Below are 60,948 nucleotides of genomic sequence, written 5' to 3' on the forward strand. Positions count from 1 at the left end.
GCAAAATGAGGGTCCGACCTCCAACCAGAAGCCAAGGACTCTTTCTCTCTCTATCTTTTCTGTCTCTATGCATATTTTCTAATTATGTTTCTTGACTCTTGGCTCAGATCTGGGAAGGATGCAGGGCTGATACTGCTGGCAAGATTTCTTTTGTTCAGTCTTGTTTGTGTGACTTTTCTTATCACGGTGATCTCATAATTTTGCACCTTGTGCCAAATTCATAACTCTAGTGGGATTAATTTGTCTCATGATCTAACAAGTATTAAAATAAAAACAAAGCTAAAGGAAGGGTGCAGTAGATTGCTTTGTTTTTAAGTTTCTGAACTTGGATACAAGAGGCGACCTGAGGACTAATTCCATACCAGGAGTGACTAATGCCCAGTTCTGGGGCTTGAACTCCACCCAATAAGCCAATTTTTCTGCCCACCATGACCCCACTACTTTTGGCAGCAATGGCGAAAATAAAATATGAATTAAAGTGGATAGAACCCTGAGGTGGGTGGAGTCCTGTGCTCTAATGCTGATGCAAATAGTCACTTCCCTGGTTATCAGATCTATCATTAGATGAGGAGGAAAAGTGTGATAGCAAGCAATCAGCTGAAAATGAGCTCTGGTATTCCAGGGACTGTTGTCACCACCAGATCCCCATCCCTACTGTGCTCTGCAGGATACCATATAAAGATATTATCTCATCAGGAATTCCTTTCTACACAGTCAGGCCTTTAGGGTGGTGGCATCTAACTTTGGGAACTCCCTCTCTTCATGTCAGTCTTCTCTACTGTCTTTTCAGCATCTGTCCAAGTTTTTCTTCTGTCAACAAGTGTACCTCAGTCAGTATCTGTTTTGAATTTTGAGTGTGTGTGTGTGTATATATATGTGTGTGTGTATTAGTTTTGCCTGTTTTTATATAAGAAATTGTTTTAACTATTTTAATGTGTGCAATGATTTTGTATATGGTTTTATTGTATGGTGAAATTGCTTCAAGATGCTTCATAGGAAGCATGAAGATCATCATCATCATCATCAGGTATTGTAATCATACTGTATGAAAAACTGTGGGGCTGTAATAAAGACTCAGGTGTTTTCTGGCTTCCACTAAGAATACAGCTTCTTAAATTAACTTACAGTACAGTCGTACCTTGGTTGTTGAATGCCCTGGTACTCGTATGTTTTGGCTCCCAAAATGATCGAAACCAGAAAGTGAGGTTCCGGTTTTCGAACTTTTTTGGGAAGCTGGACATCCAATGTGGCTTTTGCTATTGTTTCTGGCACGCCTGTGCAATCAGAAGCCATGCCTTGGTTTCTGTATGTTTTGGAAGTTGGACGGACTTCTGGAACGCATTCTGTTCGAAAATCAAGGTACAATTCCTATGGTAGAGTTGCCATATTTAAAAAAGTGAAAATCCGGACACAAAAGTTGTTGAGCCTTTTTTTGAAAAATCTAAAGAAAGAAAGAAAGAAAAAAGAGTTTTTGAGCTTTCTTTAAAAATAAAATTAAAAAATTGCCAGAATAAAACCTACACTTCTGACATGGGTTTTTCCTGGACATTTTAGTGATTTTTGCTCGGGCGCTGTTTACGAGAGCCGAATACCGGCTATGTCCAGGAAATTCTGGACATATGGTGGCCTTATAGAGAATAAAATTTGTATATGCAGCCTGACTCTCTACTCACTGCAATACTTTTTGCACGCATGTTGCTCTAAGAGGAAGCAGTGGTGGTGGAAGTGACTTTCCCCATTCATTTTCTCCACTACCGCTCAATATTGAATGACATAGTGTCAAAGAAATGTACCTCTTTTCATCTGACATCTTCTGGAAGATACGAAACTGTTGAAAGACCATGAACAAAGTGTCTCACTGAAGAATGAAAGCAAAAGAGGGGGAGAAAGAAGCTTGTCGGCTATTTCCTTTCAGGAGTGGGGATAAGGGATGTGGGCTGCTGTTGTTTTCAGTCCAGAGTGCCATCTATTAGATTTGTCACGCAGCCTCTTCATTTTCCATTTCCTATCAAGGAGGGAAATGGCCTGAATGGAGTCACCAGAAGAGAGAATTTAAGCAACATGTCAGGAAGCAGAGACTTTAAACCTGCACATTGCCTCAAGAAGAGGAGTGGGGCAAAGTGGGGAGGAAGCAGCAACATTCAGCAAAATGTCTGAAGGCGATAAGAAAGGTGACAACATCCTGAGGCATGGCAAGGGGACAGAGCGTAGAAAATCCCTGGGAGAGATACAGGTATTCATTTGTGTAGAAAAAAATAGATTGAACGCATATTAAGTTGGTCACACTTTAGACCCATTGTGATCAATAAGACTTACTTTTGTCATGACCAATTTATTCTATTGATCTGAATGAGACTAAAGCATAACTGTCTGTATTGTGGGAGGGATTCAAGCACATATATACAGTTTTAGGTTTGCACGGTTAAGGTGGATTAAAGTGCTCTCTTGCCCTAGCATGTAACAAATCCACCTTAAAAAATGGACTGTTTGCAGTTTGGAAAGTGATGGTGAAATTCATTCTTAGAGCCTACACACAACAGAACCTTGAATACTTGCTTAATTAAGAACATTTGTTTAATATGGGGTGATACGGAAGAAGGTTTTTGTACAGTAACACTGGTTATATAACTTAAACTTATTCTCATTTTATTTTTCATAGCCCGCAGAAATGGGCTGTTCATTGCTGGAACCACAGTAGACAGAAACTGAAATTGACTGGAAGGACTCTTGCTCCAGCTCCAAATAATATGGGGTTTTAATTTATCCCAAGAATGATCAGATTACTACGAAGTATTTAACAACACCCTCCTTAGCCATTTCTCCTCTCCAAATCACATTGTCACAAAATGGCTGTTCCTGGAATAAAAAGGCTGTTGCAGTTTGGATAGTGACCTTTGTGTATAATGAATAGTTATTAGATTCTCGCTTTCCCTGGTTCTCTTGCTATAGCTAATGAATACAGCACTACCAAACACTGTAGAAAGGCTGTAGAAAGTAAGACTTTCCCATTTTTGCTGACTTGAGCTTCGAGAGGCCTCCTGATGGATCTTCACTGAAAGAGTGTTTCACAGCTGTGTTGCCACCACTAAAAAGGCCTTGCCTTCAATGCTCAATAATGCTGAATGCCTTGTGATGGTATCCTTGGATAACATGCTTAGATGAGGAAAAGGAATGAAAGGAACCTCACAAATGTACAGATTGTATTAGCAAAAATATTGCAGCACACACACACACACACACACACACACACACACACACACACAAACACAGACACTGCCCTACTGGCTTATGGTTGTGTAAACACCATACATTTAAAGCACGTTTAAAGCACCCCCCTGCAAGAATGTAGGGAACTGTAGTCTGCACAGTGCTACAATTCCCAGCACCTTTAGCAAACTACAGTTCCCAGGATATGTGTGTGTGTGTGTGCGTGTGCGTGCACACACACACACACTTTAAATGTATGGTGTGTATGTAGAACCTGAAGTTGCTCACCCAAGCTATCAAAATTGCAATGACTGGGATATTTCAAGTAACACTCATCAGGCGCCATTCCTCCTTGCCCGCCCAAAGCTGAGTCTGGAAAGAGCTCACACCTCCCCTAGCAACCATTTATGCCTTGGCAAGTTGACTCCCATTTTCACACATATGCTGAAAGCTGGCGGAAACAAAGAATGTAGATGTACATGGTGATAATTAGCTCTTGACACAGACTTCAATACAGGAGGGCTAAGTAGCTTTTTAAAAGTGTTGCTGTGCTTGAGCATGACCCAAAAATAGGAGGAGGGAAGTGCTGCAGTTGCTCTGTATTAAACAAATGAACAACAGCAACAGCAAAATCCCCGTAAAAGGTTCATTGCAAGCAATGTTTCAAGCCTTCAAATGAAGCTTTCAAATGGAGAGCAGGTGCAGTGTAATAGTTAGAGGGTCAGACTAGGATACCAAGGTTCATATCTCCACTTGGCCATGAAACTCACTGGATGTGACCTGGGATTAAATGAGGAGGGGGAGAAGCATGTATGCTGGCTTGAGCTCCTTGGAGAAAAAGGTGGGGTAGAAGTTTGCTAGATGACTAGATGACCCTTGGGTTCTTTTCCAACTCTACAGTTCTGTGATTTTAAGCACAATAAATAAAAATAAAAATCATATGAGATTCCGTTAGAAGTATTCAAAATTGCATTAAGTAAAAAGGAACCAGTTCTTGCATGCTTAGATTGGTCACCTGTAGATGCTGGGCCTGAGAATTTCAAAAAGGCTGCCAGGGTAAAAACTGTGGGTGCTTCAGAGAAAGAGACTGAGGCTGAAATTTGTTCAGCATGAAAGCACAACAGGCAATCCAACCATAAGTGAATCATCCATTGGCACAGGGATAGAGAAACTGTGGTCCTGCAAGTGTCACTCCAGCTCCCATCAGCCTCACCCATCAATGCCAATGACCAGAATACAATGGGAAATGTGGCCCAGCAATATCTGGAGGGCCACAGTTCCCCCATCCCTGCTCTAAGGCTCTCTTTGGTTTGGCAAAAGCATGGCAAAACAGAGAGGCTGGGAGGCAAATTGTAGCCAGAGAGGAATTTTCAAAATTGGCTTGGCAGCAGGGTAGCAATAAGGAAATTTGCCCAAATCTACACTCAACATGGGTTGTCATACGTCCGGATTTTGCCGGACATTTAAGGAATGGCTAAGGGAGCTGGGCATGTTTAGCCTGAAGAAGAGGAGGTTAAGGGGTGATATGATAGCCATGTTCAAATATATAAAAGGATGTCACATAGAGGAGGGAGAAAGGTTGTTTTCTGCTGCTCCAGAGAAGCGGACACGGAGCAATGGATCCAAACTACAAGAAGATTCCATCTAAACATTGGGAAGAACTTCCTGACAGTAAGAGCTGTTCGACAGTGGAATTTGCTGCCAAGGAGTGTGGTGGAGTCTCCTTCTTTGGAGGTCTTTAAGCAGAGTCTTGACAACCATATGTCAGGAGTGCTCTGATGGTGTTTCCTGCTTGGCAGGGGGTTGGACTCGATGGCCCTTGTGGTCTTTTCCAACTCTATGATTCTATGATAAGCGATTCCCACTTGGACACTGTTTCTAGCAGCCAAATCCTGGAATTTCCAGGGGTATGGCATCCCTACTTGGCAGTCACTTTGGTCTCCATTTAGCCAATTATATGTGATAATATAGGAAAGTGTGTTACTAGATGAACTTTGCACTCTGCAGGCCTAGATGCTGGTTGCTAGCCACTAGCAAAGATCTTCTTTCCTCCCTCCTGATTCAAGCATGTGACTAAAGAGGCAATCCAGCTGTCACAACCCAATTCTGTGCTATGTTTGGATTGGGGAAGGCTAACCTCTATCTACCCCATATGGTCTCTCAGCTGTGTGGGGAAAAAAAGAATATCAGCAGGTGCAACTTGGCATCTTTAAGCCTGTGGAAGTAAAGTTCACAAGTAGGGTGTTATGCTCACAGCCACCCTCTGAAGTTTGCCTCTGGGTACCTGTCAATCTTTGATCACCTGCCTCTCCCTGCATAGGTTCCATTCTTCACAGATACAAGAAGTTGCATATAGAGTTATATATGCCACAAATTTGTCTAAAAATCCTTTTCCAACTAAAATGCCAAAGTAAGTCTCTTCTGAATGATGAGAACAGGGGGAGAAGAAAACGGAGATGGCATCATCATAGCACAAAGCTACTGCAGAATCAAGTATGAAGAACAAGGAAGGACAGACACATGCTAGACGGAGCAATCTATTGATTGAATTTAAAGCATTTCTAAATCACTTGATATTTAAGCATTTCCGAGTGGTATGCTAAAGTGCCACTTAAAAGCAGATGAAGCAGGCATTGAGTAACAACAGGGCTCAGGGAAAGGCTGGACAAGAAGATATGTGTTCACTTGAGACGTCTGATGGGTGATGTTTCATGTGTGGCAGAGGGAGGGGCGTTGTAAATCAATCAATCAATCAATCAATCAATCAATCATAGGGGCAATGGCAGAAGATGCTCATTTTTGGATCACAGCCATGTGATATTCTGTAAGGTGCAGTGCCATGAGTATAATTTCCCCCGATGATCCAAGTAATTTACAGGTCTGTACAGGGGCAGGTGGTCGTTCAGGTAACCTGGTCTTGAATTGTTTAGGAAACCTAACCAAAGGGTGTGTGACCAGGGATATATGAAGACAACACATTTTGATTTGGGGCTGTGGGTTTGGGGATTCTTCTCATGGACCCATGTGGCTTCCTTCGCTTTAAAAATGATGATTTAATAAGATACTCTGTGAAATTGCAATAACTGGTTGGTTGAGAGAGGTTGTGACATTTGGGGAGTAAGAAATGACCCTCAAAATAAGGGCCAGTTGGTAAGGCAACTCCGGGTTTGGTGACACCCTGAAACAACCACATCTGAATTTGACATAGACCTTTGGGTTGCCTCGCTAATCTTGCAAGCAAGGTGCCACTGAGATGAACTCAACATGTGTCCTGAGGACTTCTCTGCCAGCAAAGTGAAATCCAGCCTGTTTTGTTTTCCCTTCCTTCTGGGAGACAAGGTGAGGAATTTCAAACCCTCAGATCAAAGAGCTCCATGGTACCTTGTGTTTGGTAGATCTGGCCCCAGCTGTTAAGGATCAGGCTTCCCCTGTGGGAAACAAAAGGAGCAAACTGGAACCGTAAACCAGGAAAGAAGGCTCAAGAAAATTAGCTTCCAGGCCTCTTGCTTCCAGCAAACAGGAAAGATAAATACTGCTGGGCAGGACAAATAAAATGCAGATGGCAGTAAGAGTCATTCTAAGCTTTGCTACTCAATGAGGATGTTAACAATTGGGAGAGGGTGATAAATTCTGTTGCTCAGGATGACAATGTACAACTGAGGAGACAAAAGTAAGTGACAGGGTCTTCCATAAAGAAATGATATAACCTACTCTCATTTCTAGGAGAAATACCGGTAGGTTTGAGACTGGGACCTAGATGTTCTGCCACTGAGCTACCGTCTTTCCCTTTCTTTATCTCCCAAATTGCTGACGTGGCATCTGCCTGCAATGGCCTAGGAGACGATGCTGATTCCCCCTTAGGAACAAACAGGAGCGCTGTGGCTGATAACTCTTTGGCACTCTTGCAGCAGGAATTTTCTGCCATGTGTCTTCGGGTTGTTGATGGCTCCCTGGAGAGAAGACTCTTCTTTAGCATCTGTGAGCCAGGGCTACATGGCCTTGAGATAGCAGCATTAAATCAGTCACGAACCTGTGACATGGACAAACAGGAAGAATAAATATCTCTGGGGCTGTGAGCAGGATAAGGTGACAGTCAAAAGGATGCAAATGTTATTCTGAAGTTCCTCTTTGAGTTATTGAGGCACAGCCAAATGTCCTGTGTGTGAGATCCAAGTTGAAAATGGGAAGAACAAAAAGACCCCTGGGAAAAGGGCTTTGTGGGGGGGTGGAATGCAACCCCTCAAATGGGAGCCAGTGTGGTGTAGTGGTGAGGATGTGGGAGCCTGGGAGATCAGGGTTCAAATCCCCACGAACCTTACTGAAAATCCCCATGAACCTTATCTTGGGCCAGTCATTGCCTCTAAGCCCAACCTACCTCACAGGGTTGTTGTGAAGATAAAATATGGAGGAAGAGGACCATATTTTAGAGAGCCAGTGTGGTGTAGTGGTTAAGAGCGGTAGACTCGTAATCTGGGGAACCGGGTTCGCGTCTCCGCTCCTCCACATGCAGCTGCTGGGTGACCTTGGGCCAGTCACACTTCTTTGAAGTCTCTCAGCCTCACTCACCTCACAGAGTGTTTGTTGTGGGGGAGGAAGGGAAAGAAGAATGTTAGCCGCTTTGAGACGGGTAGTGATAAAGCGGGATATCAAATCCAACCTCCTCCTCCTCCTCCTCCTCCTCCTCCTCCTCCTCCTCCTCCTCTTCTTCTGCTTCATCATATACCTTGAGCTTCTTGGAAGAAAGGTGAGATATAAAAATAATAATAAATAAATACATCTCTACCAGTTCAGTGGGAGCACAATGTATTTCCTCACTACACATGTACCAGCAGCTGGGGTGTTAACTTGCTTCCAAACATAAAAGCTGGGAGGAATGATAGCACTGGCATCTTTATTGAGCTATCCACTATTACTCCAAAATCTTGTTCCTCGTCAGTCACTGGTTCAGGCCCCAAGAACAGCTTTTAAAGGCATTTTTGGGGCACAGTTTTCTGGGATATTTGCCCAGTTTCCCAAAAATAATCCAGGGCACCATTTTCGGAGGCAAATTCCAGGACATGTCCTGGAAAACCAGGACGCATGGCAGCCCTATCTTATTCCATGATTTTAAAGCTTAGGGCTCATCCACACTTACATCTGTGACATGATTTTTAGGTATAGGTCCAAGAGGCTTTTCATTTGCCCCGCCGTTTCCCTGCGCAACCCACTGTTTACTGCTGAATCAGAACAAACGTCAATAGGGTTTTCTGCAGATTGATGCTTGTTTCGATTCACCTGTAAACAACAGGTTTTCCTGGGGAAAGTGACAGAACAAAAGAAATGCCTTTTGGACCTGTGCTCAGAAATCATGGGACAAATGGAAGAAATCAAGGGATAAAGGGAAGTGTGGGTGACTGAGTCCTTACTCAGGAGTCTTTGGTGAGCTACCTTGTTGAAAGCTTTTCGAAAGTTCACTGTACCACCTCTTTCTATAGCCTTGCTGCCTGTCTCAAATAACTCTTAAAAAGTTAGTAACACTGGCAGAGGAAGAGGAGTGTGGGGGGAGCGCACTGCCCCTGGCACCCCGATCCCGCTGGGGTGCCATTGCAGCTGCTCCCCCGCCCATGCTGGGAGCCATGCCCCTGCAGGATGTGTGCAAGCCCCGCCCCCGCCTGCTTTTCGTCCCCTGGTGCTGGAGCATGAAGACAGGACTTAATTTTTTATTTAAATAATAGAAATTATTTCTAGATCTGTATGGATTAGCATATGCAATTAGGGAAATCGGCCACCTGTTTTGTCCTCTCCCCCCCCCCGCCAACATGTTACTGATCACCTGAGTTGGGGTGGTCTAGCAGCAACTGAAATGTGGATCTCCTTTCCTACCTCCCTTGAAGTGTGTGATGGTATTTCAGATTCAGAGCAGGCGCAAATGCTGAAAGTGTGGGTAGAGACAGGGGCATCCACTCCACTTCAGATGTCTTCAGGAGCAGTGCCCTCTTTGCCCCTGTGTTATGTGGGAGTTTCTACTAGGGTTTGATTAAATGTGAGGAGAAGAACCCTCTTTGTGATCTGATCACCTGACAAAGCAAGGTCCTTGGTTGTGCAAAGGAGGCTACTCCCATTCCAGCAAGCACAGGCAGAAACCTCTTCCAGATTTCCTTGGGCAATGTAAGGATGGTTGGGGACATGTGCAAAGACTTTGGGAGTGGGCTTGCAGGTGTGCCCTCCATTCCCATCCACACGAGCATGCAGTTGTTCAGGCCAATGGAAGCCATCTGCACATGCAACGGCCGTGTCATATTCACAACAACCCCATAAGGTAGGGCGGGCTGAGAGATGATCAGCACTCTGACCACTTTGCCACACTTCCTCTCAATGTACTTTACATACATTATTGCAATAATCTTGAAGCTCAACAACTTTGCCAAAAAACGTTCAACAACTTTTGTGTCCGGACTTTCACTTTTTGAGATATGGCAACCCTATCTTGGAGGTAAGTCAGCATGCCTACCCTTAATGCATATTGCTATGTACAAATAGTCTTGGAAAAAATTATATGCATTTGCCTTGTACGTGGGTCGTGCGAGCAAAGACAGGTATTCACAGCTAGACCAACCCTTTGGTTCTCAGCATTTTCTAGAAGACAATCAGGGTGGCATATACTAGTGCAGTTAGAAGTGTTGCAGGGTGGACAAATGTAGGCCTAATAGTAATTAACATTGACTAATTAATCCAGTGCAATATTTAAATGGAGATTCAGGACAACTAGCCTAGAATTGAAAAGACACTTGAGAATAGATGGCACAGTGACCTAAGCTCCCGCCCCCAGAAAGTTTTGTTCGCCTTCACTTCTGTTACTTCCTCAAGTTTTCCGGCCAAAATCCACCTTTAGCTTCACAATTAGAAAGGTCTGATGCAGATGAATGAGCAGAGGAGATGTGAATGGAATCTGTTGCCAGCACAATGCATCTGGGGATGATATAAGATATATTGTTGGTCCTTGGGGGAGAAAGCAGGGCAAGGCAAGCCTTCGTAAGGTAATCTCCGCCAGGACATGAGTGCCAGCTGCTGTTTGACCTCTGAGACTTGTGGCCTCCAAATACACAATGTTTGCAGTGACCTCTGACTCCTGCTAATGTTCAAATGCTGTTTTGAGTCCACAGTAGAAGGAAACTTTAAAATAGAAACCAGTCGCTCTCCACACTCCTGGCTCCTACCCTGCATTACCCAGCGTCTTTAATATGGAAAATCTTAGCCCGTGGATGCCCACAGGACTGACTAGGGAAAAGCGGAGCAGTCAGTGATGTGGGCACAGCAACAGAGGCAGTCTCCTGCCACTGTGTCCATGCTGTGTCCATGCTGTGTCCATGCTGTGCCCACACCATGCTGAGCTCCCACTGCCTTGCCCTTCTCTCTCAGCAGGAGTGCCAACTTGCCCCCACGACTGTGGGTACCCAGGACCATAGGTGCCATGCAATGTGCATGGCCCTGGCACCCAAATCTGTGAGTGCCCAGCACCTTCATGGGGAATTCTGAGGGTGCTCTGGCATCCAGGGCCCCAAGGAGTTGGCACCTATGCCTCTCAGCAAGTTCTGGGAAGGCAGGTCTGGGAAGGCAGGTCAGCAATACAGCCCCTCCAAGGCTCGCTCACTGGCGGCACACATGGTTCTTCCCCCACTTTTTATCCTCTCAACAACCCTGTGAGGTAGATTAGGTTGAGAGATGGGGAATGGCCTAAGGTGACTTTGGTGAACTTCATGGCTGAGTGGGGATGTGAACTTGGGTCTCTCTAGACCTAGTTCAAAGTATCCAGTCTGTTTTTACGCTTCAAAAGCCCACAACCCCTTGCCCAATTTCAGGCGATTCTTCCCTTCTGCCAGAAGCAGATACTCCATCCATAGCCTCCCCATGATACACAGGAAGAAGGAACAGACAGGAAACTTTCCCTTCATGAACTTCCTCAACTTCATCTTAGAACCCAGACTAATGTGGTTTGATAGCTTGAAACAAGGCCTCTCAATCGGTATGTTTCACTGATGAATGATTAATTGAAAATGTACTATTTTTGTTTTCAAGTGTATTTTGGGGCCATTTTCTGGGTTATGGCTATGATTTCACATTGTCCTGCACTCTACACTTTTCTGTGTTGAGTGTTTGTTCGCTGTGCTCTCCAAATAAAAGAGCCAGAGAAAAGGAGTACGTTTTCATTATTGATCTTTAAATTCATTGCAATTTAGGTGGCATTATTTGCTTGTTACTATTGTAGTTCCTGAAATGGTTCTTTTTGTTGCAGACATGATATTGGGAGAAATGGTTCTTTTCTTTCAGTAAAGCATAAGGGGACAAACCTTTGCCCGTGTTAAGCATATGTGCTCTCCAGTTGCAAAAAGAGCACCGGCAGTCCTTGTACCTCACATTGCATGGGAATTATACAAAACCCCCAAATCTGAGCAGTTTTGAAATCAGGAGTAAAACTCAGTGCAGTTTCGAAAAGTTCAGTCCACAACCTTGAATCAAAATGTTGTCCAGTTGTATCCAAACATCGATGAAGGCCTGCTCTTTAATCTCAGGAACCATCATGGAAAATTTGGCTACTAGCTCTTAAGAGGTGTGCAAGTGCATAACCAACAGACAAATAACTTTCCAAAATAGACAAAAATTCGTACAAAAGCCTTTTTGACAAGTAGAGTGGAGACTTTTCCTTCATTTCTGCTGTGGTCAGATTGTTGTCGTTGCACAAATATTCTAATGTGGTTAGGTTTGTATACTTCACATTTTTAGTTTTCCGAAAGACTTTTCAAAATGGGGTGGAATATAAACCTGTCTGCATGCGATGGGTACATTCATAAGAAAATATAACCATCAGAGAATAGTGGGAAATTAAAGACACTGGGTAGAGAGGTTATCGTGTGTGTCCCCCCCCCCCCAAGTTATGAGGAAAGCAAACTTTATACATCCCTTTCCTGTTTTATTTTCTATTGTGAAAGGGAATCTTCACAAGAACCCCCAAATTAACCCCTCAGTGAAAACTGATGAAAATTTCCAGACGAAACTTTAGGAATTTTGAGGCTGACTTTTTGCACCAATGGCAGCATCAACCATGCTAACCCATCTAGTTCCTTTTGAGGTGGGCTGGGATTCACAAGTGGAGAGGGTGCTGGTGTACTCAGGTCCTCCTTGCCAGCTTCCCATAGACATGCGGTTGGCCCCTGAGAGACCAGGATGCTTGGCTAGATGGGCCTTTGGCCTGATCTAGCGAGGCTCTTCTCAAAGCTGTGCTGAAGAATAACAGGAAGTGTGATCGGGAGAAAGAACCAGGGAAAACACTCCTAATGCACTCTCCAGACTGCATGTGGCTTTTTGTTTTTTCCCTTTATAGTTACAGAAGGACTTTTCTTTCCGTCTGGCCACCGGGACCCTGCGTGAGCAGGAAGGCACATGTACAGCAAGGAAAAACCTGCCACATCCCTGTAGGCATTCGCTTCTTTGAACATCCTCTTGCTCACAGAAGACCACAAGGCTGCGAGTTCGCAGGAACGGCTGCATGTGCATGATGCAGGCATTGTGCTCAAAGTTATGACCACCCAGGTTGAATGGACAGGCAGGCTGGCAGTCTCCAAAAACACTGTTGCACAGATATAAACAGAAAAGCAGACTTGACACAGACACCCTGCAACCCATGACACTGTCATTCAGGACTCCTCGTAAAGATGCCAAGCTCAGTGTACACTCACACATGAAGACACATTGCTTGACTCCTCGTCACTCGATGACTCAGAGATGAACATGAGAATGGACCCCACTGACAAGTGTCATTATTTGAGGTGACAGCTATCGGCGGTATTTGATCTTTGATGACCCACTCGCACATGAAAAGCACTCACTGGGTGTTCCAGTCAAGTAAGAGATAATGCTGTATTGTCATTGGTGGGGGGAAAAAGGCCTTGACAGGATACATAAAACAATGAATGACAAGGAGAACAGGGTCCCTGAAACATGTGGCTGGCTGTCCTTTCCTTTGATTTTGCCAGCATGGGATCCACATGGGGTTTGCCAGGCATGAACACACCACAATAGATGGGCTGAATTTGGCTTAGTTGGCTACAAGTTGTGCATTCATGAGTTTCAAAAGAGGTAAGGGAAATAATAATATGCAGCCACCAAATCTACATCTATATATTGAATCTACATAGATTTAAAAACTACATGAATCTCTAGGTCTATGGAGAAACAATTAAGAATGTTTCAATTTATTCTGGAAAACATGTTCATGTTTTAAGTCTCCTTACTTTGTGCAACCATCTCTCTCTCTCTCTCTGTGTGTGTGTGTGTGAGAGAGAGAGAGAGAGAGAGAGAGAGAGACAGAGAGAGAGAGAGAGACAGAGAGAGAGAGATGGAACAGAGCCACCAAAAGGGAAGGAGAATGAAAAGAGGAAGGAAAGCCTCATGAAGAGGAAGCAGAACATCATGAGAGATAGCTCAAGATACTCTTAAGAGGAAGTATCACAAAACACAAGATTTTTACAAGATTTAAAAAAAGAAAATACTGTCCCTTGTGAAAGTTTTAGTTCATGCTAAAATGTTATCTGCTTTTGGAATTACTTGTTGCCAAACAAAAGTGCCAGACTCTGAACTTTTGTGTTTTGAAGGCTCGTTGATTTTGCCCCAAAACAGTTGTGAATACCCGTGAAAATGTTATAGATGCACCCGTTTAACTGTTTAAAAACTGTAAAACAAAATGATACAAAAAAAAAGATTGAAGTGCAAGTTAATTCCTCACCTCCAGAGTTCCTTGTGTGCTATGATGTGCACATGAAGCCCCTTCAGGAACGGGTTCCTTTCTAAGGGCTTTTCTTAAGTTCTTATGAGGTCCCCATGCAATAGAGGGGCCAAACTTGGCTTGCAAAGTTGCATCTCCTTCTATTGAAATGCCCTGGATATCTCTTGTGAGCAGTGGAAATCCTGAGTCCCTTTGCATTTGCTGGATATGGAGCAATTATGTTGATCCCTCCCCTCAAAAACTTGAATGGTGGTTGGGGATCAGTCCATCCATTATTTTAATCAGGCTGCCTGACTTGAAAATGTTCCAGAAATCTGACTGGAATTTGTTTGCTGGTTGAAATGTGTAAGCGTTCACTCTATGGCATCTTCCTAGGGCTGCCATATGTCCAGATTTTCCCAGACATTACTGGGATTTCAAAGGCAGAATTGACGTCGTGTGTGTGTGTGGGGGGATTTCCGAAAGGAGGTGCTTTATCCTGGATCTTAGGCAACCCTACTCCTTCATTGATAACATGAGAAAACGTGTGTGTGTGTTTGTGTGTGTGCTTTAAATTGAATTTCCTCTTTTAATCCACCAGCTGAGGATCAAATCGGCTGCTAAGATTGCACAATCTTTGCGCTACACCAATATGAGCTGCAACGATTTTCTAGAATGTGGGGTGGGAGTATTCAAAGTGCAACACTGGCAGGTGGGAGGATGTTTGTGATGAACCTTTAGTTAGTCTGTAGCATACCCACCCCACCCAATTTCCCCCTAGCAGGTCCCCCCCAGTGGATCAGTGTTGCATTGGTTAAAGAGGAACAGTTTTTGAATAATGGGTGTGCATGTGTGCATGACAGAGAGGGAGGGAGGGAGGGGGAGAAAGAGGAAGGGGGGGGAAGAGATGGAGAGAACATATGAAAAGCCCTGCTGGATCACACTAAAGTCCTATCTTGTCCAGCATTCTCATAGTGACTAACCATACTTCTCATAGCGGCCAACCAAATGCCTCTCTGAAGCCCTCCAACAGGGGATGAGAGCCATAGCCTTCTCCTTCTCCAGATCTTCAGCAACTGGCATATTGCCTCTGACACTGGAGATAATCAGTGGCTTTCATGAGAGAGTACGGAATTAGTACTTCCTCCTACTTACCTATGGTTTGCTTTAAATGTCCCTGCATAGCTTGTAGGAAATTGGCTCAGCTCACACTGTAATTTTTAACATAGGGGTCTTACTACTTTGACACTTTGGCGTGCGCACGCACACAGACATTTCTATGACTTTTGCTTCCAAACTTTCCAAGTTCTCATGCATGGCTTCTGTTCCTTTTCCACTTTCAGATCTTGGTGATCTTGAACCTCTTCCTGCCACAGGTTGTGCCCGTGCCAGATGCTTTGAATGTAAAGGGATGTTTGATCCTATCTCTCAGTTAACAATGTTCTCTGAATCACCAACAAAAAGAGGCAATATCAGGTTCATAGAGTTTGACAGAGGGGAAAGAAGTGCCCAGACCAATTTTGTCCATACTTTCAGTTTCAAAACTATCCTACGAATGTAAATTTTTGGAATTGCACCAAATTCAAAATGTAATTGTGATAGTCAAAGATTTCCTTCAGCCGGAGATCATCAGAGCTCAGCTTTGGCACCTCTCAGGTGGGTGCCATTGCCGTTCTAGCAGAGCAAGGGAGACGTTAATGGTGAGCTCCAGCACCTCTTTTTCTAAAAGAAAAGAAAAGAAAAGAAAAGAAAAGAAAAGAAAAGAAAAGAAAAAAAAAAGCACTGGTGATAGTCAGATTCTGGGCTACGGAATCCTGGCTTGGCCATCATTCAAATAAGATTACAAATGACTGGACTATGCCCTCAGAGTTGCATAGCGATTTTTGAATATATATAATGATATGCAAATTAGATCTTAGTTTTAAATGTTCAGTGAAGCCCTGTAAGTTCTCCACATATCTTCGTTGAACAGACAGCTCAGTTCTGCTTATCTTTGGAAAGCTCCAACGACTTAGCTCTGAAATTCCTTAAAACATATTACAAAGTTACATAGAGCCTGACAGATCTAGCATCAGGGAGCACTATATTCATGGATGAGATGCTGCAATTCTGAAGTGGGCTGTTTTGCTTTTGGATATTTTTTTATTTGACAACTTTATGTCTCATGACATTCTCAAATCTTTCAAAAGCAAAAAGTGGAATATTTGGAGAAAAGAGAGAAGACAGCATGTGTTAGTAAGACACAGGGCTTGTCCACACTTCTGTTTGTTCTGGGCCTAGAAAGCACCCCAGAAAGCAGTTGTCCTGTGCTTTCGACGCTTGGAACCTTTCTAGGCAATTTTGCTTTTATCCTAATGGTTTTCCCTAGGAAAACCTGCTCTTTAGCACCAATTTGAGGGAAGCCAGCCTTAAGAGATGCACCAGCAAAATGTGCTCAGCTTACACGCAGAAGCATTTATGTCCCACTCAATTAGGATACATAAATGCTCAGTTGTTGCTTTTTGCTGGATATCTAAAAAACACAAAATCATCTTGCAATGATCCCTGTGTCTGAAGAAATATGCTGAATGCAAAGAGAGAAGGATAACACATGAAACTAGCTCAGAAGGCATGGCAAAGCTTATTCTCCTTGTATATTTCTGCACTAATTGATTCCACATCCTCTTTTCTCAGATCCAAACTTGACACAAAAGAGTACTCATATCTTTAATTTAGAAGCAGACCTGGGAAGTAGATTCCCAGCCTCTGGGATCAGGGTATCAAACTAGATTTCTTTCCAGAAAATATATTCTCACACAGCTATGCCTACACCAGCAAAAAGCTGCTGGTCAGCTCCACACTGATTACATAACTGCCCCGTGTGAGCTGAATTGCAAAAGGTTGTGAATTGATGTTGGTTCCTGCTCTATATCTGGGAAATTTGGCTTGATGCAGATGGACATGAGGATCTGTGCTGAGACCAACATTTATTGCTCTGCACCTGACCCACTTTTAGTGACTATGCAATGGGACAGTAAATGTGGGTGGAGGCGTGATGTGAGCGTGTCAATCATATCAGTGGCGTAGCATGGGTTGTCAGCACCCGGGGCAAGGCAAGTAATTTGCGCCCCCTAACCCTTGGATTTGCGCCCCCTAACCCGTGGATTTGCGCCCCCTAACCCTAACCCCCAGATGTTGCGCCTGGTGCGGCCGGCCCCCCCTGCACCCCCCACGCTACGCCACTGAATCCTATGACCTTCTTCTCACTAGCTGAACTGCTGCTGAACTTCTGCTCAGGTTATCAAAACGCCCTTTTGGTCATTGCCAGCCCCTGACTTCCCCCAAACAAGCGCTGGATTATGATCTCTCTCGATCTCTCTCTCTGGTAAACCACATCGATCCTCTTTAAACCGGAACCAACTATGTCAATGCAATAAAAAACCAAGACGCAGCCTGAAAGGCATCCTGATGTATAAATGATGCTTGTTATTTTAATGAGTTTTGGAAAGATTGGACAAAAATCAAGTCAGTCTTGCTGGGATGAATGAGATCTAATGTTTTGCATTGCTGTGCAAAACTACAAGAAAGAGAGGAACCTACTTATCACAGGCCAGCAGACATTATTCTCAATATACATAATAGAAAAAAGAAGTACCAGATGCCATTCTATGTAGTAGTAGTAGTAGTAGTGGTAGTAGTTGTTTTTAACTAGAGCAGACCTATGTTGCTTTTTTTCTGTTGGAAAGATCTCCAAATAATTTTTTCACTAGGGTGGCATGAACTTTCAGTATGAAACTGAGAGCTGCCCTTAGCCATGGCTGCCTGCGGATGTTGTTCTATTTTCTGCAACTCTGGAGTAAAAGCCCATTTTCTCAGTGTGGCCATCAGAGGGACAACCAAGCCAATACCAATAAAAAACTGCAGTGGGGCTGAGATCCTTAAGCGCACCTTGAAATACTCCTCTGCAGTTCATGACAGCTAAATACAGGCAATTCACTACAGGGTATGGAAACAATAATGCAATTCTAGCTCGCAAATGAAGGCCTATCAGAATTTAGCCCTGAATAAACCAGTTTCCAGATCCTGAAAATCACATAAAGGCAAACATTTAGGGTCATTTGATACCACCACCCCCGTCACAGTGCTCCCCATCACTTGGTAGTGAGATCAGTGTGAAAATGTGATTTTTGTGAAGGGCATGTGACGATTTCTTAGGTTTCCTGAATCTATAACAGTGTCAGATATAGTCCAACACGTTCTGATGTCTGAAGCTGAACACTGAAGTGCTTCCCTCATAGTCGAATTGATCATCACCATCCATATAAATGATTGACAACTTGCTGCCTGACATCCTCTGCCTGATGCAGGTTGCCTCACCCTAAAGAATGAAAAGGTCAGCTGCGGTTGGTGAAAACACTCAACTCCAAGCTGATCTCACCATGGAGTGTTTGAGGGGGAAAGATCCTAGCGTGGCACATGAAGAAATGATGGTTATGTGAGTGCACTCTGAAAAGATCCTGCCCTTTAAGGACAGTTTTACCTGCTGTCTTCCTGATTTGGGTGAGACTGGGTGAGAACAGTGGAAGTGCTCTGTCCTCCCACCCTCCTCTCTCCAATCCCCCCATCCCTGCAGCGTTCAGTATCTTGTTTGGTCCTATTTCTATGCAAAACCTAAAAAAAGTACAAGTTTCAAAATACGTTAGCTATGCTCAGCGCACACAGAAATCTCTAAGAGATAGTTATAGGCCTTATAAGGTGGTTCCCCAGCAGGGAACATTGGCTGTGGTCTTATAGTTTAACACGCCAGCTAGGCATCGGAATCCTCATGTCCGGCTTGTTGCTATCAGCCTTGGCACGGCGAGTCTGGATGGGAACAATGATGCGCAGTCACCGATGAAGGTCCTTGGCTGCATTCGTCTGGTCTTCAGACCAATTTATAGGAGGCGGATTTGCAGACTGAAGACTGTGTATGTAATGGTTGAAGTTGAGATGAATTCAATTTGAATCCCGCCCCTGACATAGGCTTCCTATGTGACCTGGCAAATGCATTGCCTCTTTTTATACTCTCATATGAATTTGCCCCTTTGCTCGCACCTTGGTGGCTTTGCAAGGATAACGGCAGATGAACATGTTCTGGGGGATGCTGAATGAATGGAGACAGCAAAGGGCCGTGAAAATCAGATGGCTTTGGCCAGAGTCACCTTCCCTTCCAATGCAAACTTTCTTCCCTCCAGAATAGTTGGTTGTGATCAATAGAAACAAGCAGTCTCCAGCAGAACTCAGCTTCACAAGTCCTTCCAAGCTCCCCCTCACTTGGACTGTGCCTCGCTGCTTTCAGCCCTGACTTGTAGCACCACCTGCTGCCCGAGCTTTGAGTGCAACAACAAAACAACAACTCTCAAACCAGGGACAAACAGGCTGCTATTTTAGGGTGGGATTCAATCACATACTGGCAAATTCAGGTTGCACAATTCTAGTCGACTGGATTCCCCCCCCCCCAATAAGTGACAGGAAAGTGCACTGGTGCATGTAACATTTGCTTTGTTACAACGTTGTCTAACCTCCCTGCGAACAAATCAGAATTAATAAATCGCCAGCGGCATCTAATCTCCCTGCAAACAAATTAGGAAGGACAAATGTTCAAGAAACAAGTTGGAAGCACCCTTAAAGTGCTTGAACACTCATTCCTTCTGGGGTAATAGGAATCTGCAACCAGGAATGTTTGGCACCCTCGTCAAATTAGTCTAAAACAGTTCTGCAGATACTAGGGAGGATTTGCAAACCATAATATATCATATCCCTACATGTTTCAAAAAACAAGGCAGCCCTTCACTCCTTGGGCAAGATCTTACCACGTTATCCCCATTAAAAACATCTTTCTCCAGAAAAGTTTTAGCATTGGCAGCTTTGGGTTTCCCCTTTGTAGCCTATATTTTTTCCATTCATGGTTAATTTCAAAGGGAGACTGCCAATATCATCGGCTCCGGTCTATAGCTTCGGTCTAACCTCAGCCATGTACACTTCAGACCAACTTGGCTAGACTGTGCACTGTCTCCTCCCCTTTGAGCTAAACACTACTGGCAAGGGAACTTGTTTTAAGGTTTTCCCTCCTTAGTGATTCTCTGTGGGCCACCTATAGAGGGAGATTCTTCTCAGGTGAAGGACTCCACGAAAGGCTACCTAAACCAAAAGCCATATACTGTACAGCTTTCAAGGAGCCAGTCACAAAAGGAGGAGACACTTGTATAAATCGTAGCACCATCTATGCTAAATGATTAGCAGTTGGACTGGAAAGTAGTTTTATCTGAGGTGGGTTCTCTGGCCCCCATATTCTGGGGGGTCTCCAAAATCTGCTTGGGGAGCTTGATGGCACTGCTCCAAATAAGAATAGATTGAGAGACTGGGCCACTGGGACTTGTTAAAAATGGTTTTAAAAACACAGTTCTTTCATGCTTGGGAAAGAATGTATGAAATGATGGGATGGGATAGTTCGAGAAACAGAGCGCTTCAGACCTCCAAAGAGGAAACCTTTGATTTTTCCAGGCCAGTCAGTGTGATGTGCGTGTGCAAAAGTGTGTTTATGCTACAGCCGTGCATTCAAGGCATTGACTGAGAAAGGTGCAACAAGGCATGAGAGATGAGGAAAGCAAAGGATGGCGAATGGTTTGAGTGTCTATCAATGTCTTTCGGTCGTTTTCCAGGACATGGCTTGCTGGCGGTTTCCAGTGCGAAGAGGATTGTACAAGGCACGCTTCAATCTCCCTACCCTGGCTGGCCCCATCCCCTGTACCTAGTAAGGGCTCAGTCCCACTTACCTTTCACCCTGTGCTTTCTAGACAGAGGTCTGCACCTTAGAGTGCTATGTCTAAGCACTCTCCCCCCCCTCTCTGAAAACCTGCTCTTCAAGCACAGGCTGGAGAACCCGGTTGGTTGGTTGCCTGAATTGGCAATACAGATTTTCCGCAGATTGCCATTTGCTCTGGTTCAGAGCGGGTTTTCAGTGGCGGGAGCACTTGGACACAGCTCTTTCAAGTGCGGATTGTGCCTAGAAGCACAGCATGAAAGGAAGTCTGAATGAGCCCTCAGAAAGATTGGTGAGCGGCAGTCTGCTGCTCTTGTACAGGGGTTGGTGGTTGGGGGGGTAGGCCCAAGGAAATGGCACACCAGGGAAAAGACAAGTCACTTCGCTTTCCCTGAACTTGATAGCCCTTGGCTCCCCCCTGGCAGTGGGTGGTGCAGGAGCAGCAGGAAGGAGCAGGCCGTGTGGCTACATCTCCTCATCCTCACTCGCCTTGCTCCAGCGGTGGCAGCAATTGGCAGTGATGCCCAGCAGGAAATTGGTGGCCACAGAAGCAATGGAGACGACAAAGCCCACAAAGGCAATGAAGAGATAGTCATCCAGTGTCAAGGTCAGGTGGCAGGCCTTGAAGCTCTCCTCCGTCAGTGAAAACAAAGGGGCTCCTTCCACTTCGGGTGGCTCCCGGCACTCCGCCAACTCAGTATCTGCAACAAGAACCAAGAAGGTCATGCCAGCACCCACAAACACAGAGCAACACCCAGAGAAGAGGGCCATTTCTCCTCCTTTCCCAACCCATGCCTCTCTGGTCTCATCAGAAATTATAGGAAGCTGCCTACAGGAAGATAGGAAATTAGATCTTTGTCCCATCTAGTTCCATGATGTCAAAACTGACAGGCAACAGCTCTCCAGGGTTTTGTGAGGCAGGGCACAATCATAGTCCTACGTGCAAAGAATGCAAAGCAGATGCTCTACCAATGGCTCTTAAGAACCAAGAGGCAGGTGGCAATAAATTCTCAAACGTTTTCATGACAAGGTATGTTCTATGAACACCCAGACTTCTAACTGTAATTAGGGATGCAGGATGAATTCAGTGTGGAATTCCTGAAACAATAGGTAAATCAAAACACAGCTATCCCCAAGGTCTGTTGGGAGATTATGCACAATGAGAGTAACAACAACAACAGCCAGAGATTGTGCAAAATTCAGTCAACACTCTCCAAGACCTGCAGGAGATTATGTACATTGACCAGGAAATGTGTACAACTATCCATTCATGGAGAGATGAAATGCACATTTTCCATGAGGTCTGGTAAATGTGCACAATGAGTGGTTGTTATGCACAGTAACCTCTCAATTCACATTACCCCCTGACATATACAAACAGCTACTTTAGTCTCTTTTTAATACCCCAGTTTCAGTGTTGTTTGCTATTCCACCCCATATGTGTGCAAGTGCCTCTTCCTCTCTACCCCTGAAGATACTCCCAGCCCCCCCTTATTATTGATGCTTATTATTATTATTATTATTAACTGGTATTCAGAAGCATCATTGCCCCTGACAGGGGAAGTAGAACATAACTATTAGGGATTGTATCACACACCAGATTAAATTAGGTAGATGCTTTCAAGAAATAACAACTGGGCTCACCTTAACCATTCTTCAATTTGCTTTCTTCTACCCCATCACCAGTCTATGATCTCTACCCACATCTCATTCTAATTTGTAACACAGACTATAAGACAGCCTTCTGCATCTTAGTGACCTCTGTTCTGGTTGAGGATGCTAGGAAACCATAATCCAAAACTTTCAGAGAGCACCAGGTTGGAGAAAGCTGCTGCAAGAAAACCAATTTACACCTGCAGTAGAATCACGCCGTGAAGTTTTTTCCCCATGGCTTATAACATGCCAGACGGGAGAGGTGTGTGTGTCTCATTTCTGAATGCCCCCCCCCCATCAAGAAAAAGCAAAACCAAACCAAAATCCTCCTTGCTCATAGACAACTAGAATGCTAGGGAGAAGGACTGCACACTGATATTCTCTCTGATATACAATGTTTCTTTGTTCAGGGAGACTACGACTGGATCTACACTGATCTAAAAAAACACTAGGAAAAAACGTTATATAGCTCTCAATGCAATTTTCCATTGACTGTTGTACCGCGCCGCCTGGTGTCACATTTTATAACACATTTATAACATTATAACTCATCAGCGTAGATTAGTCCTACATGTGTATATCTGGTGGGGAGTAGGGCTGGGCGATATCAGGTTTTCAGCATTTAAATACAGCCATTCCTTGAAAGTCAAACAGAATCTGTTCCGGAAGTCCATTTGACTTCCAAAATGTTTGGAAACCAAAGCATGGCTTCTGATTGGCTGCAGGAAGCTCCTGCAGCCAATCAGAAGCCATGGAAGCCCTGTCGGACATTTGGCTTCCTAAAGAACATTCAAAAACTGGAACACTCACTTCTGAGTTTCCATCGTCCGGGGCCCGATTTGTTAGGGAGCCAAGGCGTTTGAGATCCAAGGTATGACTGTACTGAAATATAATGATATATCACAATGTCTGGAATGTTTCCCAGCTGCTTCTTCCTCCCCACCTTAGGGAAACCGAGATATATTGCCCAGCTCTACTGAGCAAGCCTCCATACCACTCTGCTCAGGAGAGTCAGAGGGGCAGAGAGGCTTCACTGAACTGCTCAGCTGGGGGACAGGAAGTCTACCACCCCCCAATACCACTCCAGCTCACACTAGCTGAAGTGGTGTGGGGCTTCCTCAAAGGTGCAGATAGGTGCGGCCCAAGAAGGTACTTTGTCAGAACTTTCTCAGGCTCCATCTGTCTGCCTGCGCCTTTGCTGTCTGCAGGCAATTTGTCAATCCTTGAAAAAGCCAACTGACGTTTGCTCTGATTCAGCAGTAAAGAGTCAGTTTGGACTAGTGGAACCGAGCTTTGCAGAGGGTAACCACTACCTGAATGTTAAGCACTAGTGAAAACTCACTGGGAAGTTTAGACTTGCCATCTTAAGAAACTATAAGAAGGTGCACGAGACAGATAATCTTCCTCCTTGCTTGTGTTTGCTAAGAAGACATCACTGCACATAAATTGGATGAGGGCACCAAATCAGAAAACCAACAGCCACCCCGTGCATCACTGCCAAAGCTGGAGATGGATGGCATCCTTCTCTGTCATTGTCTGCTATGCATCAATCACAGAGATGGCTGGGAAATGTAAATAGAATTGATGCTCCAAGGAGACGAAAATGATTGCTAAAGCAGGACTGCCTTCTTCTGGCTCCACAAGGGCAGGATTTCCTGTCTCCAGGTCCCCTCGCTTGCAGCTCGTGAGATAAGCAAGAAGGTCAGGAAAGGACTAATGTCAGGGAGGGGAGAAAAAAAATCAATAGAGGATGCTGATTTATGATTCCCAATGCGAGCTGGGGATCTGTCACAACAAGGACACAGGGAGAGCAGAGCAGCGTGATGACACGTCACAAGGGCAGCTTGTACAGCACATCTCATTCCCATCTAGCTCTGACAAAATCTCGGCTTTAATGAGCAGAAAGCCTCGGTGTGCTTCTGAAAGGCCATTTGCAGCATGGTGGCGGTCACTAGGCAGCTCCACACATGGTGGCATCATTGTGTGGAAATCTGGTTGTCAGTGGCCTCCAATTATATGGTGAAGTGAGCATTGCCACTGCCAACCTCCAGGTACCAAAGGGCTCATTCATCTGTCTCCTTGCTCCTTAAAAACTCTCTGTGCAATGGATCTAACCAGGGTGGATTTGATTTAAATCAAATCAATTTAAATCACGATTTAAATCACGAGTCAGTAAGACTTGATTTAAATCATTTTTTTTTTTTACAGAAAGACTCATTCTTGCTGGTATAATCTTAATATTTACAACCAGATGAAGGTTTCATTTTTGGAATAATAATTTTTCAGAGTAGTTTTTACAGTTATATCAAAAATTCCTGATTTGGTTATACTCTTAGAAATACACAGACTGATAATTATGAAATTATTGTGAGGTTTAATATGTTAACTGTTTATATTTGGACAACTTTTCTGCTGTACTTTATCAGAAGGAGAAAAATAATCATTTCTTTAATACCAACTTAAACAATTTATTTAGCTAAAACAATAACATTATAGCATATGCATCCATGTTTGTTAACTGATGTGATTAAGCTTTTTTTTAAAAAAGGCTTAGACTGAGTAGAAACCTATCTTCAGAAAGATTTTTCCTCCAAAAAACATTTTATTTTAAAAATCAAATTTAAAAAAGAAATAAATGTGATTTAAAATTTTTTAAAAATCCGATTTAAATTTAAAAAACCTGATTTTTTTAAAAAAAATATTGATTTTTATCCACCCTGTATCTAACCTCACAGAGGGCCAGTTGGCTGTTGCCTCTAGCCACATGGGGAGGTGATCCTCACTGTGCTCTTGGAAACCAGTGGATATGAAGAGTCGGGTTGTGTGTGATGAGGTTCAGGCCTTTTTGTGTGTGCAGTTAGAGCTGCCACAGGACTTTTTAGCAGCCACCATGCTGCACTTGCTTCTTTGCCCCACCTTTGTCCCATAAATAATAAAAAAGTGAGGCAGATGTGTGTGGATAAACTAGGCCCCAAACTATTAACATTAACAGAAGGAGACGGCAATGGGAACTGGCTGAGGCAGAGCTTCCCAGCATTTTCTGCCTGCCTCTACTCCATCTGGCGATGCCATTAGGTGTTGTGGGAGACTCCCCTGAGTAACTACCCCAAACCCCAGGACTCTGCATGTATGCAAGGTCCAGGGGGGCTCTTTTCCAGCTTCCATGTCCCAAAGTCCTGAGCGGCGAAACTAGGGAATCCCTTGTCCCCTCAGAGTGCTGACCAGTGACTATGTTTATAATCCACACTTACACTGTCCTGACACTGTGACAGTACTTTGATGCCACTTGTTACAAAGCTATCACCCAGACAGTCAGAAAAGAGTAGGAGAAAGGAAAACCCTGCTTCCTTCAGTCAAGGCTTATCCACACTTCCTCTTGCTCTTCCCATGGTGCTCTTTAATGCTCAGTTGGAGCAAAGGGGTTTTCCATGGACTGTTGTTGGTTCTGATTTAAAGCCAAAGAGCAGGTTTTCCCTGGGAAAGGAGAGGGGCAAGGGGGAAACTGCTCAGACTATGCCTAGAAAGGGTGGTTCTAGTGGAAAACCATTTGGACTCATGCATTCTAGGTATGGGACAAGCCAAAGTGTGAACAAGCCTTGTCTGTTTCAAAGGCAATTTCTGCTCAGCCCTGAAGTGGCCAGATGTTCTTACCCTGACTCATATTCTAGCAGAAGGAGAGCACCTCCCTGCTCTGCCTAATATTTCTAGCAGAGCAATTCTGATTAGTAACTTTAACAGGCGATTTGGAAGAGAGCAGTGACCTGTTTAGTTAACCAAGTACTTTATTTGAATTTCTGTATAGCAGTTTTCGCTAACTGCAACTACAGATGCAGCAAAGTACCAAAATCTAATGAATTCACCACACGCAAATGCTGCATGGTTGGGGAAACTTACAACTGTCTCTAAACTTTTTTTTTGCATTGTGTGGTTTATAATCCCTAGGAAACTGTGTAAAACAAACTGTTTCCTAGCATGGCAGGGTAGGGAAATGCAGAATGCCTTACTCAGTCAAGGCACAGGGTTGAAATCCCGTGATCCAAAAATGCCCTTCTTAGCCTCTCTGAGAGAACTGCTGCTTTTATTTCAAGCTGAGACAGAGACCCAACATTTTACCCAGAAGTTCACAATGTGTTGTGTAATAGGGAACAGAATGACAGAAATCCCCAAGGTGAAGCTAACAACTGGACTGCCGTGTAATTTCACCTACCTGACATGCATCGCTGGATCCTATTTCTCAACCACTTCAGCAGTGGCTCCATGGTGCAACCACACACCCAGGGATTGCCTCCAATCTGAAGAGTCACCAGGCCTGTGAGACCCTCCAGGACTTCAAGGCTGAGGAAAGACAGGCCCCCATAGCTGAGATCAAGGTCACGCAGTTGGACCAAGCCTCGGAAAGCCTGGGGGTGCACCTTCCTCAGCCAGGGATTGTGGCTCAAGTCAATGTGCACCAGGTTGTAGGCCTCTTGGAACATGTCAGCCACCAGGTGAGTCAAGTTGTTGTAGCTCAAGTCCAAGTGGGAGAGGCGCTTGGATGCCAAAAAGAGTCCAGCGGGCAACTCAACCAGGGAGTTGTTCCGCAAGTCCAACACCCTCAGCTCGGAATAGCAGGTCAGGTATCCGGGAGGAATGGTAGCGATGCGGTTGTGAGCCAGGCTCAGGTTCCTGGTGTCCAACGGAAGGTCTGGTGGCACCGAAAAGAGCCGAAGCCCACTGCAATCCACAACCTGGCTGCGACATGTGCACAGGACTGGGCAGCCGGTGACGGCACTGGCAAAGACCACCACCGCTGCCACAAGGAAAGGGCTCAGTATCATGGCAGGGCAGCAGTGGGGTGCAAGCTGCTCTCCTCCCAGCTGGACACAGTGGGCATTCATTTTGACAAGCTAGAGGCTACATGGCAGAGGGAAGGCCAATCAGGATGGGGAGAGCAGTGGGCAGGGATGCAGCCCAGCAAATGGGAGCCACCAATACAGAAAGCCTGCTACATTCTGACTGGGAGGAAGGGAGGACATTGAACTCCTATTTGTCCTGCTCTTGAGGCACCTATGGGAGAACAATGTGCCAAAAAAGGGGCTGTAAATAGGCCAGAAGCAGATGATTTCTGGTAGTTTTATTTAGCTGCCAAAAAAACTTTTTACTGTAAGAGGATGAAGAAGAGGAAAGAAATACATTTACCTGCATACATGCACATGTGACCACCTTGGTCTATGGAGATAATCTGTGTAAATAAAGCTGGTGGTTTTTACCCATGTTTGTTGAGCATTACATATCTTGAGCTTGAATTAAGAGACAATGTGTTCCTTTTTTTTTTTTACCTTGTGTTAGCTGGAGACATAGGCCTCTCAGAGAAGTTTTCTTTCACTCCAGAAAAAATATATAATCAGGCCCATAAATGTTGTTTCCAGTGACTCCACTTGTCGAACATTGAAATGGTCTTCTTCTGGAGTCACTGAGGTGTCTTTTAACAGGAGCATTTATAAACAAAATGTGACTTTTGCAGGGTTCAATGGCTCCCCTTGCTTAATTTCCCATGTGCTGCTGTCCTGGTGTAGGCGGGGCCCTCTAGGAAAGGTGAGGAGGAACAATGGCTGGACACTAGCCACTTAGGAGTCTGTGGTTTCTCTTCTCTGGATAGAAGGTTGGCCGTCATCGCCCAGTTTGGAACTACCAAAGAGCCACAGAATCCCATAGCTGCACAGATTCATGGTGTCTCTGACTTTGAAGTGCTGATGTGGAAGCCATGTGTGACAATGGCTACAGGATCCCAAAGGCCAAGGGCAAGAGGTTGTGATGCTGTCCTTTAAGCCTGGTCTTCTTTCTCAGCAGGTGGCAACAAGACTCTGACTGTGCAACCTGCCAATGAAAACACAATGAGGATCAAAGGCACAGAAACCATGGTATTGATCAGCTTGCATGCTTCCCCCTGATGCTGCTAGAACCACAGTTCCCCACCCCTTTCATATACTTCTTGTGGTTGCCTTCACTACATTTCACCTCTTCCTTCACCTCGCTTTACAGTATCAGCAACCATGCATTTTTCACAAGCCGCAACAGCAGCCCCTCATTTCTGATCTGACATATTTCTGGGGACTCCACACAGCTTCCTCCTCTGTGCGTTTCTGATGTTGCAGCCATAGACTTTTGTGCAGAGAAGAAAAGCGGTGGGGGAGAGCTTTGGCATGGCTTATTTGGCAAAGGAGTAAATTCATGTTAAAAAAAAAAAAAGCCAAAGCGATCAGATTAAAATACTAGATTCAACTTTGGGGAAGTCCTTACAAATCTCATCTCTGCAACTAATACCTACTTTTGCTCCCCTCTGGATTTCACACAAACCGGTCATTGTCCCGCAGTCAAGATGACCCACATTCTCTTTTCCTAGTCGAGGCTCAGCTGCAGGGCACCACCCTTTCATCCACAGAGGTCTGCTGAGAGGCAACTCATAGCTCCTTCCTCCACCATTAGCTGCGGAGGAGCTTTGGGCCTCCACACAAACACACCACTTGAATTTTATACTGTTGGAAGAACTAGGCCTGCGTTTCAGATTTCCCTGCATCCCTCACCATCCCTCTCCTTCATCCCTGAGTCTCTGCACATGACTTCCTAGAGGCTCTTCCCTAACTTGGACCACACTTCCATTCTTGCCTCTCTCTTCCCACACCCCTCTCCTTCCAAAGCTTTCTTCCTTCTCCACTGCCATTCTCCCCTCTCTCCGTCTCTGTTTTCTGTTGTCTCCTCCTCCTCCAGCAAGAACGACCTGGATGCCCTGCAGAGCGCACATCCTATTTGCCCTCTCCCCACTCATCCTTGCCATGTCCTCTTTCCACCCATCGCCTCTTCTCCATGACACCCCATTGTCAAATGCACCCTTCATCCTCACCCGCTGGACACACCCTGCTCACACAAGGCAGGGAGTACCCAAGCCTTAGTTTTCCCACAGACGCACAGCACACAGGCACCCCCTCTTCATTTCTCCCCCGTCACATCATCAATTTTATTTTGTTCAAAGGAGATACTTACTCTGAGCAGAGGGTGGCTGTTTTTTGGTTGGAGCTCAGCTCAGCTCTGGTGCTGCGGACTCCTGTGCTGGTTCCTTCCCATTCAACTGTGCTTCTTGCTTCCTTTCATCCTTTCATCCTTCCTTTCATCTGCACCTCCAAAAGACAGAGATTCTGACAGTCTTCTCATTGAATTGCAGCTACTGTTGCACGCTCTCTCTCTCTCTGATTTCAGCCAGGTCTTTCCCCACCTCCTCTTCCCTCCTTCTCCCTCTCCCGACACCCCCCCTCTTTTTCCCCCTTGAGGGCCAGGTACTGACGTTTCACTGTCTCTTAGCAACTGCCTCCTCATCTCTGAGCAACAGGAGAGCTGGCTGCAGACCCCACTGAGCTGATGGGGGTGGGGGGAGAGAAGAAGAAGGATGAAGCAACAGAGGATGGAATAAAAAGCGCACCCATGGAATCCCAGAGATGGGGGGGGCCACGTATCCTGGAGGGAGTGGGAAAGCAGAATCAGGCAGACGGGGGCGGCTGGAGATCTAGGAGACAGACAGGGGCAGAAAACGAGGAGGCAAACAGGGACACACAGAGACACGGAAATTGAGAGCGGGGGAAAAGACTGGGAATAAACAAGATATGCCAGGGAAGCAGCTTCTCATTGCTGACTCGGATTCTTAGACTGCGAACACACTGTGCATTTAAAGAACATTTTCCCCTCAAAGGATCACAGAGCTATAATTCCAAGCACCCATAGGAAACTACAGTTCCCATAATTCTTTGGAGTGGGTGGGGGACTGAGCTGAGTGTCTACAGAAAGGGGGGCATAAATCTAAGGTCAGAAGGCAATTCCTTGCCTCTTCCTACAGATGATGGCTTTTAAGTTGGAGACCAACTCTTCTCTTCGCCAACAACCTTGAGGCACCAGACATCCTGCCCAGAAGCCATATTAGCTTTCCCTTTGTGGCCTGTGGCCACTTCACAGAGCTTTTGATTAGTTATTTAACACTCTCCACATGTGTGTGTGGAGTTATTTTCCCTCCTTTCCCTGTGGGGGTTTGGCACCTATTAGGGGGACGTTTCATGTCTGTTTTCCCCATTGCCTCTTGCTGGCATCTGGTGGGAAGACAGATGGTGTAAAAACCCCAGGAGAGAGGTTGCTCTTTTCCTTTTGTGTATGGAGCTCTCCCTTGGGTAGATATTAATTGGTTTTATTTCAAGATCCCAATAGGCTCCAAAGGGACCTCCCACCTGAAACGGACTTCACAAATGCAGATCTATCCTTTGCCATCTAAACTTCACAAAGGCACAGCGGTGGGTAAATATTGCCTCATTTCCTTCCTCAGAAGCACAGCATTTCTGCCTGTGCTACTTTAGAAACCTCACCAGGTATGACTCAGGAGAACAAAGCCTGCCAAATGTCAGAGAGCAGTCTTTCCCAACCTGGTGCCCTCCAGATGTCATTAGACTACAATTCCCATCTTCCCTAAACATTGCCTTTGCTGCCTGGAGTTGATGGAATTTGCAGTCCATTGATGGGGAACCTGTAGCCCTTCAGATGCTGTAGGGCTCCTGTTCCTGTCAGGCCTAGCCAACGGTCAGGGATGATGGGAGTTGTAGTCCACAAAGAGATTCCTCCACTCCTGTTGAAGTCTAAAATATCTGTAGGGCACCAGGTCGAGGGAAGGACATAATAGAGTGTTCTTGATGGTATTTGCCAGTTGTCTGGCTACCAGTGAGATTTGTAGCCTGTAAAGCTACAGCCAGGGTTTAACTTAGCACTGCACAAATCTCCAAAAATAGGCTCTCAGCCCTGAGTCTAGAGACTAGATGGCCTACATCCTCCTGCAAGGCCTCTTCAATATATTTTTCTGCACAACAGCAAATGAGGCACAACAGCAAATGGAACCTATGCAAGTTCCAGCTCTGATAGCCACGTGTGTGTGTGTGTGTGTGTGTGTGTGTGTGTGAGAGAGAGAGAGAGAGAGAGAGAGAGAGAGAGAGAAATACACACAACTTAAAAGAGAGAGCTCTTTTCAAATAGTGTGTGACCTGCTATGCCAACTTCGGCAATAGATCAGGACTAAGATAATGAACGTGTACCTCTGTACCATTGTTGTGTGACAACAATGATCTGTTTTGTTTTGTTGAAAAGAATAAAAATATTGTTGCATGTCACCCTAATCTCTGAGTGGTGGGAGATACTCAGGGTTCACGTTTCCCTTGGAATGAGGCATAGTGAAGACTGTGGTGTCTTTAGGATATATGGTTTGTTCACACATATCTACTGTGTATCCTGAGCCTATGATGGAGGGGTTCACAGCATTAACACCCATACAGGGCCCTGGACTCGAACAGAAATCAGAGCAATCTCTCTTGGTTCCCAGTTTGCTGCTCACTCCAAACTTTAAACTCTGGCTTTTTCCTTCTAACTATTCACGAGTTGGGGGGGGGCTCTCCACCTATTTGCTGTCTCACGCTGATCCCCTTTCCTTTGTTCCTCTTAATGGCCCATCACCCAGGTGATCGCCTCACCAGGAAGCTAGCATGGCTTATATTTTAACACTTCCTGGATCCAGGGATTAGAAGAATTCAGGGGTTAGAAGGGTCTCCTTCTAACCCCTGAATTCCTACATCCCCTCTCCCAAACTCATAACATGATATATCATACTTTTTTAAAAAAAAGATACACAGAATCCAAGGCCAGTCAAGTTATGTTGACACCTGAGGTCGAAAAACTTGTAAGTGCTTCTGTCCTGGGCCTTACCTGGCAGTAAAAATACAAGAAAAAAATTAAATAACTAACAATATGCTGTCCTTTCATTTGCTAGAATTGCAACTGTATTATCACACTTTTAAAATACGATGTTAGCATAGTTTCCTCTGCCCTACCATTATAGCTTCCCGTCTTCTCTATATTTGTTCACCACCCCGCCCCCCGCTTTTCTTTCTCTAAGATGTACCTGTCATTATCCTTCATGGACCAGCAGTTTTGTGACAGCCTGGAGAAAATGAGACTGCTGGCATCAGCGAAAAGCCGAGGAAGCCCCAGGGTCTATTTAAGCAGAAACTTCTGGGGCGAACAGGAAATGAATTGGAAAGATCAAGAATGACACAATTGGGGGAAGAGGAGACAGCGGAGACTGAGGGAGGTAGAATGAGGTAAGGCAACCTTGGATCCAGCTTTCACACAACAGAGGAGAAGAGAAACCTGATAGAATCAGGCCATATTATTTACCCCATAGGGTAAATGTCGGTGATAGATAGCAAGCACCGGCCTCTGAACCCTGGTTGCTATTTCTCAACTGAAAATGGCAATGCGAGGGATCTTTTGTTGCTCAGGGGAGAAGCAGTGTGTTTATGGTGATGCTCTACCCCTTCTGTATTTACTGCTTTCCCAGCTGCTTTCCTCCACCTGGCACAGAAGATACGCAACCAGGAGGAAGAGGGCTTTCAGGAGGAAGAGTGGTAGGCAGGGTGCGTCTTAAGCCCGCCCTGCTTCTCCCCTGCAAGACACCTCTGCAACTTTGCAGAGGATAATATTGGCCAGTGTGGTGGGACCAGTAGTAGTTGGTGGACTGTAGACTTGGAGGGGTTGCTTGGCAGTCCCAGACGTTGCGTGAGCAAGGCCAACTTGCTCTGGTTTTCTCCCCATCCTCCTCCCTGGCAAAGAGCAGTGGACACGTAAGCAGTGCTGCTCTAGCAAACCTGTGATATAATAAAGGAACATCACAATGTGAGCAATTTGTTGTTATCGTGGCTATTATGGCGTGCCTCTAAACAAATGTCACTTCATTTAGATCAGTGTTTTTCAACCACTGTTCCGCGGCACACTAGTGTGCCACGAGATGTTGCCTGGTGTGCCGTGGGGAAAATGGAAAATTCGAAAGATTTTTTTAAATAAAAAAGTCAAATTTTCGCCCACTAGGCAGGCGCCGGACTGTGTCCACCCTATTTTCCTGGGTGGGGATCAGATCGGATGGGATCGGATGAGAGCGGACAGGCGGTCCACTCTCATCCGATTCCCCATAGAGAGCAGCAGGGCTCTGACATCTCCCTCTCCGCACACAGTGTGGGGACGGAGCTGTCATCCACCGGCTCAGCGGGGATCAGCGGATCGATCCCCGCTGAGCAGAGAACGGTCCGCAACGTTTTTGTTTGCCATTAAAGAAAAAAATATTAAACATTTTCTAATGGTGGTGTGCCTTGTGATTTTTTTCATGAAACAAGTGTGCCTTTGCCCAAAAAAGGTTGAAAAACACTGATTTAGATGATCTTCTCTGTAAGAGCATTCTGGAAGCAATCCTATCCCATGTACACTTGGCCATGAAGTGGCTCACTGTGTGACCTTGGTCCAGGCACTGCCTCTCAGCAAAATTGCTATGAAGAAAACGTGTCACCTTGAGCTTCTTGGATAAAAGGTGGGATATAATCAATCAATACATTGTTTTCTATTAATCATAATCATGTACATAGAGCCCTGCTGGGACAGCCTGGCATTCTGTTCCTGGCCAGATGCCTATGTAAACCGCAATAGCTGAACTGAGCAATGTTCTGCAGCAAGAGAGCAACCGTGCAACATAATCCTATGGATGTTAAGTCCTTCTGTATTAGATGGCACTTACTCCTATGTTAAGTGTATGAAGAAATCAGATTTTTCTAGCATCCTTTTTACATCTTGCTCCAAGACAGATGATGACAAACAAAAATAGCCAAACAAGCCAGGACGTCTTAGGATTCCCATAGAAAGTTCTCTCACATGCGTGGTACCTGAGAACTCTCAATTAAGTTACTTAGATATAACACCAGAGATATCTGAAATCTTACATATCAATTTAACATGGAATTCATGCAGCTTTTAAGCAAAATCCACACCACATCGCACATGTGTGAATACATTTCTAGTTGGAGAAATGCAGAGTGAGAATATTAATCCCCCCAGTACGATGGGGGACTTTGTGAATCTGTCCAGAGTTTCATAGAAGCATAGGATTGTGGAGTTGGAAGATGGCGGAAGTCTCACACATCAAGTTAACACGGCATTTGAAGGCTTTTAAGCAAGATGTACACCACATATTCACAAAGTCTCCCACCATATTAAAAAACGATTAAAGCAAATCACAGTCGCAGCAACAGAGTGGCTCTTAAAACTCACACATACTTTAGATGACAAAGGTTAAAGGGTTGGGGCTCTGGTAGGACACCCAGTGGTGGTGGGGGATGATGCCCCTCAATATTGGGGGGCCTGGCCCCCCTGATTCAAAATATTGAGGGAGCTGGAGCCCCCAGCACTCCCTATACCTGGTGCCAGTGCCTCTGACCCAGCCCACTGCAGGTATGTGATCCCTGCAGGGTTGCCTAGAAGAGAATGTGGCCCTCAGTCAGCATGATGGTATCAGATCTCTTCCCCAACTTGAACCAACAATCCTTTGTGCACAAGGAACAACTGGTATGCAGGAGGCAAGGGCAAGGGCAGGGTGTGTGTTTTCAGGTTCCCTAGTTGATTCTATACAGTTTAAAGTAGCTGAAAAAGACTGCTGTGTTGTGATTATAAGGGGTGATGGCTAGTGCTAGAGGGCTGGGTTGTTACACAGGCATACACTTCTCTGTGTGTTTGCATGGTAATAGTGCTGTCATTTATGCATCTTCATTGTGTAGTCGTCAGTTGCATCTGTTGGTGTGTTTGTGCTGGGCTGACTGTCATCTCTGAGTTGGTTTGACAGATGGATCTTGGCTGGATCTGTATTCGATAGTTATTTCTGTATTTTTGGCAGAAAGGCTGCCTTTTATGTATGTGGATTTATGTTAGTTTGTTGAGCCTATCACTTTGGATATTGACGCTATGCCTCCGGGAGGATTTCCATAGCTGTGTTGACTCTGGGCGGAAATACATGCTGGCAGATTGCATGGGTACCAGAGGGCTGCTTCCTAGCAGACATTTTGTACTTGAAAATGGATTCCCAATAACAAAGTACCCAAATATGTCAGTGAGGAAGGGTGACCCGCTTTAAAAACAAATATTAGTTGAGCCCAAGTAAGAAAAAGTCAGTTTATATCCATGGGATGAGCTCCCTTTGTTAACTGGGAAACCCAGCCAGATGTGTTTTTTAAATAAATGCTAAATTATTATTATTATTATTATTATTATTATTAACATTAATTTGTGTGTCTGATGAAATGGACTGAGGTCCCTGAAACTTTCTGTCATGATAAATGTGCTAGCTTTATAGGTGCCACAAGACTCTGTTTTTGCCACAACAGAATAACACGACTGCTGTTCTGGAACAGTGTAAACAAATATACCTTTTTACTTTTGTTGGAAATTTAGACTGCAAATGGCTCTGGTTACTATCCATTTCTTTGCTTGTCATGTATCGGGCTTTGTATTGACGTTGGGTGAACAGCTTGTCACAGGATATATTTGTTATGTGTCATGTTATGTACTTTACAGCAGACAAGGGAGTGCAGGCATACAGAGTAATTGGTCAAGCAAACAGTCCCCTCCTAGTCTGACTCACTGACTGCTACGGCTGCTGCTTTTGAGAGAACAAGGTGCTGAGGGTGTATGTGTGGGACCCACACATGGCAACTGAGATCTTTGCAGGGGAAGGCTCTGGAGAGAGCCAGGAGAAGGCATGTGGGTGAACAGGCAACATGCCTGTAAATCCCAGTTGCTGGAAATCACAATCAGGGGCCTTTGCTTCTCATCCAGCAGGGCTCTTCTTATCTTTTTAAGGAGATGAAGGTAATGAGGAGAACTTATGCATTTCGCTTTGTGTCAAACACTTGAGGGCAATAAATGGTCTGGCTGAGGGAGCCATGGTGGCACCACAAAAACAGTAGTGGCAGGTGTGGTGGGGCAGAGCCACTCCCCTGGCTGATGTTAGTTTCTCTGCAGCTCACCTGGGCAGCACTGGGATGTGGCTGGGCGGTGGCTACGTTGGGGCTGGAAGAGAGCTCATCAAGGCTTCCTTTTGTGCCATATTTCCAGGCACAGGCCCACAGTTTAAAGCTCAGTGTCAGAACCCTCTTCCCCCTGACTGGCACTTCCCCAGTGAAAACCCACTCTTCAGTTCTGCAGCGAACTCAAATTGCTGTTTCTTCTGATTGCTCTAAAGAATGGGTTTTCCTGGGGACAGCGGCAGGGCAGGGGGAGAGCATTCTGACATGGAGCTTTAAACTGTGGAGCAGCACCATTTAAGTAAGCTATAGCAATGACACTACAGTAGTCTTATCCATACTTTCTCTTGTCCTACTGCTTCCCCCCAGGGAAAACTGCTCTTTACAGCTCAGTCAGAGCAAACAGCAATTCAGGGTTTCCCCAAATTGCCGTTTCGTTCTGATCTTTTGATAAAGAGTGGGTTTTCCCTTAGAAAAGAGCAGGGCAAGGGGAAAAAACCACTTGGACCCTTGCCTAAAAAGCATGGGTCAAGCGGAAAATGGCTCCAACCTGTACTTTTGAGGCATGACACAAATACGTGTGGACGAGCCCACTGCCAGCTGCTACTGACAGTGCTGACTATCTGACGTGGATTGAGGATGTGTGCAGAAAGGTGCTGCACTCAAGTCATTGCCTAAATGTCATTCTCTAAAGAGCCCGAGGTAGGCCTACTACCTGCTCCTTATTTATTCGTGAGATGTAAATTGCATGAAGCAACTTAAATCTAATACAAAGATGACATTTTAAAATCAAGAACTGTTAATGTTCTGCCACACAAAACAGGCCATTTTCTTATGGCTGTGTACACACTATAAAGCATGTTTGAAACACATTTCCACCTCAAAGAATTCTTGGCACCGTCATTGGGAATTATAACTCTGTGAGGGGTAAACGACAGTACCCAGAATTCTTTCAGGGGGGAAAGGTGCTCTGAATGTGCTTTAAAGGGATAGTGTGTAATTAGCCATAGATAATCTCACAGACACGGGTGGCGCTGTGGGTAAAACCTCAGTGCCTAGGACTTGCCAATCGCATGGTCGGGGGTTCGAATCCCTGCGGCGGGGTGCGCTCCCGTCGTTCGGTCCCAGCGCCTGCCAACCTAGCAGTTCGAAAGCACCCTCGGGTGCAAGTAGATAAATAGGGACCGCTTACCAGCAGGAAGGTAAACGGCGTTCCGTGTGCTGCGCTGGCTCGCCAGATGCAGCTTGTCACGCTGGCCACGTGACCCGGAAGTGTCTGCGGACAGCGCTGGCTCCCGGCCTATAGAGTGAGATGAGCGCACAACCGTAGAGTCTGGCAAGACTGGCCCATATGGGCAGGGGTACCTTTACCTTTAATCTCACAAACGTGTTCTTTATTCTGGAGCTCTTTGGCTGACATTTTTAGCTAGGGGTTAACATCAACAAATATCACAGGCTCAGGGAGACAGCATTTGTATCAGCATTTCTTTAGTTGGTGTCATGGACAGGCTGACACATGAAGCAAATGAAATGAATTATTCAATAAAATGACCCACCAAATGAGCCTGAAGAGGGTGGCCTGAATCACTTCCATGACAAGAAGACTCAAGAGATGTTCACATTATTTAAAAGATAGGAACATAATTGATAATTCTGAACAATATAAACAATATAAACAATTCTAGTGTTCAACCACTAAAATGGCTGGATTAAAAACAAGAAGCACTCTCTGGGAAAGAATTGAATCAAAAAGTTTAGTTTCCTTGCAGATTTTGAAAATAAGAAAATGTGAACCCCCATGAAAAATTCTGGAAGCAAACATTGTATAGGTGTGGATCAAAGTATTGCTTGCACCCCCTAAATAATAAAAGCAGATCTCATCAAGCTCTGTTCCCTGTGTGACATTTTGGGGCAGCGTGGCAGCTGGAGGAAGCTTTGCTGTGTGTCACAGTCAAAGAAAGCTTCAGCATCTTCTCTTCCAGTTGCCTGACCGCCTTCACCCACGATAGCCCACTTCTTAATGGATGGTGATGAGTGAAAGGTTGCCGTGAAAGCTGGTGGGCAGCACTGATTGGTCCTGGCTGAAGAACAGATGTCAGGATGGATATAAACATGGGGGAGATAAAAGAATGACAGCATATTGGTCAGATTCTTCAAAGGGCTCCCTGGAAAACCTTTGTGCCAAGTTGTTTAGTTTAATCCTGAATTCACCCAGAGATGTGCATGAACTTGCACACACCCATTTGTCAGCCTCCAGGCCTAGAGCAGCTCATATCAGCTGCCCTCTGATAAATAAGTTAACAGGGCTGACAGCAGTCTTGGGGTCACATGAGTTACAAGGCTGAAAGTACTGCCTGCCAATGGGTTTCTGTGAGCAGAAAATGTGGTGGTGTACTATTGCCACCTGCTGGAATTCTCTGCAAACAGAAATTTGACAGATTTGACGAGCTTAAATCCTGTAGTGCATTTATTGAACCAGAGCTGGGGTTCATTATGTCCAACAGCCACAAAAGTGCCTGTTGTCTCTGTCATGTGCATTTTGAGCACTGCTGGTGTCCACAGTTGTCGCCGCTGCTCTCTGGAAGCTGGCACAAAATCTTGCTCTTGAGGATGCAGCTATGGAGAGACAGTGCAGATTTCCCACCCATTCTTTGTAAGACATTTGCCTAAAATATACTCCCAAAGTGCTGTTTCTCCTTTTGGATCTTGTAAAACCCAGTCACCTAGAGAAGAAACAATGGCTTCTTATTGAGACAAATGGGCTCTTCCTAACATTAAGAACATAAGAGGCGGTTTCCTGGATCAGGCCAATGACCCACCTAGTCCAGCATCCTGTTCTCACAGTGGCCAACCAGATGCCTATGGGAAACCACTCCTCGCTCCTGTGGTTTTCAGCAACTGGTATTCAGTAGCATTTCTGCCTCCCACTCTGGAGGCGGATCACAGCCATTGTGGCTAGTAGCATGAATAGCTCTCTCCTCCATTAATTATTAGCATAATAATTCTAAAAGCCCTGTTCTGATGAAGTGTGCTCACTGAAGGGCTGTACACTTTTTGATCTGCATGGGTTAATATTGTGTACACTGTCCGTGCACTTGTTGAGTGTTACATGTGAGTAACTTTATAAGTCCAGCTATTTATGCAGAGTGGCGCACTATGCACTCATTAAACATAGTATGTGAGCCCACCTTATGGGAGGCCTTAAGGGCAGACTTGATAAACTCTTTGGAATACATTCAGGAACAATTCATGTGCAAACGAAGCAGCTTATCCATATTCTTATCATTTGGCCCTTCAAGGTCATGGGGCTGTTCACAATCTGGGCAAGAAACTGAAAACTGCAAGCAAAAGGTGCTGATCTGCTTCACGCTAAATGCTGACTTCATTCACATTCCATTTGTTCTGTTCTATCCCAAATAAGGTGATTTTAAAAATGCCAGGGCAGATATTTTTGTTGGCAAGTGTACTAAAAATACTCCTCCTTTCTCACTTTTCTTCCTCACCTTCATTTGTTTAATTGGCAACCACAAGAAGTGAATGAAAAATAAATAGTTCCACCAGCAGCTGTTCAGCCCTCTAAAACTCAGGAAACACACATACACACACCCTTCCTAATACAATCCATTGGAAGAATGATAGCTCAGTTATGGAATGCATGCTTTTTCATGGGAAAATATTCCTGATTCACACCCAGGTTCTGTAACTTTTTTGGGGGGGGCACAGGACCATATATATTATATATATATAAAATCACATCAAATATATTTCTTTGCACACTCCAGTCTTTTCCTAGCTATAAGTGTAGGACTGGGAAAGCTTTCTTGTTTTATGTGCATATCTTCAAAAAGATTAATGAGGCCATATCTTTAAGTGTTTCTCCTACCAGTCCAGGTAATTCTGAATACAACAGCACAGACAAATACAATATAGGAAAGCATTTTTTAAAAAACAGAAAAACCCGGAACATCATAATTAATTAGGAAGAACCATGCAAAACTCCTCTTCTGAAAAACATTTCGGGTGTCATATCATAAAACTGACCACATGGTCTGCTTTGTGGAAATATTTACTGACATACCTAAACCCCCCCCTTCTTTCTTGCAATGAAAAAAGGCACAAAATAGCAGTTATGCCAGTAAATCAGTCATATTGTCCACCCTACAGAAACAATGTTAATTATATTATACAAGCATACCTTTACTTGCATAAAACGGGTTGCTTAAGACAGGCTGAGCATAAAATTGATTAGGCTCTCTTGCTGCAGATTGGGATGCGTTTCTGACTTCTAACTGTTGAACAATAACTGCAACTCTCTGATTGCTGAAGAAAACTTGGTGAGAATCTAGGAGCAATTTTTTATGTGAGAAAGCTAGGAGCTCAATCCTGTTAAATTCCTGGGCTGAACATATACTCAGAGGTATCCTTTTGCCTTATTTAATTCTAAGTGTATGGGTGCCTCCAGATCATCAGTATTTTTGAGGGAGGGATTAAAATGCATACCAGGAAATCAAAGTTCACACAACTAAAGTGGTTTAAAGTGTCCTGTTGCCTAGCACGTCAATTTTTTAAAAAGAAGAAGAAAGAAAGAAAGAAAGAAAGAAAGAAAGAAAGAAAGAAAGAAAGAAAGAAAGACCTTTTCTGGTTCGAAAGAAGACAGGGAATTGCATTGAAAAGTTTGAATTGAATGATTAATTGTAAAACATATGAACACCCTGCAAACAAGTCAGGATGAAAATTCATTGTTATATAACCTTTCCACAAACAAATCAGAATGAATGCTTAGCAGAGATCCCATACAATATTACCGGTACTTCCACATAAGCTTTGTGCAAACAAATTAGGATGAATACTCAGTAAATAGGTTGCCTGGAGGAGTTCTGTGTCTTGTCAGGTTTAGCGTGTCTCCCACACAAGACACGGAACGCTGGCAGTTTAAGTAGCTGAGGTTTATTTCTCAATAACAGGCTTACAGCAGTCCAGGCTTCTAAAACTCATCCTTCGCCATCAGAGTCAGTTGACTCGACTGGCTTCTGACCCCAACCAAGGCCAGATATACGCCACGTCCTCCCCGGCCTCCTGCTGGCCCACCTTTGCTCTAATTGCTTGTTCCTACTTCTTGGTGACTCAGGTGCAGCCAATTTCTCCTCCCCTGGAGGTGGAGACTCAGGTGCAGCCAATTCTGGAGATTCCTCTCTGCTGGGCATGTCCCTGACATGTTTGTTCCACTATGGGCTTATCCAAACTTACGGTACCTTTCCTCCCCTCTTTCCAGGGATGGTGCAAGTCCCCCCCTTTTTGCTCTGGAGTTCCCCCCACAAAAACCCGCTCTTTAAAGCTGAATCAGAGGAAATGTTGAAAACCCGAGTATGTTTGCCAACTCGAGTTGATGTTTGTGTGTGCCACTTATTTTTATTTCTTTATTAAATTTGTATAGTGCCCTTCATCCAAAGTTCAATCTTAGAGTTGCCATATTTTAAAAAGCGAAAAAGAGGACGTTATGACGACTCTCATTTTAAATACCCCCACTATATGTAGGCTATAGAAGCTGTGCATATTGCTGAGGGGGGCAGGAGAGGAGAAGAGGAAAGCAAGTCTTCAACCATCAGCTATGTCTATGTCTCATCTAGAAAGTATAGCCAGAGAAATTTTGGCAAATTTAAAAAATCCACCTGGACAGAAATTTTACCTCTGAAAAAGAAGACATGTCCTGGAAAAAGAAGACACATGGCAACCCTAAAGGACATATAAAGTTAATCAGCCCAAGGCCAGAATAAAGAGAAATGTTTTTGCCTGGAGCCTAAAGATATGTAATGAAGGCACTAGGCTAGCCTCCCTGGGGAGAGCATTGCACAAACGGGGAGTCACCACAGAAAAAGCCCTTCCTTCCTTCCTTCCTTCCTTCCTTCCTTCCTTCCTTCCTTCCTTCCTTCCTTCCTTCCTTCCTTCCTTTTTTGAAAAGTTTATAAGATTTTATTAATACATTACAATGAAAAACTAATCTAAATGAAAACAAAAACAGAAAAAAGAAAAGAAACAAGAGCACACAAAACTCCTCTTTCACAGGTAAATCTTAACTTGACCAACACAGAGAAAGGTGAACCCTCCCAGCTCTCACGTGGGAACTTCCCTTCCTTCTCCCAGCTTCCCACCCTGGGAGATCTTCCCTTCCATGCCAACAACAATCCCAATTAGATCACACAAACCTGAAGTCTAACCACCTCAGGCTTAAGAAGGAGTCCTAGGACAGGCCCACTATTTTCATAGGAACCCCTTTCTCCTGATTACTCTCTTTACAGCATCTTTCACTTCTTTGTTCTTTACACTGTAGATCAAGGGGTTCAACATTGGAATCACAACTGTGTAGAACATGGAGACCATCTTGTCCTGATCTTCTGAGAAGCTGTTGCTGGGCTGTACCACATAGATAAAGAAGAGGGTCCCGAAAAAGATGGAAACGGTGGTGAGGTGGGAGAAGCAGGTAGAGAAAGTCTTACGCCGGCCCTCTGCAGAGCGGATCCTCAGGATGGCAGCGAGAATGTAGATGTAGGAGATGATGACAAGAGAACTGCTGAGAGTGCCCAGTGTGCAGGACATGGCAAAGAGCACTAACTTGTTGATATGTGTGTCTGAGCAGGAGAGCGATATCACTGCAGGGATGTCACAGAAGAAGTGATTGATCTTGAACTGACAGAAGGTTAACTGGAAAGTTAAGGCTGTGTGTGTAATGCCATTTAGCAGCCCCACACAATAGGGGCCAGCCAGCAGTTGGAGACAAACTTTCCTAGACATGATGACCTTATACAACAGTGGGTTAGAAATGGCCACATACCGATCATAGGCCATTGAAGCCAAGAGGTAACATTCGACACCCAAAAAGAAGCCAAAGAACCACATCTGTGCCGCACACCCGGGCAAGGAAATCATTTTGCTCTCTGCAACAAAATCCACCAACATCTTAGGGGTGACAACTGAAGAATAGCAGAGGTCCACAAAGGACAAGTTGCTGAGAAAGAAGTACATGGGAGTGTGAAGCCGGGAGTCAGTCCTGATTAAGAGGATCATCCCAAGATTTCCCACGAGGGTGATGAGGTAGACCACTCGGAAGAATATGAAGAGGAGGATATGCAGCTCTGTAGAGCCAGCAAAGCCCAGAAAGATAAATTCATGCACCATGGTGTGGTTTACATTGGCCATTCACAATGTCTCTGTGTAGAAAAGTAGAAGCTAAGTTCTACTATAGTGCAGGGAATGTAGATGAAATACAGGCTGTGAATGCAATAGGTTGTGAGGAGGGGATTTGCCACAGCTCATGCTCTGCATAAAGAAAGTCCCTGTTTCAATTCCTGGAGTCTCAGTGAAAAAGAGAATCAGGCTGCAAATGACATGGAAAGTGTCTCTGTGCTGGTGGAACACAGAGAGCTGCTGCTGGTCAGAACAGAGAAAATAAAGAAATACTAGTTTTCTATTTCAGCTGTTGCATATTTAGGAAGCTATTTTAAGAAAAAAAGATGATTTCTGAAAATATGCACGATACCTATAATGATATCTATAATGTTCTCTGCCTTCCTTTTTACAAGATTCTTGTTCTGCGTAATGCACTTTCTACCTTTTAAAGAAGTCAATGGCTAGGAAAATGTTGCAAATAATGAAAAGCAGGGGCACTGATGGAACAAGAAGGATTTTTTAAAAAATCCAATTTGAGGTGCGGGGAGGGAGAAAAATGTGTCCAGACAACCCACATTGTGCAATTTGAAGCAAAAACCAACTATCCCCCCAAGCCTTCCCATATCCCTATGAGTCATTAACTTTCTTATCTCTTTTACTTAAAACAAAATACACTTCCCATAATTGTCCTGGCCTCCTTAGGAATGTGGCACTGGAATTTTTTGGCAACTTCTTTCGCTGTTTCAATCTTACATCAGTGAGAACATTGAAATGATGGTAGTGATTTAACTTGTAGCAATTTCTGAGTTGCTTTGGTCTGAGAACCTGTACTCACTGGATAGAAAGTCCCATTTGAACTTAATGGGACTTACTTTGGGAAGTCTTGTATAGGATCTCAATGCACATCTTCCAGATGAGGTTTTCTTGGTCTCTCCAGGGTTGTTTACAAAGGCAAAGATCTTTATATCCTTCTGAGTTCTTCAGTCTGGGGCTTTGAGGACCCATTTCTACTATCAGGTGGTAAAGCTGCAATTATTTTTTGTTCCATTGGGTATGAACATTAATTGCACTGAAAAATGAAAGATGCTTTGGCCACAGTAAAGCCTGTCTTTTTCATCTGCTAACCTTGAAAAACAAGAATATTACTTAGAATGCCATTAGCATTCTGAATTCAGAATAAATGTAGCCTCATAGAATCTGAAGCTGTTTAACACTTGCATTTGACATTATTTATTTCATTTATATCCCACTTTTTCTCCAAGATGCTCAAGGTGGCATCAGTATCCTGAATTCAAAAAACACAGGTCAAAGTGGTTTTCTGCTTGTCCCATGAGTCTGAGTGGCTTTGCCTTTGTCCCAGTGCTTTCCTCTGGAAAGCCTGCTCTTTAGCACTAAATTGGAACCAACAACAATCTGTGGAGAACTCAATTGTCATTTGTTCCATTTCAGTGCTAAACCATGGGTTTTCCTGGGGGAAAGTGGTGAGGCAAACAGAGAGGCAAACAGAGCCCTTAATTTTGCCCTTGTAAAACTAAGCAGGGAGGAACATGGGGACAAAAGTAGAATTAATTTGTTTCGCCTGTCATTGGCTCTGGCTGCACCTACTGTTAACTTATTTGCCTTCTGCCCTACCAGATCAAATGGGCACCAGCCCCTGAGGTGGAGGGAATAGCAAGCAAGACATTATTGCGGGGTGTAATGCTGCAATGAATTGTTTTGCTGTAGTAGCACAAATGGTAATGTTTTCTGGAAGCAGATAACAAGGTGTTTGGAGCGATAACGTTCATACATCATTGATGCAAAACATTGACTTCCTTTTCAGCATTTGATAGATAATCCAGAACAGCCTTTACTGGGTCATGAGTATTATGGTGACTTTGCAAGCATTTGTTTATTCTTTTTTTTGGGAAGGGTGAATGGAAAGCAGAAGGACAGAGAGCAATATAGACTCATAATCTTGCTCCAAGCCAACTTCCAGCATTTCTTCTAGTATTCTCAAAGCCATTTTAGATATTCTTTCCTAGCATGTACTTGCATCTTCAGCCTCTGAGATTTTCCTGCTAGAAACCTCACCAATCCCATATGTCTAGCTAGCCATGATGACCTTCTGCCAACTGTTCCCTTAACTAACTTTAATTTTTACATTAACCATGTAAATTAATTACATTTAATTTTTTTCTTTTCTTAGCCGCTCATTGCAAACTCTGCCCTTTTATCCATATATATATATAGATATAGATATACATAAAATCAATTTACAAACAAGAAATAAAAACACAGGCATTACACAGTTATATATATATATTTAATAAACTTTTTTTTAAAAAGCTTCTTTTCTTTACAAATGCCAAAGTGCAAAACAACAAGCATCCACCCCCCACCCTGAAATACCTTCTACCATACAAATACATATTACATACCAGGTTTCCCCTTTAAGGTCTTAAGGGGAACTACACATCTCACACATGCATAGGCTGGAAACAAAAGCTGCTGCTGCTTAGGCTTAATGTTTCCCTTCCCAAAGCTTATTGGCGTTAGCCTGACCCCTAAGACCCTTTTCCTCTTGCAGTGTTCTAAATGTATATTTGGAAGCCAAACATACATTTGAAATGTTTGTGAAGAAGCGGTTCAGTGCAAAACTCGATGGTTGATTTTCCTTAACAAATCACCATCAATGGGTGGAAGGCAAACAGGATCATAATCAAGGTGAGAGGTTTGTAGGGGGCTTTAAGTCTCTGCCCCATCATAGTCCCAATGAGAATCTACCCACACTTGCTATTTCTTCTTTCCCCTGCTCCAACCTTGTGTTATCATGGAAATCATGGGACAAATGTCATGTCAAGCTTGGTGCTTAAGGAGAATTTAAAGCAGAGGAGCTGCAGACAGGGAAAGGGCCAGGGAGACTGGTCGCTGCTGGTCCAAATTTTTGCCCAAAGGAAAAGCATCCATAATTTTTTTTGCTATACACACATATATTTAGTGTGCAGCACCTTGCTTAATGCTAGTGCAGAGTTTGAAATTTAATTCAATGAAGATCATTGAATTTAATTCAATGAACCAGATCATATTGATCTGAATATATTTCTCTGCTTCTTAGACCAGTATCCCCTCTGCTTCTATTGCAATATTTATTTATTTGCTGTGAAATTCCTTTCTTGAACTGTTAGCAATTTAGATATTAGCTGTTTCAACATTTAACAGTGCAGTCCTGTACATGTCTACTCTGAAGTAAGACTTCTCAAGCCCAGACGAGAGTGCACAGAGCTACCACCTCATTGAGCAGTCCTCAGGTAGTGGTGATAAGATGGTAGAAGAATCTTCACTTCGCTCCTTCCAGGGCAGAAGGTGTATGGGAGCTGCTTTCCTGTCCTTTTCTTTGCCTATGATATATATATATTTAAATTCCTTCCCACAAACATAAATGGGAAAGAAAACCACTATTCTACCTCCAGGACTCAGAGTTTCGTGCTGTTTGGGGGCCTTTTCAACAGTCTTCACCAACACACTTCCTTTCATGAATTCCCCAAACACAAATGAATGGAAATAGCAACTTTTTATGCAAAAAAATGAATAACTGCATATCAGGAGAAATGTTTCATTCTAAGCACCCTCTTGACTGCGTCTTTCACATCTTTGTTTCTTAGGCTGTAGATCAAGGGGTTTAACATGGGGATCAGCACAGTGTAGAACATGGAGACTGTCTTGTCTTCATCTTCTGAGGAGCCAGAGCTGGGCCGGACATAGATGAAGAAGAGGCTCCCAAAGAAAAGAGAGACAGCGGTGAGGTGGGAAAAGCAGGTAGAGAAAGCCTTGTGCCTCCCTTCACTGGAGTGGATCCTCAAGGTGGCTGCAAGGATGTAGATGTAGGAAATGATGACAATAAAGCCACTGACTGTTCCAAACATGAAGGAGAGACCAAAAAGCACCATCAAGTTGAAACTTGTGTCAGAGCAGGAGAGCGATATGACTGCAGGGATGTCACAGAAGAAATGGTTGATTGTGGACTTGCAGAAAGTTAACTGGAAAGTTAAGCTGGTATGTGTTGTAGCATTTAGTAGCCCTGCAAGATATGGTCCAACCATCAGCTGGGCACAAATTTTCTTCGACATAATGACTGTATAGAGAAGAGGCTTGGAAATAGCTACGTACCGATCGTAAGCCATGGCTGCCAAAATGAAACACTCAGTGGCCACAAAGAGACAAAACATAGCCATCTGTGCTGCACATCCAGGCAAGGAAATGCTTTTGCTTTTCACGACAAAATCCATCAACATCTTAGGGGTGACAACAGAAGAATAGCAGAGGTCCACAAAGGACAGCTGGCTGAGGAAGAAGTACATGGGGGTGTGAAGTCGAGAATCGATCCTGATTAATAGGATCATCCCAAGATTCCCCACAATGGTGATGAGGTAGACTACAAGGAAGAATAGGAAAAGCAAGATTTTCAGCTCTGGTGAGTCAGTGAAGCCCAAAAGTATGAACTCATATATGGTGCTGTGATTTTCCCTTGACATGCCTTTTAGTTCTGTAGAGAATGTAGAGAAGAAAACACAAACGATTTCTGTAAAACTCGTTTGGATCACAGAAAACTCTGAATCCTTGTATCCTGCTGGCTATCATGCCTCCTATGGTTATGCCTGTGCTGACCCAAGACATTTTGTTGCCTTAGGCAAACTAGAAAATGCTCTGCCAGTCATTGAACTAGGACTAGGACACTGAACACTAAGCAGATGATAACTACCACCCTCTTAGACACACCCTCTTAAACATTTTTAAAAATGCATTTGTTTAGTTTTTTTGAGTGTTGAGCATACATTGAACAGAAGGTTTGAGTCAGTGACTTCCAAAGTCTGTGCCAACCCTAAAATGATTTGATTTGGGGCTTCCAGTTTCGCTCTGTCTTAATGATGATTGATGGTAATTATCCTTGTAAATTTTCCCCAGGGATGGGGGTTCGGTGGGCTTCACTCGCAGTTTGTCTCGGTACCTGGCTCTTGTTCTGGCATGGAATGTGGGAGTCAGGGTGGCGCTGAGTACAAAAGCACTTTGCCTGCCAAAAACCCTCCAACGTCACCATTAAGAAACAGAGGTTCTCCTGTTAATTAGAGCTTAATTGGACTAAAGTACAGGCATGTGCTGGAAGAGATGATATCACAAACTGTGGAAGAAACCAGCTGCAAGGACTTTAAGGTTTTAACTTGATATAAGACTTCATTCAGTGCAAAAGACAGTGGGGGGGATGGAGCCTATGGTTTTCTTCTCTACATTTATGATTTGGCAACCCTCCTCTGAATGTTAGTTCAAATTATATTTGTAGAAGCAAGGATGGAAGAAATTGGAATTTAAATATGGAATATAACATCAAACAGAAGTGTGTGTGTAAAAAAAGGAAAAAGGGAAGGGAATCTCTATTTTGCAAAAGGTTTACTATGGAAACTGAGAGCTGACGCTTCCCCATCCTTTATTATTTACAAAGTGAACTGAATAACACTTAGAAGACTTGGAATTTTATTTAATTGAAAGGATAATTGCTCACATATTTTCAACTGGAAGGAAGGAAGAAAGGAGTGTGAACTGCCAAGGAACTGATAGGGCTCTGTATTGAGTCATCCGCAGTTCGACAGACTGCTCTTCTACCCAGGCTGAGAGGGAAAATGGTGACAACAGGTAATATTTACTCAGACAGAGTAACTTTTGCAGCTGTTGTTGAAAAACAACAGAGCACGGGATGGAGAAATTTCTGGAACAGCAATAGGATATCAGTTCTGCCCAAGGCATGGCAGACAGGAAGAAACACCACAGACAGAATAATTGCCACACACAGGAAGAACAAGCATATAGTTTGAGTTCCTCACTTTTAGTTTTATAAATCATTTAATGTGTCAGCACAAATAATTAAATGCAGATTTCCAAAAAATAGCAAGGAGAGACAAGAAGGCCTTCTTAAACGAGCAATGCAAAGAAATAGAGGAAAACAATAGAATGGGAAAAACCAGAGATCTGTTCAAGAAAACTGGAGATATGAAAGGAACATTTCGTACAAAGATTACCATAATAAAGGACAAAAGTGGTAAGGACCTAACAGAAGAAGAAGAAGAAGAAGAAGAAGAAGAAGAAGAAGAAGAAGAAGAAGAAGAAGAAGAGTAGTAGTAGTAGTTTGGATTTGATATCCCCGCCTTTCACTCCCTTTAAGGAGTCTCAAAGCGGCTAACATTCTCCTTTCCCTTCCTCCCCCGCAACAAACACTCTGTGAGGTGAGTGGGGCTGAGAGACTTCAAAGAAGTGTGACTGGCCCAAAGTCACCCAGCAGCTGCATGTGGAGGAGCGGAGACGCGAACCCGGTTCCCCAGATTACGAGACTACTGCTCTTAACCACTACACCACACTGACATCAAGAAGAGGCGGCAAGAATACACAGAGGAATTATACCAGAAAGATATGGATGTCTCATACACCCCAGGTAGTGTGGTTGCTGACCTTGAGCCAGACATCTGTAGAGTGAAGTCAAATGGGCCTTAGAAAGCACTGCTAATAACAAGACCAGTGGAAGTGATGATATTCCAGCTGAACTATTTAACATTTTAAAAGATGATGCTGTTAAGGTGCTACACTCAATATGCCAGCAAATTTGGAAAACTCAGCAGTGGCCAGAGGATTGGAGAAGATCAGTCTACATCCCAATTCCAAAGAAGCACAGTGCCAAAGAATGCTCCAACTACCACACAATTGCACTCATTTCACATGCTAGCAAGGTTATGCTTAAAATTCTACAAGGCAGGCTTAAGCAGTATGTGGACTGAGAACTCCCAGAAGTGCAAGCTGGATTTCGAAGGGGCAGAGGAACCAGAGACCAAATTGCAAACATGCGTGGGATTATGGAGAAAGTTAGAGAATTCCAGAAAGACATCTACTTCTGCTTCATTGATTATGCAAAAGCCTTTGACTGTGTTGACCACAGCAAACTATGGCAAGTTCTTAAACAAATGGGAGTGCCTGATCATCTCATCTGTCTCCTGAGAAATCTCTATGTGGGACAAGAAGCTACAGTTAGAACTGGATATGGAACAACTGATTGGTTCAAAATTGGGAAAGGAGTACAACAAGGCTGTATATTGTCTCCCTGCTTATTTAACTTATATGCAGAATTCATCATGTGAAAGGCTGGGCTGGATGAATCCCAAACTGGAATTAAGATTGCCGGAAGAAATATCAACATCCTCAGATATGCAGTTGACACAACCTTGATGGCAGAAAGTGAGGAGGAATTAAAGAACCTTTTAATGAGGGTGAAAGAGTAGAGTACAAAATATGGTCTGAAGTTCAACATAAAAAAAAACGAAGATCATGGCCACTGGGCCCATCACCTCCTGGCAAATAAAAGGGGAAGAAATGGAGGCAGTGAGAGATTTCACTTTCTTGGGCTCTATGATCACTGCAGATGGTGACAGCACTCACGAAATTAAAAGACGCCTGCTTCTTGGGAGAAAAGCATTGACAAACCTAGACAGCATCTTAAAAAGCAGAGACATCACCTTGCCAACAAAGGTCCGTATAGTTAAAGCTATGGTTTTCCCAGTAGTGATGTATGGAAGTGAGAGCTGGACCATAAAGAAGGCTGGTCGCCAAAGAATTGATGCCTTTGAATTATGGTGCTGGAGGAGACTCTTGAGAGTCCCATGGACTGCAAGAAGATCAAACCTATCTATTCTGAAGGAAATCAGCCCTGAGTGGTCAATGGAAGAACAGATCCTGAAGCTGAGGCTCCAGTAATTTGGCCACCTCATGAGAAGAGAAGACTCCCTGGAAAAGACCCTGATGTTGGGAAAGATGGAGGGCACAAGGAGAAGGGGACGACAGAGGACGAGATGGTTGGACAGTGTTCTTGAAGCTACCAGCATGAGTTTGACCAAACTGCGGGAGGCAGTGGAAGACAGGAGTGCCTGGCGTGCTCTGGTCCATGGGGTCACAAAGAGTCGGACACGACTAAACGACTAAACAACAACACCAAGAAATAGAAGCTGTTAATATTGCAGTTGTTCTATGAGAGATTATTATTATGACCAGAATGTAATCGAAATTAATAATATTTTGGAACACAGAAATAAAGAAAATAATCAAATAATCAAATCTAGCACACATGGGGGCACTGTACTGTATCTAAATTATACAATTTGGTATTTGAATTTTTGGTATTAATAATTATATTATAAATTGGTATTGTTATAATGAGGCTATTATTGGACTGTAATTGAAAACTAATAAAAATATTATTTTCCAAAAGAAAGTGATATGATTCTAATCTGAGCAAGAGCCCCCAATTATTGCAATTTAATGGTGCTAGTGTAATAGTGTGGATTTTTACTCAGGTGAATTTACTATATGTTCAGTGGAACTTACTCATGGGAAAGTGTTCAAAGGACTCATTTGTTTGTGAGGGTTCAAAAACCCATGACCCAACCCACAAGCGTAGCCTTCAGTCTTGAAACAAACATCAGTGGGAATGATAATATTTAAAATAAAAATGAAGTCACTCTCTTCTTTCCACTGCTGACTCCTCATACCACCACCCTTCAGGACTTTCCTTCCCTCAGCCAGTGTCCCTTCCAGGCTCTGCCTGATTAATGTGTCCTTCCTATGAGCTAGGATCCCGATCTCTCTCCCTTCCCAAATCTGCCACAGAAGTGCCCACCTCAGTCAGACTCACTGCAGAGCAGCCTCTGGGCTATATGCAAAATTGTACTGTATTTTCCTGTGTATAACATGCCCCTGTGTATAAGACACCTCCTATTTTTGGGGACTCCAAATGAAGAAAATGGGGGGAGATTGCAGAAAGATGTTGAGCTTTTTTGGGAGAGGATTGACCACAGTTGTTGAGTTTTTTTTGGGGGGGAGGGATGCCCAAAGTAGTAGAGGGTTTTAGGGGGGGAGATTGAAAATTGCTCACCCATCTGAGTTATGCATTGCCGAAAACAACAATCAACTGTCCCATCACTGCCAGCAGCAGCCAATTGACTAGTCAATTGTTGCAGTGACAGCCAATCGATGCCAGACCTCAGCGCAGCCACCAATCACCCACCCAATCGCCACTTACTATCTCCGGCTCGAGGCAGGAACCAATCCCCCGTCCACCCAATGCACTAGCCATGTATAAGACGAACCAAATTTATAAACATAATTTAATCATAAAAAACCTCGTCTTGTACACGGAAAAGTACGGTAACTTTAGGGGGATCTTCTGGATACTGATTCATAATTCAGAATCAATGACTAGGCAAAGTTTGCATTTTTGTCATCCTTTATCTGTTATGAAGCCAATAAACCATATTTTCTGAGCTATGTTGGCTACTTAGGGGCATGCAGGAAGTATGCAAAATAACTTCTGACCTCCACCTGATGATGATCCTACAAATTGCCTCCTCCCGACATAATGCTATGTACAGTATAAACCAGAAATAATTAAGAGAGCCTACCATTGTCCTGGTGGCTTTGCTGCAGTTTAATTCCTCCATCCATCATCTATTCTAAGACCCTTTCCCCAAACGTATGCTTCTTCAGCTGAAGTACTGTAGGGTGCTCCTGCTTCTATCACAGAAGTAGCATCTACAGGGATGATATAACCGACGGTCTGCCATAAAGGGATACCTCATTCTGGGAATTTGTGATATGGACTCTCTGAGGAATTTGAAAGCTCTAGTGGCAATTGCAATTAGCTGTTCTACAATGGAGCAATTTTCTCTGGAATCAATCACACTAGTGTCCATAGGTAGGAAAGTCAAGAGGAAAAAACATTGCCAATAAGAAATATAGTCAACCATGTATTAGGTTAACTAATAGGTTACAAATACACATAGGTTACAAATATACACATAATTCAACAAAAGTGATGTGTGTAACCATCAAATGCAATAATATGTTTTTCAAACTAGGGCTGCAGATTTCTCAGATTAGGCATGAATCTGGGATGAATAGCTCTGTCTGCCTGCCTGTTATGTAGTGGTCAGAGTGTCAGACTAGGAGCTGGAGACCAGGGTTCAAATTGCCACTCAGTGACGAAGCTCACTGGGTAACTCAGCCTGATCTATGTCACAATGAGCACTCACACTTTACATTGTGGGTACCCTTTGTGGGATCGCGTGCGGTGCTACAGTTCCCAGGGCAAACAGGGCTAGCCTGCCTCTCAGTGTTAATATTTGGAGGTTCACGCCCAGATTAAGTAGTCAAGTTTCATTGCTGAGAGGTGGCACCAGTCCCATTATATATAGGGGATGGAGCAGACAGTAGCCATGCAGTCGACTCAGGAGATTCACCCACCCTACCCTCCATTAGTTTAATGTTTTCCTGTTTGCAGGTTAACCTTTTCTTCCTGTTTAGCGGGCGCTGCTATGGTCTTTGACTGGTTGTTGTTGAAGGACCGGGAATACGCTGGCAGGTTTTGTCTTCCCTGTAGCAATTCATCACAACTTTGGCAGTTTATGGCCTTGGGTGGAATCCTTTAGTCTTTTCTTTCCTATAATGGGGGGAGGGAGGCGTGAAGTGATGACTCACACCCCTGCAGTGGCGATTCCAGGGTCCCCTCTTAAAAGGGGTTATATAATGAGTGTCACTGGCCGTATACTGAAAAGTTGTCAGTGAACTACCCTGCATGCACCCCACATCCCATTTACCCTGATGTGCCCCAGTTACCTCGGCTGAGGGGCTGGGAGGGATACATGCCCAAGGCCTAAGCCAAGGTCTTCCTACATTCGGAAGTTTAATAAAGTTGTGGCCTAATTTTAATTCCATAACACGTTGTCAGAGTCTTTATTACTTTCTAATGATCCCTGGGGGCTGGGGCTGTCACAGCCTGGTCACACAAAGTTATTGTGGGGATTAAATGAGGGGAGAACTCCTTGGAGAAAAGGTGGGATATAAATGCCATTATTATTATTATTATTATTATTATTATTATTATTATTATTATTATTTTCAGAGAGTTGGAGGATTTCTTGGTGGTTTTTAATATTAGTATTATTGACACATTTCTTAACCTTCCCCAAGTGGAGCAGTGCAAGGTACAATTTTGCAATTAATGGCTGTATATTCCAATCAGGAAATGACATTATCGGAGCTCTCTTTTTTACTTCCAACCACAGTGTTTTGGGGAGGAAGTAGAAAGAACGCTTCAAGCAGCAATCCTATTAACACAACTGGAAGTAAGTCTCATTAAACTCGGGGCAGAGGGATGGGACTTACTTATAGGTAGGCATTCATAGTCTGGTGCTACTGGAAGGAATTGTGCTACTGGAAAGAATTTTTTTTGTATTGACTATGGCAGACCAACACGGCTACCTATCTGTACATAGTCTGGTGCTGTCAGTGATGTCTGTGTTCTTTGCTTGTTGACTGCCAAGCCAAAAATAATGGTCCCCAGTGCCAGCCCCCTCCTCTCTGGCCATTCCCTTGGAAAGAATATGTGGACAGTGACTGGCTGGACATCACTGCTTGAAGATTTTATTGTGATGAAATTGTGTCTGCATCTAAGGAGGAGAACTACTGTATACCACCTTGAGATCCTTGGAAGATAAGGGTGGCATATGAAAGAAAGAAAGAAAGAAAGAAAGAAAGAAAGAAAGAAAGAAAGAAAGAAAGAAAGTTGTCATGGCAGTACTTTGGCTCAGCACCATCATCTCTACCTGCCATATTTCTCCTCTGAACTGAGCTTGCAGACTATCATCTATCTAGCATCTGTCTGTCTGTCTGTCTGTCTATCATCTATCTATCTATCTATCTATCATCTATCTATCTATCTATCTATCATCTATCATCTATCTATCTATCTATCTATCTATCTATCTATCTATCTATCTATCTATCTATCATCTATCTATCTATCATCTATCTATCTATCATCTATCTATCTATCTATCTATCTATCTATCTATCATCTATCATCTATATCTATCTATCTATCTATCATCTATCTATCTATCTATCAATCATCTATCTATCTATCATCTATCTATCATCTATCTATCATCTATCTATCTATCTATCTATCTATCTATCTATCTATCTATCTATCATCTATCTATCATCTATCTATCATCTATCTATCTATCTATCTATCTATCTATCTATCTATCTATCATCTATCTATCTATCTATATCTATCATCATCATCTATCTATCATCTATCATCTATCATCATCTATCATCTATCATCATCTATCATCTATCATCATCTATCATCTATCATCTATATCATCTATCAGCTATCATCATCTATCATCTATCATCTATCAATCACCACTCTTTCCAGGCGCTAGTCTATGTATGAGTGGGTATTTATTTATTTTTTGTCTCACTGCTTTCCCTGGGAAGACCCACAGTTTATTGCTGAATCAGAACAAACTGAAATCGGGTTTTCCATGGATCAGATCAATATTTTCTACAAAATCCCAAAAGATCCATTCTTTTAGTTACTTGAGATTACTGACTTACCAGAGAAAAGAATCTAGCACAATATATGCCTTTTTATTCTATAATAAAATTCACCCCCAACCTGCTCAGTCACCTCACTGCACCTGTCAGTTCTTTGTTTCTGAAGCTGCAGATCAAAGTGTTTAACTTGGGGATCATAACTGTGTAGAACATGGAGACCATCTTGTCCTCATCAACTGAAGACCTGCCGCTGGGACACACACATATAAAGAAGAGAGTCCCATAAAAGAAAGATACAACTGTGAGATGGATTGAGCTGAGAGAGAAAGCTTTGTACTTGTTCTTGTTGCAGCATATTCTCAGGACAGCCATGAGGATAGAATTATAGGTGACAATGACAGAGTTGAAGGTACAGTACAAGACAGACCAAGAAGCATGCTCTGGTTTCTGCAAACTGACTGCAAAATCAGCACAATGGGATTACTCATCAGCTGAAGAGCAGTGAGCCACTGGTGCTGATGTGTCTCTATCTGCTTAACTCTTTCCTCACTGACAACTTGCATGCTTTAACCTACCCCCTGTGACTCTTTTACTATAGCAGGGTTAAATGCATATTTGGAAGCCAAGCATGGATTTGAAATGTTTGAAGAAAAGAGGTTCAGGGTAAATCCAGACCAGGGTTTCCCAACCTTGGACTGCCAGCTGTTTTTGGACTACAAATCCCATCATCCCAACTATCAGGACTAGGGGCCTGGGATGATGGGAACTGTAGTCCAAAAACAGCTGGAAACCCTGATCTAGACATTTGCTCCAGTGTGGTTGATATTCTTTTAACAAATAGCTATCACTGGACAGAGGGCAAGCAAGATCAGAATCACAGTAGAGGAATGGTAGGGAGCTTTAAGCCTTTACCCCATCATGGTTCCCATGAGAATCTCCCCTCTGCACCACGAATGCTCTTTGTTCTCTCCCCCACCCTAGCTTTTTGTTAAAGAGAAATCAACCACACCAGGGAAATAATCATGTGACAAAATTCATATCATGTTTGGTCTTTAAGGAGGGTTTGGCATGGAGGAGCAGCTAGGAAGCCTTGATACTTTTTTGCCTCAAATTTAGTCCCAATTTTTACCAAGGAAGGTGGCCACCAGGCTTTTGCTATATTTAGTGTGTAGTCCCTGCCCCCTTAATGCTAGTGCAGAGCAAAGATTTCCATTCAAGGAAGATTGACCAAAACACATTGAATTTAGCATATTTCTCTGCTACTTAGACCAGGATCCATTCATCTATGTCCCTCATCTTATATTGCAATATTTATTTATCTGCTGCAAAATTCATTTTTAGAACTGTTAGCTATTTAGATATTAGCTTTTTAAACATTTAACACGGCAGTCCTGTACATGTCTACTCTGAAGTAAGACTTCCTGAGCCCAGGAGAGTGTGCACAGAATTACCACCTGGTTGAGTAGTTCTCAGCTGGTGGTGGTGGTAAGATCCCTTATAGTAGAAGAATCTTCACCTTGCTCATTCCAGAGCAGAAGGTGCGTGGGAGATGTAGTCATCTTATTTTTCGTCCCATTGTTTCTATCCCTCCCACTTATATAAATGGGAGAGAAAATCACTATTCCACACCCTGGGCTGTGATAGTTATATGCTCTGCAAAGGCATTTTTCAGTTCTCTCCAAAGCACTTCCTTTGATGAATTCCCCAAACGCGAATGGATGGAAACATCAACTTTTCTTCAAAATAATAAAATAATAAAATTGCATATTAGGAGAAATGTTTCATTCTAATCACCCTCTTGATTGCATCTTTCACATCTTTGTTTCTTAGGCTGTAGATCAAGGGGTTTAACATGGGGATCAGCACAGTGTAGAACATGGAGACTGCTTTGTCTTCATCTTCTGAGGAGCCAGAGCTGGGCCGGACATAGATGAAGAAGAGGCTCCCAAAGAAAAGAGAGACAGCGGTGAGGTGGGAAAAGCAGGTAGAGAAAGCCTTGTGCCTCCCTTCACTGGAGTGGATCCTCAAGGTGGCTGCAAGGATGTAGATGTAGGAAATGATGACAATAAAGCCACTGAGCGTTCCAAGGGTGAAGGAGAGACCCAAAAGCACCATCAAGTTGAAACTTGTGTCAGAGCAGGAGAGCGATATGACTGCAGGGATGTCACAGAAGAAATGGTTGATTGTGGACTTGCAGAAAGTTAACTGGAAAGTTAAGCTGGTGTGTGTTGTAGCATTGATCAGTCCTGCAAGATAGGGTCCAACCATCAGCTGGGCACAAATTTTCCTGGACATGATGACTGTATAGAGAAGAGGCTTGGAAATAGCTACATACCGATCGTAAGCCATGGCTGCCAAAATGAAAGCTTCAGTGGCCACAAAGAGACAAAACATAGCCATCTGTGCTGCACATCCAGGCAAGGAAATGCTTTTGCTTTTCACGACAAAATCCATCAACATCTTAGGGGTGACGACGGAAGAATAGCAGAGGTCCACGAAGGACAGTTGGCTGAGGAAGAAGTACATGGGGGTGTGAAGTCGAGAATCGATCCTGATTAATAGGATCATCCCAAGATTCCCCACAATGGTGATGAGGTAGACTACAAGGAAGAATAGGAAAAGCAAGATTTTCAGCTCTGGTGAGTCAGTGAAGCCCAAAAGTATGAACTCATATATGGTGCTGTGATTTTCCCTTGACATGCCTTTTAGTTCTGTAGAGAATGTAGAGAAGAAAAGACAAGCGATTTCTGAAATGACAGAGCATACATTGAACTATATATCACAGAAAACTCTGAATCTTTGAGTACCACTGGCTCTCATGCCTTCTATGGTTATTGGTGAAATTTTACCTTTGAGGGCATCTTCTGGATTCTGATTCAGCACGCAGTCTCAATGACTAGGCAAAGCTTGCATTTTTATAATCCTTTATCTTTTATGAAGTCAATAAATAATATTTTCTTATTATTGCCAGCTGCTTAGTTGCATGCAAGAAATACGTAAAATAACTTCTGACCTCCACCTGATGATGACCCTCAGTGATATATGGATTCCCTCCTTCTGACATAATGTAATGTACAGTGGTACCTCAGGTTACATACACTTCAGGTTACATACACTTCAGGTTACAGACTCCGCTAACCCAGAAATAGTATCTCAGGTTAAGATCTTTGCTTCAGGATGAGAACAGAAATTGTGCTTCGGCGGCACGGCAGCAGCCAGAGGCCCCATTAGCTAAAGTAGTGGTTCAGGTTAAGAATAGTTTCAGGTTAAGTACGGACCTCTGGAACGAATTAAGTAGTTAACCTGAGGTACCACTGTACAGTATAAACCAGAAATTACTAAGAGAACCTACCCACGTGCTGATGGCTTTGCAGCAGTTTTAATCCCTCATCCATCTTTTACTTCTTCAGCTGAAATCTTGCACCTTGCTCCTGCTTGTATCACTGAAGCAGTATCTACAGGAGAATATAACCAATGATTTGCCCAAAAGGGATGCCTCGTTCTGGGAATTTGTAATCTGAAGGATTTGAAAACTGAAGTGGCAATTCCAATTAGCTGTTCTTGCATTTCTGCCTGGAATCAGTCACCACAGTGGCCCCAGGTAGAAATAGTAATAATAAAACAAGTGGCAAGAACAAATATAGTAGATCATGTATAATTCAGCATTCATGCATATATAATTCAGCAAAAGTAAGGTACATAACAATCAAGTGAAATAATGTATGCTTCCACTAGGGTTACAGATTTGCCTCAGATGAGGCATCAGTCTGGCATGAATATATCTGCCTCAGATATTTTGGGCATTGCAGGCACTGCTGAAATTTGAGACCCCACAGTCTACCACTTTGGGTGGGCACTGCTGCTTGAAAGCACGGGCGGAGGAAGAGGAGTGCGGGGGGAGCGCACCATCCCTGGCAGCGTGATCCCGGTGGGGTGCCATTGCGGCTACCTCCCCGCCCACACTGGGCACCACGCCCCTGCACTGCCCCCCCGCTCTCCGCCCCCCGGTCCCAGAGCATGAAGCTCTGCCACTGCTTGAAAGTGTCCTGCTCAGTGTCTTCAGCCACAGCTTCTCTGCTAAAAAAATGTCCCCCCTGCCCAAACAGCCTTTGTTTACAAAAAATGACTATTGTAGCTAGTTGCCAAATGCATTGAGTGTGCAATAGAGCTCTCTAAACTTTTCATGTTGGTGACACCATTAGACATGCATCATTTCTGGACACAGTAATTCAGTTTTACTAGCAAACTGGAGGTTCAACTAACCCCTTTCCAGGCCCAGGAGGAGAGCGGAGAGCATTCGTGTGACACACCCACAAACTGCGGCCGACATGCTAATGTGTCACAACACACAGTTTGGAAAGTTCTGCTGTACAATGTATAGTTTACCTCTCAGTGGAAAGGTTTTTGAAGACCATTCCTTAATGAGGCCCCAACTTGGTTCAGGCTCTGATACTAATTAATTATGGGGTGAAGTGAGCAGAGAAATGATTCTGCTCTTTTTCAGGAACTCTTCACTCACTTCACCTGTTTCACAGACAATTACCTGGTGATCTAAGATCAAAAGTTGTGGATAAATCTATAGGGAGCATTGCTGGAAGGCAAAGATGGGCAAACACCCACCAGCAAGATTATTGGCTTGCCTGACAGAGGCACAAGGCTGGCTCAAGGTTTTATCCTTCCTTGGCAGAATGCCCTCTGGTTGTCTTCTTCCTCTGCTGGTGTCTCCTAGAAGGCTAACCTGTTGGCCACAATGGACTAGTGTCTGGTACCAATGCGATGATGAGGATCAGGAAGATGGATCTGACTCACCATTTAAATTTCCCACAATGCCCTGGAGCAGTGGCACTGTGGGAAATTTAAATGTTGGCTCAGACCTAGCCACCTGGTGTCCAGGGCAAGCACCAGCACAGCAATGGTGGGCTCTGCTGGGTCCCTTCCTGAGGATACTGCATATTGATGCTGGGCCTGCAAAGATCCATAATCGAGATAGCCGTTTCCCCCAGTCATGTATTCTGCCTCAGTTTCTGCCAGTCAAGTTGGCTTCCTGCAGTTATTAGAGCAGTGTACTAAGTTCTAAACCAGATGTGTTA

General features: G+C 43.8%; 3 protein-coding genes across 3 annotated transcripts; all 3 read right to left on the minus strand.

Moving 5' to 3' along the window:
- Window positions 1–20,206: 20,206 nt before the first annotated feature.
- On the minus strand, window positions 20,207–29,794 carry LRRC55 (leucine rich repeat containing 55). Its single transcript, XM_081903340.1, has 3 exons — window positions 29,400–29,794; window positions 26,587–28,235; window positions 20,207–21,427 (listed from the first exon to the last, which is right to left on the minus strand). Exons 2-3 carry the CDS (start codon window positions 27,254–27,256, stop codon window positions 21,192–21,194), a joined length of 906 nt encoding a protein of 301 aa, XP_081759466.1. The 5' UTR covers window positions 27,257–28,235; window positions 29,400–29,794; the 3' UTR covers window positions 20,207–21,191.
- A 12,738-nt stretch (window positions 29,795–42,532) lies between these two features.
- On the minus strand, window positions 42,533–48,098 carry LOC309356697 (uncharacterized protein; the record flags this gene model as incomplete). Its single annotated transcript, XM_081888295.1, has 3 exons — window positions 47,029–48,098; window positions 44,311–44,464; window positions 42,533–43,470 (listed from the first exon to the last, which is right to left on the minus strand). The coding sequence occupies exons 1-3, from the start codon at window positions 47,950–47,952 to the stop codon at window positions 42,533–42,535; spliced, it is 2,016 nt and encodes a 671-aa protein (XP_081744421.1). The 5' UTR covers window positions 47,953–48,098.
- Window positions 48,099–57,623: 9,525 nt separating this feature from the next.
- On the minus strand, window positions 57,624–58,593 carry LOC309366872 (olfactory receptor 5G3-like). Its single transcript, XM_081905772.1, has one exon. It carries the CDS (start codon window positions 58,556–58,558, stop codon window positions 57,626–57,628), a length of 933 nt encoding a protein of 310 aa, XP_081761898.1. The 5' UTR covers window positions 58,559–58,593; the 3' UTR covers window positions 57,624–57,625.
- Window positions 58,594–60,948: the final 2,355 nt, after the last annotated feature.

The sequence above is a fragment of the Podarcis melisellensis genome, assembly GCF_964234715.1.
Source record: "Podarcis melisellensis genome assembly, chromosome: 1".
Lineage (NCBI taxonomy): Eukaryota > Metazoa > Chordata > Lepidosauria > Squamata > Lacertidae > Podarcis > Podarcis melisellensis.

What these genes read in the sequence shown, in the direction of transcription:
- LRRC55 (XM_081903340.1), bottom strand. Translation starts at nt 27,256, where the DNA reads ATGAATGCCCACTGTGTCCAGCTGGGAGGAGAGCAGCTTGCACCCCAC. An exon ending in GATCCAGCGATGCATGTCAG is followed by an intron (nt 21,428 to 26,586) that starts GTAGGTGAAATT and finishes TTCTTGTTGCAG; the next exon opens with ATACTGAGTTGGCGGAGTGC.
- LOC309366872 (XM_081905772.1), bottom strand. Translation starts at nt 58,558, where the DNA reads ATGTCAAGGGAAAATCACAGCACCATATATGAGTTCATACTTTTGGGC.